Here is a 72,089-nt window from a genome sequence, read left to right on the forward strand (position 1 = left end):
GGTGAGGTTTGACCAATATGTTCCCAATAGAATAATCTCCTTCTTGAAGTACCAGCATATTGTTGGGAAGGGTTGTCTTTCGTATCTAGCCTTTGTGAGGGATGTCGATGCAGAGACTCCCAGTATTGATTATGTTCCCGTTGTGAGGGATTTTTCCCGATGTTTTTCTTATAGACCTGCTGAGCATGCCATCGGACAAGGATATTGATTTTGGCATTGACCTAGTGCTGGGCACTCATCCCATCTCTATTCCGTCATATGGTATGGCACCAGCGGAGTTGAAGGATTTAAATGAGCAGCTTTAGGAACTCTTTGATAAGGGGTTCATTCGGCCTAGTGTGTCGCCTTGGGGTGCGCCAGTTCTATTTTTGAAGAAAAAGGATGGCACGATGAGGATGTGCATTAGTTATAGGCAATTGAACAAAGTAACAATTAAGAACAAGTATCCTTTGCCTCGCATTGATGATTTATTCGACCAGTTTCAGGGAGCGAGAGTGTTCTCCAAGATTGATCTCCGTTCAGGTAATCACCAGTTGAAGATCAGGGACTCGGATATTCTTAAGACAACCTTCAGGACCAGATAGGGTCATTATGAGTTCCTTGTTATGTTTTTCGGGCTGACCAATGCCCCAGCAACATTCATCCACCTGATAAACAGCCTTTTTCGGCCTTATCTTGATTCGTTCGTGATTGTTTTCATTGATGATATTCTAGTATACTCGCGTAGTCAGAAGGAGCACGCGGAGCATTTTAGAGTTATGTTGCAGAGATTGAGGAAGGAGAAGCTTTATGCAAAGTTCTCCAAATGTGAGTTCTAGCTCGGTTCAGTGGCTTTCTTGGGGCACGTCGTATCAAGCGAGTGTATTCAGGTTGATCCGAAGAAGATAGATGCGGTTCAGAGTTGGCCCAGACCATCCTCAGCCATAGAGATTCGCAACTTTCTTGGTTTGGCAGGTTATTATTGCCGGTTTGTTCAGGGATTTTCATTTATCACATCGCCATTGACCAAGTTAACTTAGAAGGGTGCTTCATTTGTATGGTCAGATGAGTGTGAGGAGAGCTTTCACAAGCTCAAAACAGCCTTGACCACAACTCTAGTGTTAGTTTTGCCATCAGCTTTAGGTTCATATATCGTGTATTATAATGCTTTGAGAGTTGGTATTGGGTGTGTATTGATACAGGAGGGTAGAGTTATTTCTTATGCTTCTCGTCAGTTGAATCCCCATGAGAAGAACTATCCCGTTCATAATTTAGAGTTGGCTGTCATTGTTCTCGCATTGAAGATTTGGAGGCATTATTTGTATGGCGTGTCTTGCGAGGTGTTTACTGATCATCATAGCCTCAAACACTTGTTCAAATAGAATGATCTCAATTTGAGGTAGCGGAGATGATTGGAGTTGTTAAAGGATTATGATATTACTATCTTGTACCATCCGGGGAAGTCCAATGTGGTGGCCGATGCTTTGAGCCGAAAGGCAGTGAGTATAGGGAGTTTGGTATATATTCCAATTGGGGATAGACCTCTTGCAGTTGATGTTCATGCCTTGGCCAATCGGTTTGTGAGGTTAGATATTTTAGAGCCCGGTCGGGTATTGGCTTGTGTGATTTCTCGGTCTTCCTTATATGATCGCATCAGATAGCGCCAGTATGATGATCCGCATTTGCTTGTCCTGAAGGACAGAGTTTAGCACGATGATGCCAGAGATGTGACAATTGGTGATGGTGGGGTGTTGAGGATGCAGGGCCAGATTTGTGTGTCCAGTGTGGACGAGCTTCAGGAGATGATCTGGAAGAGGCCCATAGTTTGCAGTATTCCATTCATCCAGGTGCCGCGAAGATGTATCAGGATTTGAGATAGCATTATTGCTGAAGGAGAATGAAGAAAGAAATTGTGGGATTTGTAGCTTGGTGTCTCAATTGTCAGCAGGTGAATTATGAGCATTAAAGACCGGGAGGCTTGCTTCAGCAGATGGATATTTCAGAGTGGAAGTGGGAGAGGATCACTATGGATTTTGTAGTTGTACTTCCATAGACTTTGAAGAAGTTCGATGCTATTTGGGTGATTGTGGATTGGCTGATCAAGTCCGTGCACTTCATTCCTGTGTGTTCTATCTATTCTTCAGAGCGGTTGGTAGGGATCTATATCCGAGAGATTGTTCGTTTGCATAGTGTCCCAGTTTCTATCATTTCAGATAGAGGTACTCAGTTTACTTCGCAGTTTTGGAGAGCCGTGTAGAGAGAGTTGGGTACTCAGGATGAGTTGAGCACAGCTTTTCACCCTCAGATAGACGGGCAGTCCGAGCGCACTATTAAGATATTGGAGGACATGTTGCGTGCTTGTGTCATTGATTTCGAAGGGTTATAGGATTAGTTTCTACCGCTTGCAGAGTTTGCTTATAACAATAGCTGCTAGTCGAGTATTCAGATGGCTCCATATGAGGCTTTGTATGGGATGTGGTGTAGATCTCCGGTAGGTTGGTTTGAGCCGGGTGAGGCTAGGCTATTGGGGACAGACTTGGTACATGATGCTTTAGACAATGTGAAGGTGATTCCGGAGAGGCTCCTACAGCGCAGTCGAGACAAAAGAGTTATGCTGACAGGAAGGTTCGGGATGTGTCCTCTATGGTTGGTGAGAAGGACTTGCTGAAGGTTTCACCCATGAAGGGTGTTATGAGATTTGGGAAGAAGGGCAAATTGAGTCTTCGGTTCATTGGGCCTTTTGAGGTGCTTCTTACGATTGAGGAGGTGGCTTATGAGCTTGCTTTGCCACCGAGCTTGTCGAGTGTGCATCCGGTGTTTCAGGTTTCTATGATCCGGAAGTATATTAGGGATCCATCTTATGTTTTGGACTTCAACACGTTTCAGTTAGGTGATGATTAGACTTATAATGTGGAGCCAATAGCTATTTTGAGTCGTCACGTTCGAAAGTTGAAGTCAAAGGATATAGCTTCAGTGAAAATGCAGTGGAGAGGCTGGCCCGTGGAGGAGGCTACCTGGGAGACCAAGCGGGAGATGCAGAGCAGATATCCTCACCTATTTGAGGCTTCAGGTATGTTTCTTGACTCGTTCGAGGACGAACGTTTGTTTAAGAAGGGGAGGATGTGACGGCCCGGCCAGTCATCTCATGAGTTACCGCTCCGTTTGCCCTATTTCTGCTTCTATTTGCCTTGTTCAGTTGTATTTTGTGTTATTGGGTTGGTTGGCTCGGGTTCGGAGAGGTTTTGTTAAAGTTTGAGAAACCTAGTCTCTTTTGAGGAAGCTTAAGTTGGAAAAGTCAATCGGATGTTGACTTATATGTTATAGGGCTCGGATGTAAGTTCCGATGGTTTGGATAGCTTTAGGAGGTTATTTGGGACTTAGGAGCGTGATCAGAATGAGTTTTGGAGGTCCGGAATAGATTTAGGCTTGAATTGGCGAAGTAGGAATTTTGGCGATTTTCGGTTGATAGGTGAGATTTGATATAGGGGTCGGAATGGAATTCCGAGAGTTGTAGTAGTTCCATTGTGTCATTTGGAATGTGTGTGCAAAATTTCAAGTCATTCAGATGAGGTTTGTGGTACATTTTGATCGAAAGCGTAATCTGGAAGATTTTGGAATGTTATGCTTGAATTCGATGTGATTTTGGTGTTTTGATGTTGTTTTGAGCGTTTCGAAGGTTGGAACGAGTTTGAATAAGGTTATGGGATATGTTTGTGCTTTTTGTTGGGGTCCCGAGGGGCCTCGTAGTGATTTCGGATGGTTGACAGAGAGATTGAGAGTTTGGTAAATGCTGCAGATTTGTTGTTTCTGTTGTTTCCGCACCTGCGGATTGGGAACCGTAGGTGTGACGCCGCAGATGCAGAATGCCAGTCGCAGAAGCAGAAATAGGCTGGGAAACTTGTGACCTCAGGAGTGGTTGAGGAGTCGCACCTGCGATGGCGCAGGTGCAGGCAATGCATCGCAGATGCGATTTTGGCCGCTTAAGTGAAAACCGCAGAAGCTGTTCAAGGACCGCAAATGCAGTACCGCAAAAGCGGGATTTTTGCCGTAGATGCAAAATCCCTGGGCCAAAATGTATATATTTCTTCCTTCGCGATTTTCAGAGGGTTTCACCATTTTTAAACGCGAATTCTGGAGTTTTGGGCGATTTTAAAGAGAGACTTCATTGAGGTAAGGATTTTGGACCAAAAACGCGTTCCTATGGTATTATTTCACGGATTATAGCTATAATTTATGGAAATTAAGGGTTAAAATTGGGGAAACTTGGGCTTGGTATTGGAGACCTAGACTTGAGGATTTGAGAGGCCATTTGTGGTTGGATTTGGGGACTTTTGATATGTATGAACTCGTGGGGAGATAAGGAATCTATTGATGTAAAATTTATCGAATTCCGATACGTGGTCCCCGGGGTCGGGTTTTTGCTAATTTCGGGATTTATATATGAAATTGATTATTTTCGCTTGGGCTTCGTTCCCTTAGCATATTTTGACGTTGTGATTCTGATTTTGGATAGATTCGACGCGAGTGGAGGCCGATTCGAGGGGCAAAGACGTCACGAGCTAATGTTTGGACCGGATTGAGGTGAATAATAACTGTAAATGTTGTCTTAAGGGTATGAAACCCTGAATTGCACATCGTTATGCTATATTGAGGTGATGCACATGCTAGATGATGAGCGTGGGGTCGTGCACCGTTGATGATTGTGACTTAGTCCATCCCGAATGGCTATGTTACCGCGTATTTGATTGAAAACTATTTGCTATCATCATGTTTTGTGTTGAATGCCATAATTGGTCCTTGTGCCTACTATTTGAACCCTTAGGGGATTTTTACTGATATTTCCTCATTGTTTTGACTTTATACCTGTACTCGGTCATGTTATATGCTACTGTTTTCATAATGCAGCCATGTTTACTCTACTTTAACACTTAAATGATATTTTGGGCTGAGCACAAAGTTTTAGTATTGCCCGAGTGGCTGTGAGATTTTGACTGAGTAAGGTCGAGGGACTATGTTGTGAGGGAACACTGATTATGATTATGAGGCTGAGGGCCTGAGATTTGTATGCCACGAGATGGCTTGATATTGCACTTAGGCAATAAGGGGCCCCTCTAGGAGTCTGCACACCCCCAGTGAGTGCAGGTACTCATTGTGATGTGAGATATAGCCCGAGGCGCTGGTGTTGTTTCTGAGATATTGTCCGAGGGGCGGATTTGTTGATATTGTGCCTGAGGGGCGATCCTTTATGTGTTTATCTTTCCTATTTTCCTGTCATTTACTTGCTTAATAGTTTAAAAAGGCATCTTTTTGAAATTTAAACTGAACTCAGTGACTTTACGCATCTTTACTGTTTCAGTATTTTTACTGCTTCTTTATTTCCTGTTATGCGCCTTACATGATTTCGTATTTCTCAGTCTTTATTTATGATTATTACTCACTGAGTTGGAGTACTCACTTTACTCCCTGCACCCCGTGTGCAGATTCAGGCACATCAGGTTCCGCTAGCGAGTGCTGATCTTTCCAACTCAGGCGGATTCAAAGATTCTCTAGGTAGATGTCGGCGTTCGCAGCCCAGAGCTTCTTCCTTTATCTTATCTTTCTCTATTTTAGATATGTATTAGACTATGTAAACCTTTCTTGTATTAACCGGATTCTAGATGCTTATGACTGGTGACACCCCAGTATCGGGCTGTGTTGGGTTTATTTTCCGCAAATTGTACTGTTCATTGCTTATCTTTTAGCTTTTATCATGTTTAAGACTTAACACTTATTATTTAATTGCTTAAAATGGAAATGGGAATATGTCGGATGGACTTGTCTACACGAGAGGCGCCATCACGACCGGGTCCAAGTTTAGGGTCGTGACAAGTTGGTATCAGAGCCTAGGTTACATAGGTCTCACGAGTTATGAGCAGGTTTAGTAGAGTCTCGTGGATCGGTACAGAGACGTCTATATTTATCCTCGAGAGGCTAAAGAACCTTTAGGAAAAACTTTATATTCTTGTCGTGCGAATTTGTTGATCCGGGTACTAAACTTCTATTATTTTATTCTCTCATAGATGGTGAGGACACGCGCTACCAGATAGGATGGACGACCACCTGTACCACCAGTTGTGGCCTGGCCGAGGACGCGGTCGTGGTCGCGTTAGGGGAAGGGGTGTGGCCTGCACAATAGCTAGGGCAGCACCTACAGATCCACCAGTCGCCCCAGTCCAGGATCAGGTCCCAATTGTGGATGCTCCAGTAGCACCAGATTAGGCACCAGCTGTGACCATCATGATTCCAGGTCTTTAGGAGGTCTTGGCTTAGATTCTATCAGTTTGCACTGGCCTAGCTCAGGCGGTCTCAGTTACTACAGCCGTAGCTACTTCTCAGGCCGGAGGAGGCACTTAGACTCCCCCCACTTGCACACCTGAGCAGGTCGTGCAGGGACTTCAGACACCGGGGGCACATCTAGCCCAGCCGGTTGCAGCTGCTCAGGACTATTGTAGTTTTTGCCATGCCAGGGGACGAGCAACATTGGTTGGAAAGGTTTGGTAGACTTTAGCCTCCGACTTTCACCTTTGCAAAGGGCGAGGATGCCTAGGGTTTCTTCGATAAGTGTCAAAAGATGCTTCGTACAGTGGGTATTTTGGAAACTAGCGGGGTTTCTTTCACTACTTATCAGTTTTCTGGAGTTGCCTTCACTTGGTGGGAGGATTTTGAGAGGCGTAGGCCTATTGACGCAACACCCCTTACCTGACAGCAGTTCTCCATTCTCTTTTTGGAGAAGTATGTGTCGCAGTCTCGTAGAGAGGAGCTATGCAGGCAGTTCGAGTGGTTACGTCAGGGAGAGATAACCGTGTCGCAGTATGAGATGAGGTTCTCTAAGTTAGCTCGTCATACTATTTTGGTTGGTTCCGACAGATAGAGAGAGGATTATGAGGTTTGTTAATGGCCTCACTTATCAGCTTCGAATTCTCATGACCAAAGAGAGGGTGACTAGTGCTACTTTCGAGGAGGTTGTAGACATTGCTCGTGAGATTGAGTCTATTCGTCTCTAGGAGCGAGAGGAGAGGGAGGCCAAGAGGCCTCGAGGATCTGGTAGCTATGGTGGTGCTCTTTCGAGAGGTAAGTTTCAACACGGCAGAGGTCGTCCCTTCAGGCCTACTCAGACAGCTCGCCCAGGTTATCGTGGGGCACCATCGGGTCATGGTTCTCACAGTTCTCATCAGGGTCGGTCATTACTTAGTGCCCTTCCAGCTCAGAGTTCGTCTCGAGCTCTATCAGTTTAGGGTTCTACTATGCCAGGTGCATCTGCTAGTCATTCCGGTGCTAGGGGTTCCCTTCAATCCTATCTCCAGAACTCGGGAGTTTCTATGAGTGTGGAGAAATGGGTCATATGTGGAGGCAGTGTCCTCGTCGTCTTGCGGGTCCATCTCAGTAGAGGAGTCAGCCATCAGCTTCAGCACCAATTACTTCACAACCACCCACCCAGTAAGTTAGGGGTGGAGGTGAGTCAGCTTGAGGTCGTCCCAAAGGGGAGGTCGATCAGGTGGAGGTCAGGCCCGTTTCTATGCACTTTCAGCTAGACTCGATGCTATTGCTTCCGACGCTGTTGTTACAGGTATTGTTTCAGTATACCACAGAGATGCCTCTGTATTATTTGATCCCGGTTCCACCTTTTCTTATGTGTCATCATATTTTGCTCGTTATGTGGATACGCCCCATGAGTCTCTTGTTTTACCTATTCATGTATCTACCCCGGTGGGTGATACTATTGTTGTAGACCGTGTGTACCGGTCGTGTGTGGTGACTATTGGGGGTTTGGAGACTCGAGTGGATCTTTTGTTATCGTATATAGTGGATTTTGATGTCATTTTAGGCATGGATTGGCTATCTTTGTATCGTGCTATTCTGGACTATCATGCCAAGACAATCACATTGCAATACCGGGTGTGCCACGGATTGAGTGGTGAGGTTTGACCGATTATGTTCCCAGTAGAGTAATCTCATTCTTGAAGGCCCAGTGTATGGTTGGGAAGGGTTGTCTTTTGTATCTAGCCTTTGTGAGGGATGTCAGTGCATAGACTCCCAGTATTGATTCTGTTCCCATTGTGAGGGATTTTTCCCGATGTGTTTCCTGTAGACTTGTCGGGCATGCCGCCAGACAAGGATATTGATTTTGGTATTTACCTGGTGTCGGGCACTCAGCGCATCTCTATTCCATCATATCGTATGGCACCAGCGGAGTTGAAGGAGTTAAATGAGCAGCTTTAGGAACTCCTTGATAAAGGGTTCATTCGGCCTAGTGTGTCGCTTTGGGGTGCGCCGGTTCTATTTGTGAAGAAAAAGGATGGCACGATGAGGATGTGCATTGATTATAGGCAATTCAACAAAGTAACAATTAAGAACAAGTATCCTTTGCCTCGCATTGATGATCTATTCGACCAGATTCAGGGAGCGAGAGAGTTCTTTGTTCAGGTTATCACCAGTTGAAGATCAGGGGCTCGAATATTCTTAAAACAACCTTTAGGACCACATACGGTCATTATGAGTTCCTTGTTATGTCTTTTGGGCTGACCAATGCCCCAGCAACGTTCATGCACCTGATGAACAGCGTGTTTCGACCTTATCTTGATTCGTTCGTGATTGTTTTTAATGATGATATTCCTGTATACTCGCATAGTCAGGAGGATCACGCGGAGCACTTTAGAGTTATGTTGCAGAGATTGAGGAAGGAGAAACTTTATGCAAAGTTCTCCAAATGTGAGTTCCGGCTTAATTCAGTGGCTTTCTTGGGGCACGTGGTGTCCAGCGAGGGTATTCAGGTTGATTCGAAGTAGATAAAAGTGGTTCAGAGTTGGCCCATACCGTCCTCAGCCACAGAGATTTGCAGCTTTCTTGGTTTGGTGGGTTATTATCGCCGATTTGTTCAGGGATTTTCATCTATCGCATCGCTATTGACCAAGGTGACTCAGAAGGGTGCTTTATTTGTATAGTCGGATGAGTGTGAGGAGAGCTTTTAGAAGCTCAAGACAGCCTTGACCACAGCTCCAGTGTTAGTTTTGCCATCAGCTTCAGGTTCATATACAATGTATTGTGATGCTTTGAGAGTTGGTATTGGGTGTGTATTGATGCAGGAGGGTAGAGTTATTGCTTATGCTTCTCGTCAGTTGAAGCCTTATGAGAAGAACTACCCCGTTCATGATTTGGAGTTGGTTGTCATTGTTCACTCGTTGAAGATTTGGAGGCATTATTTGTATGGTGTGTCTTGCGAGGTGTTTACTGATCATCGTAGCCTCCACCACTTGTTCAAACAGAAGGATCCCAATTTGAGGCAGTGGAGATAGTTGGAGTTGCTAAAGGATTATGATATTACTATCTTGTACCATCCGTGGAAGGACAATGTGGTGGCCGATGCTTTGAGCTGAAAGACGGTGAGTATGGGGAGTTTGGCATATATTCCAGGTTGGGAGAGACCTCTTGCAGTTGATGTTCAGGCCTTGGCCAATCGGTTTTTGAGGTTAGATATTTCAGAGCCCAGTCAGGTATTGGCTTATGTGATTTCTCGGTCTTCCTTATATGATCGCATCAGAGAGCACCAGTATGATGATCCGCATTTGCTTGTATTGAAGGACATAGTTCAGCATGATGATGCCATAGATGTGACAATTGGTGATGATGGGGTATTGAGAATGTAGGGGCAAATTTGTGTGCCCAATGTGGACGGACTTCGGGAGTTGATCTGGAGGAGGCCCATAGTTCACGGTATTTCATTCATCCAGGTGCTGCAAAGATGTATCAGGATTTGAGACAGCATTATTGGTGGAGGAGAATGAAGAAAGACATTGTGGGATTTGTAGATCGGTGTCTCAATTGTCAGCAGGTGAAATATGAGCATCAAAGACCGGGTGGCTTGCTTCAGTAGATGGATATTCCAGAGTGGAAGTGGGAGAGGATCACTATGGATTTTGTAGTTGGACTTCCACGGACTTTGAAGAAGTTCGATGCTATTTGGGTGATTGTGGTTCGGCTGACCAAGTGCGCGCACTTCATTCCTATGTGTTCTATCTATTCTTTAGAGAGGTTGGCAGGGATCTATATCCGAGAGATTGTTCGTTTGCATGGTGTTCCGGTTTCCATCATTTCAGATAAGGTACTCAGTTTACTTTGCAGTTTTAGAGAGCCATGCAGAGAGAGTTGGGTACTCAGGTTGATTTGAGCACAACTTTTCACCTTCAGACGGACGGACAGTCCGAGTGTACTATTCAGATATTGGAGGACATGTTGTGTGCTTGTGTCATTGATTTCGAAGGGTCATGGGATCAGTTTCTATCGCTTGCAGAGTTTTCTTATAACAACAACTACAAGTTGAGTATTTAGATGGCTCCATATAAGGCTTTGTATAGGAGGCGGTGTAGATCTCTGGTTGGTTGGTTTGAGCCGGGAGAGGCTAGGTTATTGGGGATAGACTTGGTACAGGACGCTTTAGACAAGGTGAAGGTGATTTAGGAGAGGCTCTATACAGCACAGTCGAGACAAAAGAGTTATGTTGATAGGAAGGTTCGGGATGTGTCCTATATGGTTGGTAAGAAGGTCTTGCTGAAGGTTTCACCCATGAAGGGTGTTATGAGATTTGGGAAGAAGGGAAAATTGAGTCTTCAGTTCATTGGGCCTTTTGAGGTGCTTCATAAGATTGGGGAGGTGGCTTATGAGCTTGTTTTGCCACCCAGCTTGTGGAGTGTGCATCCGATATTTCATGTTTCTCTGCTCCGGAAGTGTATTGGGGATCCGTCTCATGTTTTGGACTTCAGCATGGTTCAGTTAGATGATGATTTGACTTATAATGTGGAGCCAATAGCTATTTTGAGTCATCGGGTTCGAAAGCTGAGGTCAAAGGATATAGCTTTAGTGAAAGTGCAGTGGAGAGGCCGGCCCGTAGAGGAGGCTACCTGGGAGACTGAGCGAGAGATGCGGAGCAGATATCCCCACCTATTTGAGGCTTCAGGTATATTTCTTGACTCATTCGAGGAAGAACGTTTTTTAAGAAGGGGAGGATGTGACGACCTGGCCAGTCGTCTCATGAGTTACTGCTCCATTTCCCCCATTTTTGCTTCTATTTGCCTTGTTTAGTTGTATTTTGTGTTATCATGTTGTTTGGCTTGGGTTCGGAGAGGTTTTGATAAAGTTTGAGACACTTAGTCTCTTTTGAAGAAGCTTAGGTTGGAAAAGTCAACCGGATATTGACTTATGTGTTAGAGGGCTCGGATGTGAGTTCTGATGGTTTGGATAGCTTCGAGAGGTAATTTGGGACTTAGGAGAGTGATCGAAATGAGTTTTGGGGGTCCGGAGTAGATTTAGGCTAGAATTGGCGAAGTTGGAATTTTGGCGATTTCCAATTGATAGGTGAGATTTTGATATAGGGTTCAGAATGGAATTTCGGGAGTTGCAATAGTTCCGTTGTATCATTTGGGATGTGTGTGCAAAATTTCAAGTTATTCGGATGAGGTTTGGGGTACTTTTAGATCGAAAGCGTAATTTGGAAGATTTTGGAATCTTAGGCTTGAATTCGATGTGATTTTGGTGTTTTGAGCGTTCCGAAGGTTGGAACGAGTTTGAATAAGGTTATGGGATATACTTGTGCTTTTGGTTGGGGTCTCGGGGGGCCTCGGGGTGATTTCGGATGGTCGACGGATAGATTGGGAGTTTGGTGAATGCTGCAGATTTGTTGTTTCTGTTGTTTCCGCACCTGCGGATTAGGAACCGCAGGTGCGATGCCGCATATGCAGAATGCAAGTCGCAAAAGCGGAAATAGGCTGGGAAGGCTGTGACCGCAGGAGCGGATGAGGAGCCGCACATGCGATGGCGCATGTGCGGGCAATACATCACAGATGCGATTTTGGCTGTTTAAGTGAAAACCACAAAAGTTGTTCAAGGAACGCAAATGTGATACCGCAGAAGCGAGATTTTGGACGCAGATGCGAAATCCCTGGGCCAGAATGTATATATTTTTTCCTTCACAATTTTCAGAGGGTTTCACCATTTTTAAACGCGAATTCTGGAGTTTTGGACGATTTTGAAGGGAGAATTCAAGGAGACTTTATTGAGGTAAGGATTTTGGACCAAAAACTCGTTATTATGGTATTATTTCACGGATCAGAGCTATAATTTATGGAAATTAAAGGTTAAAATTGGGAAACTAGGGTTTGGTATTGGAGACCTAGATTTGAGAATTTGAGGGACCATTTGTGGTCGGATTTTGGAATTTTTGATATGTAAGAACTCGTGGGGAGATAAGAAATCCATTGATGTAAAATTTATCGAATTCCGATACGTGGGCCTGGGGGTCGGGTTTTGGCTAATTTCGGGATTTATGTTGTAAATTGATTATTTTCGCTTGGGCTTCGTTCCCTTAGCATACTTTGACATCGTGATTTTGATTTTGGATAGATTAGACGCGAGTGGAGGTCGATTCAAGGGGCAAAGGCGTCGCGGGCTAGAGTTTGGATCGGATTGAGGTGAGTAATGATTGTAAATGTTGTCCTGAGGGTATGAAACCCTGGATTGTACATCATTGTGCTATATTGAGGCGACACACACGTTAGATGACGAGCACGGGGTCGTGCACCATTGGGGATTGTGACTTAGTCCATCCCGAATGGCTATGTTACCGCGTATTTGATTGAAAACTATTTGTTATCATCATGCTTTGGGCTGAATGCCATAATTGGTCTTTGTGTCAACTATCTGAACCCTTAGGGGATTTTTACTAATATTTCCTCACTGTTTTGACTTTATACTTGTACTCAGTCATGTTATATTCTACTATTTTCATAACGCATCCATGTTTACTCTGCTTTAACACTTAAATGATATTTTAAATGATATTTTGGGTTGAGCACAAAGTTTTACTATTGCCCGAGTGGCTGTAAGATTCTGACTGAGTAAGGTCGAGGGCCTATGTTATGAGGGAACACTGATTATGATTATGAGGCTGAGGGCCTGAGATTTGTGCGCCGCGAGATGGCTTGTTATTGCGCTTGGGCCGTAAGGGGCCCCTCCAGGAGTCTGCACACCCTCAGTGAGCGCAGGTACCCATTGTGATGTGAGATATAGCCCGAGGGGCTGGTGTTGTTTCTAAGATATTGCCCGAGCGGATTTGTTGATATTGTGACCGAAGGGCGATCCTTTATGTGTTTATCTTTCCTATTTGCCTGTCATTTACTTGTTTAATTGTTTAAAAAGGCATTTTTTTAAAATTTAAACTGAACCTAGTGACTTTACGCATCTTTGCTGCTTTACTATTTTTACTGCCTTTTACTGCTTCTTTATAGCCTGTTATGTGCCTTACGTGATTTCGTATTTCTCATTCTTTATTTATGATTATTACTCACTGAGTTGGAGTACTCAGTTTACTCCCTGCACCCCGTGTGCATATTCAGGCGCAAAAGGTTCCGCTACCGAGTGCTGATCTTTCCAGCTCAGGCGGATTCGAAGATTCTCTAGGTAGCTGCCGGCGTTCGCAGCCCAAAGCTTCTTCCCTTATCTTATCTTTCTCTGTTTTAGATCTGTATAGACTATGTAGACCTTTCTTGTATTATCCGGATTATAGATGCTCATGACTGGTGACACCCCAGTATCGGGCTGTGTTGGGTTTGTTTTTCACAAATTGTATTGTTCACTGCTTATCTTTGAGCTTTTGTCATGTTTAAGACTTAACACTTATTATTTAATTGCTTAAAATGGAAATGGGAATGTGTCGGATGGCCTTGTCTACACGAGAGTCGCCATCAAGACCGGGTCCGGGTTTAGGATCGTGACAGTAAAGCTACGTACGATAGACCCTTGTGGTCCGGCCCATCCCCCGACCCCGCGCATAGCGGTAGCTTAGTGTGTCGGGCTACCCTTTTTTATTGTTGTAAAAATGTATCCATAGAGTAAGTTAATTTTTACAATTGTAACACTTTTTTTATTTCTTCTTTTGATACAATGACTATTTATTTCAACTGTATATTTTTACTTTTTTTAGGTAAAATTTGTAATATATATATATTTAGAGCACCATAATTTAGAGATGTATAAAAAATTAGAGCCAAAATAATTAATTTCAAACTATGTATTTTTATAACTTTTTAGATGCCTTATCTATTTAATTCAATTGTATAAATCTTTATTTTCAGGTCAAAGTCAAAAAATAATTAATTAAAACTTTATTATATTTAGCCAAATAAAAAAATTTAGTCTAAATAATGTAGTTCTATCCAAGTTTTATTATAAATTGTATTCGAAAAAAATTATCTAAAAAAGTAACATACTTAAAAAGGTAAAAACATATTTTATTTTTCAAAAAATGTCACATATGCAGAAAATTCCACGTGGCAGGCGAGTGCTCCTATACAATTTGCCACATCAGCGTCCAGGAGAGTAATGGCTCTCAAAAGGAGAAGTTGAGGGGGTTAATTAAGACCACGAATAGTTTAAGGTTGTAACTAATAATTCATGACAAGTTTAAGAGGGTGGTAAGGTATTTTGCCAAAAATCTACTTAAAAATACTTTTTTAAAGCTTGGTCAAATACTAATTGTTGCTCAAAATTGCTTTTCAAATTAATTAGTCAAACTACTTCTCACTAAAAGTACTTTTTTAAAAAGCAGTTTTGAGAAAAGCGCTTTTCAAAATAAGCAAAATTTAGAAGCTTGGCCAAATAAGCTATTATTCTGATTCGATAGTTCCATTAGTATCATTTTCCTCTTGATCTTCATTCTTCTATGTTAAGTAGTTAGTCATGTATAGTATCCCACATCGGGAAGTAGATACCTATTATTATGTAATCATTGTATATAAATAGGGTTGTACAACACTTTAATTAAGTAATAATATTTTTCTCACGTGCTTTCTCACATGGTATCAAAGCAACTAGTGAGAAATCTCCACTGTGTAGTTACCAGCGAGTCCGAGACAGTCACCGTGCCTTTTTCCGGTGACTTTCAGGCTTTTTTTTACGAAATCCCTTCTCTGGTGGGTTTTTACGAAAACTAACACCACCAGTAGGTGCAGATTTCTCAGACAACCAAACCCCAGAAAACCACACCGGTAGAACCCGTTCACGCGCTCTCATGTGCCTCCAAAGCTTCTGATGTCGGCGGCGCATCAGACCCACGCGCCGGCGCGTGAACAATATACCGGCCATTTTTTGGAAAAGTTTCTTCACGACAACCTTATCTTCTAGTAATTCTGACCAGGCCCATACTGTTTTCTTTTTATTCCGAGCACTTTGAGATTTCTCCGGCGATTACAGTAATATTTTTTACCGTGAACGGTGAGTTTTCTGCGAGAACAGTAATTCCTAGAAATTTTTTGCTTTTTTCGGCATAATGTTATAATGGCATTTGTATCAAAAGCCTTTAACTCACAATCTGTTGGATCGAATGCATTGAATCCAATCCAGTTGGTTTCTTTACCAGATTATATTTAGTTCCTTCAGTACAAAGCATGTAAATAGACATCTTCAGGGATAGCTTCCGTTGTTCAAATAGATAGTAGCGTGACTTGTGTCTCCCAATCTTCAACCGTTGAGTCTTGGGTCATTCATTCAGGTGCATCTGATCATATTCTGGTAACAAATCTCTTTTCATTACTATTTCATGTTATCAATCTCTCCCAACAGTCACAATGGCCAACGGGTCTCAAACCATGGCAACTAGAATAGGTCAAGCAAGTTCATTTCCTTCCTTACCTTTAGATCCAGTTCTTTATGTTCGCGGTAGTCCTTTTAATCTCATAGTCGTTAGTCGCTTAGCCAAATCACTTAAATATTCTGTTTTATTTCTTGATGACCTTGTTTTTATATAGGAACACTGTACAGGATGGTACCAACAGGACGGATCATTGGTATTGGGCGTGAATCAGATGGACTTTATTACCTTATCCTTGCAAAATCACATGGACTCGCATCTTTTCTTCCTTCAACGACTTGTCCTATTACTAATTCACCAGATTTATTACATAAACGGTTGGGACAACCCAGTTTGTCAAAACTTTAAAAAATTGTACTTGGTTTATCTCACATGCCCACTCTAAAGTGTGAGTCATATCAGCTCAGTAAGCATACCCATTCACATTTCCCTCAACGTCTTGACAATCGAGCAAAGTCACCTTTTACTTTAGTCCATTCAAATGTTTGGGGTCCTAGTCGGGTCAATTCTACCTTGGGATTCTGCTGCTTAGTCAGTTCTATTGATAATTATTCCAGGTGCACTTGGATATTTCTAATAAAATATCGATATGAGTCGTTTTCTATTTTCCAAACCTTCGACGCTAAAATTCAAAATCAATTTGGGGTTTTTATCCGCATATTTCTTAGTGATAATGCCTAAGAGTATTTGTCTTTCCTATTTTAGCAGTTTATGAACTCTTATATGATTATTCATCAAACATTTGGTCCGTACACATCTCAACAAAATGGGAAAGCTGAAAGAAAGAATAGACATCTTAGTGAAACTGCTCGAAGCTTACTCATACAATCTCATGTACTGTTGCGTCTTTGGGGGGATGCAGTTCTTACATCTTGTTATCTTATCAATTGCATGTCGTCTTTGGCTATCCAGAATCAAGTTCCATTCTCTGTCATGTTTTTCCACTTAGCTTTATTCTCTCTTCCACCCTGTGTCTATGGAAGCATTTGTTTTGTTCATAATCTTACTCTGAGAAAAGATAAGTTAGCTCACCATGCTCTTAAGTGCGTATTTCTGGGTTACTCGATAATGCAAAAAGGGTATCGATTTATTCTTATGATCTCCAGCAGTACCTTATCTCCACTGATGTTACCTTCTTCGAAATCCAATCATACTTCACAGGTCCAGGTAATCATTTAAATATTTCTGAGGTGCTACCAGTTTCATCTTTTAGGAATTCAGTCATTATCTCTGATTCATCTTCCTCTACAACTCCAGCTCCAGTTGCAGCTCCGCCACCTATAGCTCCAGTTCCACCACCTAGTCCAGTTCAACCTTCTGCAGCTCCACCACTCTTGAGTTATCATCGTCATCCACGTCCAGCATTAGGCCCAGGTGATTCACGTCCTACATAAGTTTCTGCACCTATCAGACTTGTCTCCTCTTAGTCAACCAATTTCACTCTGCAAAGGTATACGATCCACACTTAATCCTAATCCCCATTATGTCGGTTTAAGTTATCATCATCTGTCATCACCTAATTATGCTTTTATATCATCTTTTTCCATTGTTTCTATCCTTAAGTCTACAGGTGAGGCACTATCTCATCCAGGATGGCGAATGGCTATGATTGAGGAGATGTGTGCTTTACATGCAAGTGGCACTTTAGATCGTGTTCCTCTTCCTTCAGGTAAGTCTACTGTTGGTTGTCGTTGGGTTTATGTAGTCAAAGTCGGCCCGGATTGCCAGGTTGATCGGCTTAAGGCTCGTCTTATTACAAAATGATACACTCAGATTTTTGGGCTTGATTATAGTGATACTTTCTCTCCCGTGACTAAAGTAGCATTTGTTCGTCTCTTTTTGTCCATGAATGTTGTACGTCATTGGCCTCTTTATCAGTTAGACACTAAGAATGTTTTTCTCTACGTTGATCTTGCGGAAGAAGTTTATATGGAGCAACCACCTGGTTTTGTTGCTCAGGGGGAGTCTAGTGGTCTTGTATGCCAATTGCGCAGGTCACTATATGGTTCGAAACACTCCCCTAGAGCTTGGTTTGGTAAGTTTAGCATAGTTATTTAGGAGTTCGGCATGACTCATAGTGAAGCTGATCACTCTGTATTTTATCGGCATTCTGCTTCTAATCTGTGTATTTATCTGGCGGTTTATGTTGATAATATTGTTGTTACTGGCAATGATCAAGATGATATTACTAATCTGAAGCAACATCTCTTTCAGCACTTCCAGACTAAGGATCTGGGCAGATTGAAGTATCTTCTAGGTATTAAGGTCGCTTAGTCTAGCTCATCTATTGTTATTTCACAGCGGAAGTATGCCTTAGACATTCTTGAGAAGACTGAAATGATGGGCTGCAGACCTGTTGACACTCCTATGGATCTGAATGCTAAGATTCTGCCAGGACAGGGGGGCCTCTTAGAGATCCTACGAGATATAGGAGTTTGGTTGGCAAATTTAATTACCTCATAGTGACTAGACCTGACATTTCTTTTTCGGTGAGTGTTGTAAGTCAGTTTATGGATTCTCCCTGTGATAGTCACTGGGATGTAGTTGTTTGCATTCTTCGATATATAAAGTCAGCTCTAGGAAAAGGATTACTATTCGAGGATCGAGGTCACGAGCAGATTTTTGGGTACACAGATGCTAATTGGGCAGGATCACCTTCTGGTAGACGTTTTATGTCTGGATATTGTGTTCTAGTAGGAGATAATTTGGTCTCTTGGAAGAGCAAGAAACAGAATGTAGTTGCTAGATCTAGCGCCGAAGCAGAATATTGGGCCATGACTATGGTAATGTGTGAGCTAGTTTGGGTCAAGCAGTTGCTCAAGGAATTGAAGTTCGGAGAAATCAGCAATATGGAACTAGTATGTGATAATCAAGTTGCTCTTTATATTGCGTCAAATCTGGTGTTCCATAAGAGGACTAAACACATTGAGATCGATTATCACTTTGTAAGAGAAAAGATAGTCTCAGGAGATAATGTTACAATGTTTGTAAAGTCGAATGATCAGCTAGCTGATATTTTCACTCTCTTACTGGTTCTCATATTAGTTACATTTGTAACAAGCTCAGTACATATGATTTATATGCACCGGCTTGAGCGAGAGTGTTAAGTAGTTAGTCATGTATAGTGTCCTACATCGGGAAGTAGATACCTATTATTATGTAATCATAGTATATAAATAGGGTGTTGTACAATACTTTAAATAATCAATAATAATATTTTCTCTCGTGGATTTTCACATTCTAGATTCCAATGACCATCTTTTCTTTGAATCATTCCCTTGAATGCATGACATCATCAGATCATCTATTTTAATACTATGTTAAATTGTGTCATGATCACTAGTTCATCGAAAAACTTCAGATATTAGAAAAGAAATACTTTTATTTACTTACTTATATTTTCAACGCCCTGCACACAGGATATATACATCTCATTCAAGTTTGTTGTCATAACTAAGTCGGTTTGTCATCATAACTAAGTCGGATTGACAGACACAACCAATGACAAATTTTCTAGCTCCGGTACTAGCATAAACTCTTTTAGACTTGTCTCAAAAGAATTTAATGGTTTGAGTATCTTTACATTAAAAATACCTTAACACTAGTTCAAGTTTTGACAAAATGGGATGGCCCAAAATTAGCTACCTTAACTCACATATCCCTTGTTACTAATGGATCATAATCATAAGCCTCCCCAGCCTTAACAAATTTGCCTTTAACTCGTCTTCTCGTATTTGCCCTGACCTTGCGTGAAGCATATCTTATTTGCTTTCTGAACGTGCATGTTGTAAAGGATATATATTAATAATGAAATGTCAATTAAAGGCAAAAAATCACGATTTGCACAACATAATGGAAAATCTCAATTAAGCAAAACATTAGTATTTTGTTATAAAGGGCGGTCCGATGCATTAAGCTTCTGCTATGTGTGGAATTCGACCGGACCGCAAGGGTCTATTGTATGCAGCCTTACCCTGCATTTCTATAAGAGGCTATTTCTACGGCTCAAACCTTTGACCTCCTGGTCATACGACAATAACTTTACCAGTTACGCCAAGACTCCCGTTCATTAGTATTTTGGTATATGGAATAGATTCAAAAACACAAACCAGAATGAATCTACTTACGTTCTAGTTTTCTTTTTCTCATTGTATCTCATCTTGGCTTCATTCCTTGCCCGTAGACAGCTAGTTTCTGAATTCCAATCACAAGGCGGAAAGAGTGGCGAAAACCCACAATCTTGGTACTCAGTTGCGTCACTACTTTCTTTGGTGATGTTGGAGACTGACAATGACCTTGAATGAGCTGGTCCATGTGTAAAAGCTAAGCCAGTATTTCCATTACAACTTGGATTCATAAACATGCCATTAGCAGTTCCACTCACTGAAGATGGTGCCTAACAAGATACACAAAGAAATTACAGTTAAAGATTAAGCACATTTGTTAGTAACATTTTATAAAACAATCTAAAATATGCATTTGTATCATATTCAAGAACAAAGGGCAGTCCGGTGCATGAAGTGTTCCGCGTTTATACAGGGTCCAGGGAAGGGTCAATATCCCAAGGGGTGTGACGTAGGCAGTCTACCCTGATGCAAGCATTAATGGCTGATTCCACGGCTCAATCATGTGACCTATAGGTCTCATCGAGACAACTTTATTACTGCTCCAAGACTCCCCTTCTTGTATCATATTCAAGAACAAGAAACTAAAACATCTACTGTCTAATTCATTTGGTAAATTTTCTCAAAGCTCTTTTAAAGAAGTTATAGCACAGACATAGGTTTGAGAAGTACCTCTACTGCAGTTTCAACATGACTATTAGGCCCAATGACAGATAAATTTTTCTCCATCACTAGGCAACCCAATCCCCTGTCTTCACTATAATATCTTGAATGACTTTGTTGTAAACTGCTGAAAATATTGTAACTAGAATTGGAATTCAATTCGTCCAAATCAACATCTCCCGCAAGATCATTAGCTCCATAAATTTCATGATCTTTAATAGTAGTACAACTTTGCTGCAGCAAATAAATAAAGCACAATTAGTGTATACTGATTATTACTTGTCAACGCATTTCGCAATTAGGGCAGCCTGGTGCACAAAGCATACGGTGTTCACGCAGGATCTGGGGAAAGGTTGTACCCCTAGAGGGTGTGATGTAGGTAGTCTACCCTAATTTCACGATTCGAACCTGTGATTTACAGGTTACATAAAAGTAATTTTAATGTTGCTCCAAACCGCCTCTTCGCAGCGGGTAACACTAATAGTGTGAAAATTCTTGATACTATCAGTTAATGCATTCAGCAATTAGGCATGTCTTTATAGCATAGAGTTTAACTTTTATAAACTGATAATGTAAAAAGAATTTTATACTATCAGGTCACTTAAAAGATAATTATAGGTAACCGTCCATATTAAGTTGAATTAGAAACCTGAAAAATAATGCAAGTACTTGCTACAACAAGTAACACTGATAGTGTGAAAATTGGATTATTCAGAATATATATATATATATATATATATATATATATATATATATATGTAAAAGTCACTAGAACTACTAATGATATAAATACACAATATAAAAAATAAAAAAACATACCAACCTTGGGGAGGCTAGATCCATCTGCGAGTGCTGCTTGATCTATGTTGTAGGTTGTCAAGTATGTGGAATTTGAAGGAATTACAGGAGAAGGAATTGCCCATGGTTCAAACTTCATACAAGAAGCTAATTCATTGAGTTTGCTAGCCACCATTGAGCAATTATTCTCATTGACACTCAATGAGCTAGCAGTATCGAATCTACTAAGATTATGTACATTATTATTATTATTAGACATTTCATCAAAAGTTGTTGACAAAATCTTTGTCATAAACTCAGCTGGAGATGGACATCCACTATAATAATCCAACTTCTGGTGTTGATGCCCTGATACCATATTGCAACCAATCGTATTTGAATCACAGCGTTCACATAAACACATTTCCATAATCATGCAACGTACAATTGCAGGCTCTGAACTGCAATTGTCACAAATGAGAGAACGAACGTGCTTTCGAGATAAACAATTTGCTGAATGTACACTTCCATCACAATGAAAGCAACGCTTAGCTGCATCTGGTTTACAGTACACCACTGCCCTCTCCACCCCACACACATCACATAGAGGCCCCATTAGATCAGACGGCATTCAAAAATTTCGTACCAGACTCAAGAATGTTAACGGTCAATCAATTATGTCTCAATTCCAAACTAAACAAGAAACTCAAACACGATTGATGATTACGGTAAAGTATAAGGTAAAGGAAATTATAGTTATGTGAAAACTACTAACATTATTAACTAACATCAAGAAAGTGGCAACCCATGGATGTGATAAATGAAAAATGAGTCTATTGAGCTAGATGGAGATGTTCTAAGGTTTTAAGAGAAGGGAACGAACAAAAAAATCTACAAGAGAACTATATAGGCACATGTGTTTATTTTCTTGAAAGTTATTTGACACTTTTATTTATCCACGTGCTTTTTTTTAGGTATAGCATTGATTTCCACGTGGAGAAGCGTGAGCTATAAAAGTGATATGGTTGCTGATATGCAAATCAGAATAAGTTACTGGCTTAAACATAGCCTTATGACTCGCTCTGCTTTCTTCTCTATTCTTATGGGATTTTGGCAAATTTGTGCAAAAGGAGGATTATCTGCTAGGTGTCTAGTCACAAGCTGCCACGTCACCAAGGAAATTACAGCGCAGATCCTTGGCTGGCTATTGAGGCACGTGTTGACATGTGAAAATGACACGTGAACATGTGACTTCTTTTGTGGTCAACGAGGCCTCCTCCCTCCAACGTGGCTTTGTTGTGGGCTCCGTGCTTTCCATTGGGCTTTAAATTTAGAATAAGGGATTTTTACATGGAATTTTTACCTCCTATAGCAAAGGTTAACACCTTATTTATTTTAAATAAATATCATTTAAAAAAATTATATTCTATAGATACCTTTTAAGGTTTATAGCAAAATATATAATTTTGGTTACTTCCTAGTCCTAAGCCACTAAATACGCTAATCAGTTACACTATTTTCTTTCTCTCTTTACTTTGATACATCTTATTCTCTTCCCCTCCCATTAAAATTTCTCTGCTACGCCGGCGGTGACAACCGTGTCTTCTTTCAAAGAATTCTTTAAAAATCTGTATTGTTTCGATCCTAATAGTTTACTTGTTTCGTTTGTTTATCACTGTTTTGTGTGTTTGGAGTCTTTAAGTGTCTTCTTTCTTTCGATCCTAATAGTTTAAGTGTCTTCGTTCGTTCGTTTGTTTAAGCTTTCAATTCGTCATTCAAAATCAGACCCAACAAATCAATTTCGTTATTCAAATTCAATCTCTATGGGATTTCGGGTACTGAACCCTCCAATGCCATGGGGGCAAATCCAAAGGAGATGAAGCCTCCGATCGACGACAGCGTGGGAACTTTGAGATTCGGGGTTTTGCTCGATGCCGGATTCGTCGGAAATTAGGGTTTATTTTTTAACAAAGACGATTGATTTTGGGGCTCAATAACTTGATTTTCTGTTAATATATTTCAATGTATTTTCAACGTATCACACTGTATTTCCATGTATTTCATTGTATTCATTGTCTTTTTTTCCATTGTAATTCAATGTATCTCGTTGTATGCCATGTATTTTATTGTATTCACTATCTTTTTTTCTCATTGTATTTCAATATATCCCGCTGTATTCTATGTATTTCATTGTATTCACTATCTCGCTATATGTCATGAATGTATTCATGTTTTTTTAATTAATATAATCTATGTATTCAGATGTATTATATAATTTCTTTAAATATTGCTATGTTTTTGGGGTATTTTTCGATTGAGAATATTTTTTATAACTGAAAATACAAAATTTGTGTGTTATAATTGAGTTTGTTGAGTTATATTAGGAGTCTATTATGTTAATTGATTCACTTTCCGTTTTAAAAATAGTGTAATCCCCTATTATACGCCGTGAATACAGTCGAATACAATAATCTGTCCAGCTGTAATCTCATGTTTCACTCCATGAATACAGTCGAATACACTCGAATAGAACAACTGATTAGCTGGACTTCCCTGATTCACGCCTATTTTTGCTACTGTATTCATGAATACAATAGCTTAAATACATCAAATACATCTTATAACCACATAAAAGTTATCTATAATCTGTAATATAGCAAATGATATCTATAGATGACTAATTACTACTAAAATGTAGTGTTTTATGAAAATTTCTCTTTTTACATTCCTATACACTATTGGAAACTTTATTACCCTTCCTATTCAAGTTTCAATTTAATTACCTCATATATACAAATTTATCAATTATATACACTTTAGGAATTAAATGAGTATCCATTTATATTAAGAATCAATTATTTCTCATCTTTATTCTCTTTCCCCCCATGCTCTCTCTCTCTCTCTCTCTCTCTCTCTTTGTCTTTCTCTATCTCTCAATCCCTAATTCCAGTAATGTAGCAAAGGAAAATATAGCAGCAATTCCACCATTGACAGCCATTAAAAAGCTTTGAAGTTTTGAATTCGACTTTGGGTTTTCAAAAAATATTATTTGTTTCAATTGGGTGTTGTTGCAAACAATTGGGAATTCTCTCTACGTCTCTCTCTATCTCTCGATCCCTAATTCAAGGAATGTAAAACAAATGAAAAGAGAGTAGCAATTCCACAATTGACAGAAATTAAAAAGGTTTAAAGCTTTGGATTCGAATTTGGGTTTTCAAAGACCATTATTTGTTTGGATTGAGTGTTGTTGCAAACAATTGGGAATATCGTTTGGAGTTTATATTTCAATTTTTTGAGGGTGTTTTGGTGAAGATTAGACTTGATTTTGGCTGAATTTTTGATTGGAAGAAGAAGAAGAAGAAGAAGAAGAAGAAGAAGAAGAAGAAGAAGAAGAAGAAGAAGAAGAAGAAGAAGAAGAAGAAGAAAAAGACATGACATACATTATACTGCAGAAATTGTAGTAAAGTTGTGAAAAATTGTATTCTGTTGTTTATATATTTTTTTTTATTTAAATATTGTATGAAAGTTGAACAATATTGTATAAATTTTTTATTTAAGTTGTATGATATTGTAGTTATATATAACTGAGTAGAAATAATTTATGAAAATTGTAGATAAGTTGTATAACATATAATTAGTTGTATGAAATTTATTTTTACTATGTATAAATCAGATACAAAATATACAAAAGACATATTGTATAAAATTTGTATAAAAATTATATTTACGTGGTATGATATTGTAGTTGTATATAACTGGATAGAAATAATGTATGAAAGTTGTAGATAAGTTGTATAATATATAATTAGTTGTATGAAATTTATTTTTACTATGTATAAATCAGATACAAAAAGCAAAGCGTTCTGTTGATTTCTGTTCTACTTGTCTTAACGGGGTGACTCTCGAGCATGACTTTGATTGAATGGTATAACCAGTTAGATTGTGCATTATAACATAATATATTACTGTTTTAATTGCTTGAAAATAACTATGAGGGCATAGGAGATTATTGAAGTAACGTGCAATCTTTACAATTACAATGTACTAAGCCATTTCCTTCAAAAAATGATGAATTGATATCTTTAGATTTTGGAATCGCCCAAATCTAAATAGGCTTGTCTAGCTCACATTATCTCTGCAAAATCCTAAATTCCTTTTACGAATTAATTTCTCCGAGTGGACAGTAATTTCAGCTACAACAACTTTTCTCTTTTCCACCAGTTGTTTTTTCTTGTATCTGTTTTCTTCCCTCTTTCCTGTTACTTGCTCCCTATTTCCTTTTCTGGACACTTTTGAGCATACCATATTGATGATACAGTTATAATTATTTACAGACCGTATTCTCATATATCGAAACTCAGTTTATTTCCAGAAATGGTTAATGTGAAGAAAGGTTTGAAATGCGGTGTCCAAAATTTTACTTCATGCTAGTGAGAAGAAAAACATATTTAAGACGGAAGAAAAATAAGGAAAGAGAAGAGGAGAAAAAAGAAAGAAAAAGGGTGTAACTAAATTCCTTGATTAAAGGCACAAATAATGGATTGGAAGCCTTTTAAAGTGGAATGTATATATTTTGTAGACTAAACATGGGTAGGTCAGGTAATTATGTAAACATGAATATTTTTGGTAATTAAATTTCTAATTTTGTATAGGTATGAAAAAATCCCTTAGAATAAAGATTTTTATCTATTTATACTGCATTATATAAAGTTATTTACCCATCGTAAAAAGGTTATTACTTAATCACACTAGCATATATAATTTATTATTTGTATATAAAATAATATATTAGACTCCAATCTTACCCATTTTAGGATTCATACTTCTCTATTTTTCTTTTCTATATAGATATTTCTCTTTCGGTTCCTCTTTAATTCGGCCTTTGCAGATGAACATGCTCGGAGCTTTCAAGAATAGTGAAGAAAAATGACTCAGCTGGTTAAAAGTCATAGAATATGTACACGAAGCACCAATACAAATGGGTTACCAGAATTATTTTAGATGAATAAACAAACATTGTCAATAAGAGTGGCGTTTGGAACTAAACTGAAACTAATTGATAGGTTATATGTATATCTATGTTATGTTTTGATGATCTAACAAACTTACTGTTAAGAACTAGATAAGGAACTTGATACACATCCTCAAGAACTTAAAGATCAACGAGTCTCCAGTTGGGGACACAGTTCAACTCTTCAGAGCCAAAGGAATAACAAAGGGAACAGATAGCTACCAGTTCCCGAGGAGACTGTACAAGTCAACTCCCCCAGCTGTAAAGTTGATGTCTGCACACACTACAGTACAAAAACAGTGCAATAGTCAACTTTATGGGAAATGTCCTTTACCTAACTTGCTTACAACATCCAAAGTGATGTCACAAATGAATTATTAGCATCAAGCAAGGTAAAAACAAATCACTTGCACATTCAAGAATTGATCAAGCATTCTCTCAAGTCATCCATCAATATTGCAAGTGACTCTCAAGGGAATCAAGAATAAATAACAATATTAACAACGGACCAGCTCCCTGTATCGAGTTATTACATGTCCTTAGTTGTGTTGTACAATTGTTAAAGCACTCTACTTGTAATTCCTACTCAGCTTAGTTAGAAGCATTGTGTAAGAAGTCTTTGTAAATCATAAACTCTTATGTTTGTGTCTTGGCTAGAGTTAGTCGAGTTGTAAAGTCTTTGTAATAGAGTTATTACAAACTGGACTGTAATAGTGTTGTTACAAGTTAGTGAGAGATTAAGAGGTTAATTTCTAGGTTACAATAGTTTGTAATCTAATGTTTGCTAGTGAAGTTGAAATCCTACAAGGGTAAGTCGTGATTTTTGATCCCGTGAGCTGGGAGATTTCCACGTAAAACTCCATCGTGTCATTTACTTATTACATTGTGCATGTGTTCTGCGGGAACTAATAGAGAACCTGGTTCTCTATATAGTTTGGTGGACCTTTAATTTCTATCAATTGGTATCAGAGCGGGTTCTTTCTATCAAGCTAACACCTAGAAAGGATCCTCATGGCTGCTCCGCCAAAATTCGAAGAAGGTCAGTCTACCTACAAACCACCAAGGTTCAACGGCCAATATTATGGATGGTGGAAGATAAGGATGCACGACTTTATCATGGCTGAAGACTCAGAGCTTTGGAATATCATCTGCGATGGACCCTTCGTACCTACAAGATCGTTGGAGACCCCGCAGTGACTATTCCTAAAATTAGAAATGAATATAATGATGCTGACCGCAAGGTCATTGAGAAGAACTTTCGGGCTAAAAAAATTCTTGTCGGTGGGATTGGTCCTGATGAATACAACATGATTTCAACATGCCAATCTGCTAAGGAAATCTGGGAAGCTCTCTAAACAGCTCATGGAGGGACAACCCAAGTTAATTAATCAAATATTGACATGCTGACCATAGAATACGAGCTCTTCAAGATGAAAGATGATGAATCCATCCAGGATATGCATACTTGCTTTACCTCCATCATCAATGAGCTTCATTCTCTGGGAGAAATCATTCCAAGAAATAAACTTGTAAGGAAAATACTCAGTGTTTTGCCTAGTTCCTGGGAAAGGAAAGTCAATGCTATCACAGAGGCAAAGGACCTACAGAAGCTAACCATTGATGAGCTTGTTGGTAATCTGAAAACCTATGAAATGAAGAAGAAAAAGGATAATAAGAGAAGAGATCCCAAAAGGGAGAAGAACCTCGTCCTCAAGATGGACAGCAATGATTCAAGTAGTGAGGATGTTGTTATGGCTTACCTGGCAAAATGATTCCAGAAGATAGTTCGCAGAAATCGAGGCATTCCAAAAAGGGGGAGCTCAGCAAGCCAAAAGGTTATGACCTATGTCATAAGTGCGGTAAGCCAGGACACTTCATCAAGGATTGTACTCTCCTAAAGCAAGATCAATACAAAAATAACACTGACAAAGCAACCAAGAGGAACCTGATTCCTGATAAACGCTTCAAGAGGAAAAATGTCACTGACAATATTGTGAAACAAGCTCTTGCTGCATGGGGAGACTCTTCCAGCGAGTCTGAAGAAGATGATGATCAAGGTGACAGCTCCATGATGACAGTGGAAAGTGAAGCAACTGAGTATGACTCCATTTTTGCCTTGATGGCGCAGTCTGATGATAATGGAGATGACGACGATGATGATGAGATAAACTTTCTAGATGTTCAAAGAAATCTAAAGTCTTATTCTCCGGAAAAAATTATGTCTTTGACAAATATTTTAATTGATGTTTATCACAGTCTTATAAATGATAAAGATACATTAATTGTGGAACTAGGTGAAGCAGAACAGTCTAGAGATGATCTAGTAGTCTTTGTGATTGATTTAAAGGAAACAATTGAGCATTTGGAGAAACAAAAATATGCCTTAACTAAAAAAATTGCAAACATAGAACAAGAAAGAGACGATCTAGTGGTTGTTGTGGTCGATCTAAAAGAGACCATTGAGTTTATTAAAAAGGAGAAAGAAGTCTTAATAGAGAGAGTTGATAGCATTGAGCATGAGAGAGATGGCCTATTAGTAGTGGTGGTAGACCTAAAAGAATTAATTGAGGAACTTAAAATGAAGAATAGGCTTGAGAACACTCAAAAGGAAAATGAAGTTGCAAGTGAGGCGCACCTTAAGCTTGAAAATGAGTTAAAGTATTACACCCCGTAAGTTTAACAACCTTGATATATATATATATATATATATATATATATATATATATATATATATATATATATATATATATATATATATATATATAATACGGTATTTTAAGTGGAACATTTTTGTAAAGAAAAAAATAGTTTGAAAAATCTGATTTTATATAGTTATTAATATTACTACTTTCGAATATATTTTAAACTGTACACACGATATGGGAAAGTTTATGATGTTTTCTTTATTGTAAAGATAGAAATTATTTTCCCACATGAAAAGATGGTTATCTTTTTACCATTTTAAGTATTAAGCATACGAAAATTTGTACTCTTTTTATGAGATTAGGAAAATTATAAGTTGAGAAATATAGGTATTTTTACATGGATGTTTTAATAAAATAATAGTGTATGTATTGATTTTATATGATATCACATGACCATGATAGTAAGATGTATAAAGCGTATTAAAAATGAGTAGTATTTTAAGTAATTTGAGATAATTCTTAATTATGCGGGTAAATTGGTAATTATCTAAGATGATTGGGATAAGAACACCACGTGGCAGGAGGTGTTAAGTTTTAATTAATACTAAGGTGACTAATCATGTTGGGAGTCTTGGTGGCACCTTTAGAGGAATCTTGGCTAAAGCCATAAAAACTTAAATTCATTAAAAAAATTGGAAAAAGGCAATGTTACTTCAACAAAGTCTTGAAAGGGATTCCCAAACTTAAGAAGCATTTATTTCCTTGTACAGTTGCCTCTCACTTGAGTATTCATAGTCCATTTCTCTTCTCCATTGTGCAGTGTTGCATTAGTGTTGAGAAACAAAAATCTTGTGCTTTTTCCAAGTCATATCTTCAACTTGACCGTTTCTTATCAAGCTTTTACTGTGTGAATTTGTCAATTAATTTAATTTTGTTCCATAGTCTCTCTTTCCTAATTTCCTTATTCTTAATCTGCTGCATTTTTTTCACTTTGAGAATTGGTGGCGTGAAATTTGTTAACCACAATATTTTTCTACTACAATACCAAATAAACATGATGGAGCACTTGGTAGGTATTTAGTTTAGGTTACTGTTGTGAGTGAAGTTGGTTGTTCCCTTTGATCTCTTTGTTAATACTTCTCTAATGTAATTTTAAGAACGGATCTTGAACAATTCAAACCAGATTTCATAAGCAACGTAAGATTTTGCAATTATAAGGGAGTGTGGTGCAATCTTTCTCAAGGGAATCGGTTCAGGTATGTTAAGTCTATTCCTTCCTTCTTTTGGTATGACCCAAGTAACGATACGTAAACATAATGATATTCCATAAGTGGTTCTACTTTTAGCAGTTAAGGATGTCTATGTTATTCATTCATGTAAAGTGATATACAAACACATCTAAGTATATTCTTAAGTCTCTATTGAGGTGTACGATAAAGATGTTATTGTTTATAATATAGTGATACATGCATCTTCATGCATTTACCACCGTGCTACGGCCGGTCAGGCAGTTACCACCGGTTGGGTAGTTATGTATCATTATTTACCGCCGGTTGGGCAGACATGCATATTCATTTACCACCAAGCTACGGCCGGTCAGACAGTCATGCATTTACCACCGAGCTACGGCCGGTTGGACAATTACATATTTACCACCGAGCTACGGCCGGTCGGGCAGTCATGCATTTACCACCGAGCTACGGCCGGTCAGGCAGTCATGCATTTACCACCGAGCTACGGCCGGTCGGGCAGTTACCACTGATCAGTTGGGCAGTCATGCATCATATGATATGGATAATAGTCTCAAAGAAAAGCACTATATATATGTAAGTATAATAAGTATGTATATACAGTGCACTTTAGAGATTCAGGTTGATTCTTATATATCTTTAATTAATGTTGACTTATTGTTATGTTTCAGTTCTACCTTACATACTCAGTACATTATTCGTACTGACGTCCTTTTGTTGGGGACGCTGCATTCATGCCTGCAGGTATAGATAATCTTGTCACGACCCAAACTGGAGGGCCATGACTAGCACCCGACCATACTAGCCGAGCACCAACGTACATTTTATCTAACCTTTTTTATTATCTTTTAGGGTTGACGAGATCAATATAAATGGTAGACATGGATCATGGACAACCAACAATAAAATATGATGGCATGAACATACATAACAGAGGATGACCAGACAATCAAGAAACTACATATAAGGTACGAGCTACCTTGCTACCATGAAAGACTATACAATAAAAACCAGCCGACAAGGCATACCAAACTATACATGAGTCGACACCTGTCTATGAGCCTCTAAATGAACATAAGTGCTGCAACATAGCCGAAACAGGGCCCCGACATACCCATAATGTCTATAACAAAATGCATACCAAGACCACGGCAAGTCCGGAGAAGGGAACTCGCCAATCACTGCTGAACTGGACAACCTACTGTGGTGGGGAAGTTGCACCTGCCTGTCTATCAGGGCCTGCAGCACGACATGCAGCGTCCACAAACAAAAGGACATCAGTACGAATAAAGTACTGAGTATGTAAGGCAGGGAACCATAAATACAAACAGTAATGTAAGCAGGGATAGAGAATATACAACCTGGAACATCTGAGTACCTCTGAGGGCTACTGATATGAAATGCATGATACATATGTATGTATACATAAACTTTTAAAACATACGCCTCTGTGGGCATCATCATCATCATATCGTACCTAGCCATAATAGGCTCGGTAAAAAACGTACCCGGCCATCATAAGGCTCGGTAGAATCGTACCCGGCCACGTGGAGCTCGGTAAAACCCAACTGATCAGTGGTTGCACAATAGGTGCCGTACTCGGCCGACTATAGCGCGGCTCGGTAGAGTAAAATAGATACATATATATAATGCATGCTCGACTCATGGAATCACATTCTAAACCTTTCGGAGTGACGTAAGGTCGGTATCCTCTGTATCCGTTATTAGGACTAACTCTTCACTATGAACCTTATAAGAATCAAGAAGTACCAACAATATTGATAACATAAGAATAAGAGAAGCAACATTAACATCAGTCGTTCCATAAGAGGGAAAGCAATGTAAGTACTGCTAGCTTCTAAGAGTAGAGTATCTTTGGAAGCTCGTTCATTACATTATGTACAATCGGAGTCGTGCAAAATAAGGAAAGGGATAGCCTCACATACCTTGTATATACTTCCCAACCTCATGCTATGAAAATGTCACGATTCCTTAGTCTACAATAAGAGAAATGACACTATCGTTATCGTTTAAGCGTAATAACTATTATGTATCGACCACCACCTATTTTACGTTGAAACGGACAACACCTCCCCTATATATATGACTTCACACCATTCAAAACAATCACCAAACATCCCAAAAAACATCAATAATAAACATATTGAGCCTCCCAAAATAGTCCACGCACAACCTAATTACATCATACATACGACGGTCACCGTAGTCGTGTCAAACGACCCAAAAATGTTACGAATAACTATAAGCCCACAACCCTACATATATATGGTGTTTCTCCACACCCTTCCACATCCAAAACTCCACAAATCAGTAGTAAAATATGCAGCCCAACAGCAACACAAAACAATCCGCTACAAGTGAATAACTCGAACTCACGGCTTCCGATCACCGTCCCGTGAGTTCTTACATGTATAGAACGAATTACCATGAATTCACAGCAGAGAAAAATGTATGAAAGATGGAAGTAACTTACCTTACTTGTTAGATAACTCAGCCCTTCCCTTGGTTCTTCAAACTCTAGGTTTTACCTTCAAATAGAACTTGAAAGAGAGGGAAAATCGATTAGGGTTTGTGTGGGATTTTTGGGGAGGAGTTGCAGGGGTTAACTTTGGTTTTGAGAGTCTGAAATATGGATGAAATAACTGAGTTCATAACCCCTTAAAAGTCCTCTCTTGGCCTACTTAGGTTTTTTAATTTTGTCCTATCCTTTTGGCAACTAGGTGATGCACCTACTTGTCATCTACCAATCTGCGCAGGCTTGTGAAAATATGAATATCTCTATACTCCGAGATCGTATTGACAAACAGTTTAATGTTTTGGAAACTAGACTCATAGTTATTTAATTTTGTGGGTAGATCACCCCATAATTTCTTGTTAATTAGGAGAAAAGATTAGAAACATTTGACCTAATGTTTAAGTAAAATTATGAACCTAAGTTGCGACAACGTTTGTCGACTTTTGTTTCATAACTCGTTTGACTTCAAGACTTATGATACAGATATTATATGATTCAAATACCTTAATACATGACCTCTTGAGTGTATTAAGAACCTCTAGGTTTACCTGAAAATACGAGTTACAACATCCTTGATTCGGTTAACTTCTAATACTTGTTAATCACCCTTATACACCCTTGTATCACTTAAGACCAATAGGATTAACTTCTTATCATCTCAAAGGTAATTCCTTCTTGGATTTATGTTAATTAATATATGGAATGAACTAACGCGTATGGATATGGGTTGTAAAAAATCTGTTTGACGAGCCCTCATAGTAGATGAGATTGACATTCAGCGAAGGATCGGTAAGACTCTACTTCATTCGGAGTTCAGCTGAGTCTAAAAGTCAATGTGTCAGAGTTTTACTATAGACTTATGGGTAGGGCGGTACCCTGTCCCATTTGATGTCAAATAATCTTAGTGGCTTTGTAGATAGAGGTTCATTTTGTACAGTATATTAGAGGCCTTGACGGCCCATATGTATTCATGTTTTAAAAAAAATGGTCAGTGATATAGTATTTTCCCACTTACAGTTGTACATTACGAGTTGTGGCCATTGGTTCATGATAATTACAAAGAAAAAAAGAGTTGCAGAATGGTTCGCTCGGGCCAGCGCAGCACCGGGTGCCATCCACGCCTCCCAAGGTTTGGGGCGTGACATAAAATCAGTGAAATCTAGTCTGTGTGCTGAGCTTGAGAAAAACAAACAACTTCAGAAAGAACTAGGAAGAGTCAAGAGTGATCTTGAAAAATCACTCAAGTGGACCTGGTCCTCTGATGCTATCATTTCCATGTACACAAACAATAAAGGAAACAGGTAGGGGATCAGATTTTAAAGGGACAAGAATCCCTACAACCCTCATAGCAAGTACGTCAGTGTACCTGACAATTGGCTCTGCACTCACTGTGGTAACACTAGGTACTTTAAGGAAACCTGTAAGGCCAGATTTCAATCTCAATAGAAAAATAAAGTTTTTGCTGAAAAAGTAACTACTACCAGGGAACCTGGTCCTTCACATAAAAAACGTATAATGACTGCTTGGACAAAAAGAGCCCTCATTCACCCCTTTTCTCATTACAAGGGACCTAAACTTGTTTGGGTTCCTACGTTTAACCCTTGATTTCCTTATGCAGGGAACAATAAAAGAGAGCAGCCAAAATTATACATGGATAGAGGCTGCTTGAAGCACATGACTGGAAGTACAAATGATTTTCTTTCACTGAAGGCCCTACAAGGAGGGAGTGTATCCTTTGGAAATGGCAAGAAGGGATATATTATGGGAGTTGAAAGGATCGGGAAGTCTCTTTATCGCTCTATTAAAAATGTGTACTATGTTAATGGGTTGAAGTACCGCTTGCTGAGTGTTTCCCAAATGTGTGACTAGGGAAACAAAGTGGAATTTGTATCCAAAATATGCACAGTCACAAATCTTGTGACTGGTGAAGTGGTGTTAGTGGCCAAAAGATACAAAAACATCTATGTTGCTAACTTTGAGTCCTTGCAAAATGGGGATCTTAGTTGTCTGAGTGCTATTGATGATAATGTTGAGCTATGGCACAAAAGGTTGGGTCATGCAAGTTTCACGTTGCTGAACAAATTGGTCAAGAAGGACCTGGTTCATGGTCTGCACAAGTCAAGCTTCAAGGATCATAGGATGTGTGATGCATGTGTAAAAGGAAAGCAAGTTAGATCCTCTTTCAAGCCCAAAAAGGAAGTTAGCACCTCAAGGCCACTTGATATCCTCCATATGTAACTATGAAGGTGCCAAGTAGAGGAGGAAAGAGGTACATATTTGTTATAGTGGACAACTATTCCAGATTCGCTTAGACTCTATTTCTCAGAACCAAGAATGAAACCTTTCAAGTGTTTGTGGCATTTGTGAAGAAGATCCAGGTGAAGATGAGCCATAATGTAGTATGTATCAGGTTTGACCATGGGACAAAATTTGACAATGCAAAATTCGACGAATTATGTGTTGAAAATGGCATCACTCACAATTTCTCAGCTCCAAGAACACCTTAATAAAATAGTATTGTGGAAAGGAAGAACAAAACTCTTGAAGACATGAAAAGAACAATGTTGATCGACAGTGGTATTGCAAAAGGGTTCTAGGCAGAAACCGTCAACACTGCATGCTACTTGGTGAATAGGTGCATGATCAGTTCCCTTCTAAACAAGACGCCATATGAATTGTTGAACGGAAGGAAGCCCAAGCCAACAAATTTAAGAACATTTGGCTGCAAATATTTTGTCTTCAACAATGGCAAGGAAGCACTTGGAAAATTCGATGCTAAAAGCGATAAGAGAATCTTTCTAGGCTATTCATCGCAAAGCAAAACCTACAAAGTATACAACAAAAGAACTCAATTCGTTGAGGAAAGAATACATGTGACGACCCTAAACCCGGACCCGGTCATGATGGTTCCTCTCGTGAAGACAAGGCCAGTCGACACACTCCCAAATTATTTTAAACAGTTAAAATAATACAAATTAAGTCGTTAACATAATAATTGTTGATACCCAATTTTTTCCTGTATATTTTTAATATGCAAAATACTCTTACGATAGCATGTATGTGCATATATAAGTATGTCCCAAGGTTTTATTATTTTTCTCTTAATTTTTAAATATTTTTAAATTAATTTATTGCCCTATTTTATCAAGAATAACTCAGTAATTATCCCCAAAATTATCATTTTAGGTGATTCATTTATTGTATTCTCATATTTATATTAAAATATATCTAGCATAATTTTTGTATATTTTTTATAAATTTATTTGGTATTTTTAAAGCTAAATTGCATATAATTGCAATATTGACCTCTTTTAAGATTTAATTGTATTTATAGTTATAAAATTGACTCCAATATTTTTAATTTAATAATTATGTATTATTAATTATTTAGTACTTTAATTTATTTTCAGAAATTATTTTACTATTTTTATAAAATAAATGAGGGAAAATAGCTATTTAAATGATAGCCCATTTGCATTTCAATTTTAGCCGGATTTGAACCTCTAATTAGACCCAATTCCAGAACCCAATTACCCAACCCAAATCCTAATCTACCCGACCCACGACCCTTTAAAATAACCCGCCTGGATTCCCCTTCAATCCAGGTCGTTGATCAAGATGATCAACGACCACCGTTAACTCTTTCCTTTTTAATTCCCAATTACCCCCTAACCCTAATCATTTCCCGTCTATAGCCGCCTTTGGATTCCCCCTTCTCCCAGTTCTTTCTCAAGCTCCTCTCAAACCCTAGTTGTTTCCCTCCGTTTCTACCCTAAAATCGCCTGAATCCATGGCTTCCAAAGCTATTAAAGGCCTGTACCGGCCTCCCATGACTCCTACACGCCTGATTACTATGGTTTCAAGGTCAGACCTTGAAGAAGTTTGGCCCAGACTTCGTTTCATTCGAGTTCTATGGTTGTCTCCGACCTTGTTCCGGCCAGCCATGGCTATTCAAGCCTGATCTTGACTTCTCCTACTTAGATCAATGACTTTCCAAGCCTTTCTCACTATCTGGGTTCTTCCGAAACCCTAACCTTCGAGGTTCCTCTAATTCTTTTAGATCCGTTGTAGATCTGTGTTTTCTCCGAGCTTTTAAACGTTTTCTCAAAGTTTCTTTCAAAACTTTACCTTCAAAACATTTACCTTTTCCGATTTAGGGTTCTATTAAGTCATTTCAAAGCTTTTTTGATTTTCAACGTGTTCTACTGTGTTTCTTATATTGTTCTTCTACTGTGTTTCCCAGCTGCTTCATCACTACTGCTTCGGCCTCAGTTGCTTCGTAGGTTCGTGTTCGTCGTCGGTTGGTCGTTGTTCTTCGTTTCAATCCGGTTGGTAGATTTTGAGTTTTATTTTGTCCGTATTTTTTTTGATATTTCTCGAATCTAAAATCGGCAAATGTTTGTTTTGTTCATCGTTTGAATTAATTTTTTTAGTTTGTTCATGTGCTTTGTTAAATTAATTTTCAGATTTCAAATGGAAGTTTAATTAGTTGTTTTTCATGTTTATTTCATGTTTGTTTTATTGTTTAGGTAAGAATTTATTAGTTTGATGTTTGTTAGATTCAAATTGAAATTTAATTGATTATTTCTTCAATTTGTTTCATATGTTATGTATTTTCCAGAAATTATTAGTGTTGTTTAAATCATGTGAATCCGTTGTTTGTTATTAATATAGATTTAATTCGTATTCATTTTTTGAAGTTGGTTTTAATTCAGTGATTTACTGTGAAGTTATGTTTTGGTTTTAATTTTTGGATCATGCATCTTTGTTATAAGTTTTGTTGGATTTAATTTAAGAAAGATTAGTTGATTATTTGAAGATTAGTGATTTGAATATGTTTATTTGTTTTGTTTAAGTTTAATTCGAAGTTTGAACAAAGTTTGTTTGTTATTGTTATTGAATATTTTCATTCATGTTCATACTTTGTTTGTTTGATTTTGAATCCGAAATTTGTATAGCTTGATTTCTTGTTTACCATTTATGATTATTTCTTGAATTTGTCTCATAATCTTATTTAAAGTTTAATATAGGAATTGTTTGTTGTAATGTTGTTAGAGTTGATTTTAAGTTCAATATTATTGAATTTAGAAATCTAAATGTACTTGTTTGATTGTTGTTGTTGAATCTGAAAATAGGTTTGTTTGTTGCTAAAATATTGTTCAATCAAATTTTAGTTGTTCTTTGTTGTTAATTTGTATTCATGTGATTTGTTGTTGAAATGTTGAAGAAATCATGTTCATGTGATTTGTTGTTGAAATATTGAAGAAATCATGTTCATGTGTTTTGTTGTTTGTTAAGTTTGATTAATTGATTGTTATAGCTGATGAGGTAGTTTGGTAATTTGTAGTACGTTCGGGGGTAAAATAGTAATTTGTAATAAGGTCGGAGGGGTAGTTTAGGAATTGTACATTTTGTAATTTTTTATATGAAGCATGGGGGAAAAAATGAAATGGGGTGGGTTGTGATATAGTTATTTAATATAAAGGGGGGACAAGACAAATTTTAGTGTGGGAGAATCTTGTATTTGTTTATGTTAGGCATGGGGGACAAAATATAATGGGGTGGTGTGATATATTTATTTAATGTTATGGGGATGAGTGGGAAGATAATGGGTTTGGTAGAGAAAATGGGTTGATTTTAATTGATTAAAAGATTTATGGGATGGGATATAAGTAGAGGTCTTGAAATCAGATTTGGAGAGGACGGACAGATAGAGAAAAAAGAGAGGAACGAATCTGGAACAAAAAGAAAATAAGAGAGAAAAAAGGGCTGAACATTTAAAAGAAAGAAAAAATTCCGAAAAATATTTAAGCTTTCAAATAACAAAAACAAAACAAAAAAAAATATTCTGCTTTCTTTCATTGTTTGAAATCAGCATTAATTGTTGTGGTTTCATAAAAGTTGGAAGCATTTGTTTTGGGATTACTACTCCATCGGTCTGTTACTGGATGGTTACTGTTGCTGGACTGTTGTTGATGTGCTGTATTGTTATTACTGCTGCTGATTCTCATCTTCATTTTCTTTTGCTTACAATATCAGGTACACAACTGACTCGCTGGTTATTGTAATCCGAAATATGAAGCATGAATACGAAAAATGAAGAGTTGAAATTCTAAATTTGTTCTAATTATATTCTGAATTTTATTTGTATGTACAAATTATTTAGCTTGCAAAAAATTAGAATCATGTAGTTAGCAAATGGTGTAGTAACTCCATCGAGTCATCAAACGAATAGGCCATCTAGTAGGAACTGGGTAGTAATATTGTTTAGTTAAATAATATTGGTTAATTTTAGCATGTAAATGGTTTAGGATTAAAATTAGATTGCTAAGTTTTTTTTTATTTGACAAACTGAGAACATGCCTAGTATAATGTAACTAGGTAATAACATGTAAATAAATTAAGATATTTTCTCTTTTATTTTGTAGAGACAAATTTCAAATAAAAATATAGGCATTTTAGGACTGACCTTCTTTTTTTTTTAAATAAAATGAGATGTGCTTCGCCCAATAAAATGCACCAATTGCAGGGCCCTCGATAAATGTTTAATTGAGTATTTAGAATTCGGGATAGACTGTTTAGTGAATTCCACGATCTTACCTATAAATAATAATACGTTAATCGCTTTAGGCACGATTTTAACAATAATACATTCTTAAGCACGGGTGCGCATTCATGCGACCCAAATCTAAATCCCAAAACATTGAATAAAATATGTTCCGGATTGCGGGTGCATTTCATGTGACGTAATCCAAAGACATATTTTAAACAATGTTCACATTCTTGTAATAATAAAAATAAATAATGATAAAAGCGGTAAAAAGATGAAACTTGCACATAAGTTCATATTTATATAAAAATCAGATAATCAAGCCGAATATAACAGTTGAGCGACCGAGCTAGAACCACGGAACTCGGGAATGCCTAACACCTTCTCCCGGGTTAACAGAATTCCTTATCCGGATTTCTGGTGCGCAGACTGTTAAACAGAGTCATTCTTTTCCTCGATTCGGGATTAAAATTGGTGACTTGGGACACCCTAAATCTCCCAAGTGGCGACTCTGAAATAAATAAACAAATCCCGTTTCGATTGTCCTTTAATTGGAAAAACTCCCTTGTACCCCCTCGGGTATGTAAAAAGAAGGTGTGACAGCTCTGGCGACTCTGCTGGGGATAAAAGTGTTATCTTCTCGGGATAAAGTTGTTGAGGATAACGCTGCTGGGGAATTTTATCCTTTCAAATCGATGCTTCATTCTTCTGGAAGCTGCTGGGGATTATAATGGCTTTTTGCTTTTCTGAGCACAAGTGTCATCCCTTTATTCTGTCTGCTGGGGAATACTTCCTCCGTTTAAACTTATTATGTTGGGGCAACACTGGTTCAAACACCACTTCCCTTGAGACTGGTGCTATCTTTATTCTTCCTCGAATGGGTACCTGACTTCGAGAAAATTTTCCAAATGAAAGGAAAATTTTCTGCCCCAGTTTGACAGTCTCACTTATGGCATGCATTTATGCCATCAATGCCATTTCCTTTACCTGTTTCAAATCAAACAAAATTTGTTAGTTTAAAACATGGTGGTTGGTTGTGATACTCCTACTGAGATGAATTTTCCTTTTCTCCTTCCTTGCTGTGTGTTCCACAACTTGTTGGGGATGGTATTATTTGCTGGGGATAATCCCTTTCTGCTGGGGATATCCCTCTTCTTTCGTGGCATGGCTCGGAAACTTGCACTTCACCGATCTTTTAGTATCGTATGAATTTCCCAAATCAGGCTCACTGCTCTCCTTGCTTTGTCCACGGGCCTTGGTCTTGAGGTTTAACAACCTTTGATTTCGGCTGGGATATCACTTTTGACACTCGTCAATCCTTTTGTCAACTCCCTTTTGCTGGGGATATTTTTTTTGACACTGGCCTCGCGCTTGTTCCTTGCTGACTATACCACTTGTATGTACTAGTCAGATCTCATCTTGCATGATTGGAAAGCTGATGGTCTATCTTGAAGTCATTTCCCACTGGTTTTGACCAAACAGACTCTGCTGGGGAATTTTCTATGAAAGGAGAAAGATAAAACGGAACAGAATAAAAGACAAAGGAAAAAGATGACTCTTTAACAAAAGAAACTATAAATAAAAATCTATCAAACGCAGACACCGACTCTAATGGTCATGACATGCATATGTGGCCTATCCTCCATCGTCAATCGTCTTTCAAGATCTTCCCTTGACTATCCTCCATCTGATTCCCAGTCTTATTCGACTTGTAGTGCCCGAAGGGTTTTCACTATCAAGCCTCTCTCATTTTGTGTTTTCTCTCAACTTTCGTCGCCTTATGGTGTCCGTGAAGATTTTCACCGATAAGACTCTCTCATTTGTATCACTTTCCAGCTGGGAATTTGGAGTGTTGCCGGTATGACTCTCTCTGCTGGAGATTAGAGTCCTTTCTATTGTGGAACAGAATGTTATATTTGCCGGTAAGACTCTCATTTGTCTGACTTGGCATCTTTTGAAGACTGGTCAGAAGGTTTTTCTTTGGACCATAATGTGGGTTTTGGATAGGCTTAGAAAGAAAGGGTATAAAAGGCTCAAAAATAAAATAAATTTGGGGTTTAAAATTACAACCTTCGGAACCATATTTGTTTATAACAAGCGCAACCCTTGCCCTAGTTTCTTGCTTGGGGATTATTTTTTTTTATTTTTTTTAATTTTTGTTACACACCATGCACACTATGAACATTGTGGCCATTATGCACCTTATGACCGAGCCATGAAGCGCCTACGTATCCTCTTTGAGGAATCAGGTCAAACGTAGTTCCCAATTCCTCTTTTTTCATTTTTCCTTTGTTTTTTGTTATCATTTTCTCTTTTTCTTTTTTTTTCGTTTTTTTTTTATTTTTTTTGTTTTACCTTCGAGGCTCGTATTTCCTAGTCGTTGCTATTGATTCCGAACGAGGGGTATGAAAGAAAATAAATAAGGCTCAAAAGGGGTAACGAAGGATAAAGTGTTTAGGTAGCAGAACAAAATGCCTTCGTCGTTCCAGTCTTTAAAACATGCCAAGTGCAAACAACACAATTGAACATAGATTTATAGTCTCTTCCGATGGTGCTAGACTTGACAATTGTGTTAAACACTTGCTTTTTCATTTGTCATTTCTAAAGCACTGCTGGGCGACACTCTCACTCTCATGAACGACCCTCATACCAATTTGGCGAATCTTGTATTTAACGGTTTTCTTTATGTTTTACTTGCCCTAGTTCTGTATGACTCGAGCTCCGGATAATCCCAAACCGTCCTTATTTATTTTAAATGTTCTGATCACCTTTCCGGGGTTTTATGATTAACTTTAAAGACTAGGCCCAAACTGTGTGCTCATGTCATGTTACTAGAATCGGCGCTGAACAAAATGATAAAAGGATCAAACAAAAAGATGAATGGAAATAAAAAGGACCGGATTTTGCATTAGATTACCGGTGAAATGGTTTGAATGACAAGACAAACAAAACAAACCAGAATAAAATTTTAAACAAACTGGACAAAACTTAAACAGACCGCTATGACGAAATGAAAAGATAAGAAGGTTTGACACAAGACAATATCCAGATTACAACCCTAAGAATAATCCAGACAACAGAAATGACAACAAAATACGCCACCACAAGCTTCTCTCTTGCTAACCAAGGAACGGAGCGTCCTCCTACTTTATCAAAATTGACATCTTAGCCACTGAGCTTCGCATCTGTATTGTCCAGACCATTGCCAGCTTCAATATCATCAACTTTAGTCAACAAGTCCCAATAGGATTCGAGTGCTTCTGTTATCAGGCCTGATCCACACAAAGTGTGCTTTTGGGTCTTGTATTTCCGGCTTACCACAAACCAACCACCTTAACTTTCTTTGTGATTCAAAACAAAATAGGTTAGAATAGACTCAGTCAGTCCTCATTATTAACAACATCTTTTCTTTTTTTTTTCTTTTTTTTTCATTTTTCTTTTTTTTCTTGATTTTTTTTTCGATGTGGTCGAATCTTATGGAGATTGCCTATGTATCATGACCCCGCATGAATCAGACCTCGCGTAGTTCGTGACCAATAAAAGATAAACAATAATAAACATTTTTTCAATTTTCATATTAGAACAAACTGGGTTTCAAAGGTTTGAAGATGACCTACAAACTCGAAAATCAAACAACCCACATATTCTAATCAAAAGCTTTACAAACTCAAAAATAAAAGGCCAGCTCCCTTTCTCTATTTGACAAATGCAACCAAACGGTTATTTTTTCAAATGTGGCCCCTTCCAAAGTTCACATGAATTTTGAGGCCTGGGAGGATTATTTTATGACACTTTACAAACTTGTCCGTTCTTTTACGAAAATAGCCTTTCGACAACTGAAAGATACTCTAAGGCTATTTTGGCAAGAACGGTTTAAGACGCGGCCGAAGCTGGCTCGGTTTTTTTTTTTTTTTGACTAAACATACAAACGGTATTCACCTGACCGCTGACTTTTGTTTTTTTTTCAAATTATAATAAATGCCTGGTGTTGCAAACACGGCCCTTCAGCGTCTCGGGGACGAAGATTTTTTAAGGCTGTGTGGGTCAACTGGACCAAAAATCCTAAACATGACCCAAAAGGCGGCTGTTTATGCAAAGTCAGCCTTCCGGCGTCCCTTTCGGGATGCAAAGTGATGCAAAGTGTGAATTCAGCAAAGTTATGCAGCCATGTTTGGGTACAGTGTGTGGAGATTGATATGGTGGTCGTATGATGGAAACAGGCTTGGCAGGAAATTTAGGATGTTGGAATTGGACCTAATGGCTTATTTGCTTGAATAAGAGAGTATATCTACAGAGTTATCGAGCTAATGTGCTCAACTGAGTGGTGGTAGCACGAGAAGGTGCATGAGGTGTTAAACAAGTGATTTCAGACTACTTCAGTGTAGTTCTCAGCACGTTCGAGGACGAACGTATGTTTAAGTGGGGGAGATTGTAACGACCCGATCGGTCGTTTTGAGCTCTAGTGCGTCATTCAGCAGTTTGAGGCTATGAGCAGCTTCATCTCAGGTATATTGACTTGTGTGTATGGTCAGAATTAAAATTCAGGAAGTTTGGAGTCAAATCTAAATGAAAATTCTCATTTTGAAAGCTTAAAATTGAAGAAATGAACTAAGATTGGAATTTTGAGTAAACAACCTCAGAATTGGGATCTGAAAGTTCCAGCATGTTCGTATGATGATCTTGGACTTGGGCGTATGTCCGGATTTGGTTTTGGATAACCCGTGAGCATTTCGGCGTATATTGTGGAAGTTAGTATTTTAAAAGAATTTCATAAATTTGGGTTGGAAGGCATTTCAGTGTTATTGATGTCCGTTTGGAATTCCGAGACTGGGAGTAGCTCCGTATGGTGATTCTGGATTTGGGAGCACGATCGGAAGTGAATTCGGAGGTCCGTAGGTCATTTTGGAGCCGTTTGGCTAAATATAGAAATTTGAAGGTTTTTGAGAAAATTCGACCGGAAGTGGAAATTTTGATATCGGGGTCAAAATGCGAATTTTATGGTTCGGATAGCTTTGTTAGGTGATTTGGGACTTAGGAGTGTATACGGAATATTTTTGTGATGACCGGTGTAGAATTAAGCTTGAATCGGCAAAGTTAGTATTTTGGCGAATTCCGGTTGATAGGTGAGATTTTGATTCGAGGGTGGGAATGGAATTCCGAGAGTTGTTGTAGCTTCGTTATGTCATTTTGGACTTTTCTGCAAAATTTGAGGTCATTCGGACTAGTTTTGACGTGTTTCGGCATCGGATGTGGAAGTTAGAAGCTTCAAAGTTCATAGGTTTGAATCTGATGCGAATTTGGTGTTGTGATGTTGTTTTGAGCGTTACGAAGGTTGAAACAAGTTTGAACGATGTTATGGGATATGTTGGCATGATTGGTTGAGGTCCCACTGGCCTCGGGTGAGTTTTGGGTGGTTAAACGGACTATTTCATCTTTGAAAAAAATTGCAGAAATTTTTAGGCTTCTGCTGTGCCCAGAAAATTTCAGGCGCGAGGTGTCCAGTTTGGAAGCTCATATATTGTAATCTATAAGAAATCGAAAAAATTACAAAACAAGAAAGTTGTATCCCTTACATTCTAGTTTTCATAAAGTTAAACCATTCATGATTTGGATATTATCTCAGAAAGTTATGGTGGATCAAAAATGGCTAGTAGAGCGATTTCGACAGAATTTACGGATGCGCTTTAGAAGCTCATATCTCGGGATATATAAAGAGTTATATGGTGTACAACCTATCAAATTAAAGATCTTCGAGTCTAGTTTCTAAATCTTCAAACCATTTGCCATTTGGATATTTATACAATATGTTATGGGTGTTTAAGCAGAAGGTGTCCGACAAGGGAAAATTTTAATAGCATGTACAACTTGTATAGCACAAGTGCAAGGTACAACTCGACGAAGCACGGACAGATTCTTTAAAACACGGATTTGGCTTATTTCTTTCATTTCTTTCATTTGGCTTGGATTATTTTGGAGAGAATTTCAAGGGGGATTTCATCAAGCATCAAAGGTGAGTTGTTTCTACTTATTTCCAAGTTAAATACATGGATTAGAGCTGAAAACTCAAGTAATTTATGGACAAAAATGGTGGTTTAGAGCTTGAAATTTAAGAGAAATAAGATTTGAAGATTTGAGGGGTCATTTGAACTTCGATTTTGGTAAATTTTATATGTACGGACTCGTGGCGAGACGAGGAATCCGGTGTGACTTTCGTAATTTTTCGAGAAGTGAGTCGGGGGCTCGGGTTTTTCCAACTTCGTGATTTTTAGCGTTTTTCGAGTATTTTCGATTGGGTATTGTTCCCTTAGCATATTGTGATGTATTCGCTCTGATTTTGGTTAGATTCGACGCGCGTGGAGGCCGATTTGAGGGGCAAAGGCGTCACAAGCTATAGATTTCACCGGTTCGATGTGAGTAATGATTTTAAATGATGCACTGAGGGTTTGAAACCCCGGATTGCACAACATACTGCTATGTTGAGATGAGACACGCGTTGTATGACAAGCGCGGGGTCATTTACTATTAGGGATTGTGACTTGGTCCATCCCAGTTGATATTTTTACCGCGTAATTGATAAAGATTTATTGTTTTTCACTATGATTGGGCTTATTTCTATATTTGGGCTTCGTGCCAATTATTTGAAATCTTTTGTGAATTTACATCACTATTTTCCTCACGAATTGAAATATTATTTGAACTCAGTCCAATTGAATTATATTATTTTGTGAACTCAGCTACATTTATACTCAATTCGAGATTTAATGATATTTATAATGCTGTTGAGCTGAGCACTATTGTTTTACTGATGCCCAAGAGGATTATGATTATTTTCTGGACTGATTGAGGCCGAGGGCCATACGTGAGGATATGTTGAGTGATGTGAGGAGGCTTTCAGGCCTCGAGTGTTATATGAGGAGGCTTTCAGGCCTCGTGTGTGATGTGTGAAGGCTTTCAGGCCTATTGATATTGTGCTTGGGCTGTAGGAGCCCCTCCAAAGTCTATACACACCCCCAGTGAGCGCAGGGTACCCAGGTGAGTTGGGAGTGGGCCCGAGAGGCCGTTGCTTGTGTGTGGTGAGTTGGGAGTGAGCCTGAGGGGCTGATGTTGTGTGCTGGTGAGTTGGGAGTGAGCCCGAGGGGCTGATGTTGTGTGCTGGTGAGTTGGGAGTGAGCCCGAGGGCTGATACTATACTGAGATTTACATATTGAGCCCGAGGGGCAAGCTTTTGATTTATCCTTACTGTGGAAATTATTTGTCTTTACTGTTTTAAAAGAAGAATTATCTGATACTCACTGTTTTACTGTATAACTGATTTTACTACTTGGGATAGCGCTATATTGTGCCGTTATGAGATTTCATGTTTTCAGTCGTTATTTATTTTTATTACTCACTGGGTCGGAGTACTCACATTACTCCTTGCACCATGTGTGCAGATACAGGCAGAGCTGAGTTCGCTCCTGATCGCTGATTCTTTCCAGGCCAGGCGGTGACTAGGAGTAACGAGGTAGTTGTTGACGTCCGCAGCCCCATTTTCTCCCTTATCTTTGTTATTTATGATAATTCCAGACTTTTTAAGATATTAGTAAACTCTGTAGTAGCTCATGACTTGTGACACCCCGATTTCGGGCTGGGATGGGATGGTTTACCTTGTTCTATCACGTTTATTTCGCATTTAAGATTATATTACCTATGATTTAGACTTATTCCTGCTAAGTAATTATAAAGGGATGTACTGTTTTGTTGATTGGCTGGCCTTGTCCTCACGAGAGGCGCCATCACGACCGGGTTGGGATTTTGGATCGTGACAGCAACCCCCTATATGCCGGTTTACGGTACAAAGGCAGTCATTCTTACCGAAGTGGAAATCCCTCCCTAAGGATCATACAGGAAGCTGAGCTCGACGATGCAGAGTGGGTGAGGAGTCATTACGAGTAGCTGACTCCTATCGATGGAAAGAGAATGAATGCAGTTTGCCATGGTCAACTTTGTCAGAACAGAATATCCAAAGCCTTTAACAAAAGGATCAAGCCGAGACAATTCACACCGAGGCAGCTAGTATTAAAGAAAATTTTTCCGCATCAAGATGAATCCAAGGGGAAATTCTCTCCCAACTGGCAGGTCCATACATGGTTCACCGGGTTCTGACAGGAGGAGCTCTCATACTCGCAGAAATGGACGGAGAAGTCTGGCTGAAGCCGATCAATTCAGATGCAGTCAAGCGTTACTATGTGTAATCTTTTTGCTTTTCTCATATGATGTAATTTGAACTACGCCTGACCTGATTCCTATTTAAGAGGGGATACATAGGCAGCCCTATGGGTTCGGTCACAATTCAATAAAACTTTTATTTCCCCCCGCAATTGGAAACTAGGGCAGAATTTTGAGGAGGACCCTCAAAATTCCAAAGTTAATTTCAACCAATCATCGCTAGCAGCAGTCGAAAGCATCAATCCATTAAACTGGGGCAGAATTTTTAGGAGGACCATCAAAATTCCGTAACAAGAAGGTTTGCAATGTCTTGAACCACGTCGCAGTCGTTGGTTCATCTAAAGAAAACTATTCTTAATTATGTATTTATGTATGCCTTTACTAAATCATGCATGTTTATTGCCAAAATTGCCTTGTTTAGCAACGCTACCCCAATGATACGTACAGTATCACCAGATCAAAGTCGAGTAGGACAAGCAGAGCCAGCAGGGATACGAACTACCCCCCCCCCCTTTACAAAACTCACGATTTTTCTTCGGATGCAGGCACTTAAGTTGCAAAATCGCCGAATATACTATACACTCACGAGACTCACATTGCTCAGAAATACAACTCTCAGAACTGTTGCACTTACTCACAGCCGCTATCCGCACACATGTCCCCAGAAGTCACAATATCGCAATCCGCTATCAGCTAAGAAAATTCTATTATCATTTGCCCTTTTACTTCTTGCATAAGTCTACCATTCTGCCTTCCGAGGTTAAGCTCTACTTCCACCAGCATTTCTTGCATTGCATAAGGCTACCATTCTACCATTCGAGACTAAGCTTTGTCTCCATCTGTATTTTTGCATTGCATAAGGCTACCATTCTGCCTTCCGAGACTAAGCTCTATCTCCATCTACATTCTAGCATTGTATAAGGCTATCATTCTGCCTTCCGAGACTAAGCTCTGTCTCCATCTGCATTCTCGCATTGCATAAGACTACCATTCTGCCTTCCGAGGTTAAGCTCTACCTCCATCTGCATTTCTGCATTGCATAAGGCTACCATTCTGCCTTCCGAGGTTAAGCTCTACCTCCATTTGCATTGGCTGAAAGATTGCCACCTTATTTCACTTGCATCGGCTGAAAGATCGCCACCTTATTTACATTCGCATCGGCTGAAAGATCGTCACCTTATTTACATTTGCATCAGCTGAAAGATCGCCCCCTTTATTTACATTTGCATCGGCTGAAAGATCGCCACCTTATTTACATCTGCATGGCTGAAAGATCGCCACCTTATTTATATTTGCATGGCTGATAAACCGCCACCTTATTTACACTTTCACGGCTGAAAGATCACCACCTAATTTACATGTGCACGGCTGAAAGATCGCCACCTTATTTACATTTGCATTGGCTGAAAGATCGCCACCTACCACATTGTATAGGCTGACAGATCGCCAGACACTGCATCTCATAGGCTGAAAGATCGCCAAATTATCCGAAGGCGTCATTGTTCGGAGGCACCATTCTCATAGCCCGAGAACACCATTTCATGGCTTGAGGACCCGTTTTATCTTTTGCATATCATGATTCAAAGGCATCATAGTTCGGAGGCATCATTCTCATAGCCCGAGAGAATCATTTCATGGCCTGCAAATTCTTTATTATACGCTTCATGGCCCAGGACGTCATGGTCTAAGGACGTCATCCTAACCATCTAAAGACAACTTTCATGTCCAACGGGAATTTGCATCATGTTTAAATTTACGCACAATATATGCTTGTATCGCTTACTTGCAGGTAAACCAGCGAGCAACGCCCGTCTCGTTCGGAGCGATCCCGCTCCAGTTCTCGCAGCCTTGTCAGGTTTCAAACCATTCACCCCCAACCTGAATATTGCATTCGTTCTTGAAAAGTCTCCATCGGCATATTCCACCGATAGATCCCGAACTACATACGGCATGATTCCTGTGAAACCAGGGATATGTAGGTAGATCAAAAACCAAATTACGGCCTAAGTCTCCTTGAACCATTTTGTTCGGTCAAAATTGGCCATCATATCTTTATCCGACAACTCTTTCATCTTTTCCGGGTAAAGAGGGGCAGTTGTTGATACCTAATTTTTCTCTTTATATATTTAATATGCAAAATACTCTCAAAATAGCATGTATATGCATCTATAAGTATGTCCCAAGGTTTTATTATTTTTCTCTTAATTTTTAAAGATTTGTAAATCAATTTATTGCCTTATTTTATCAAGAAACACATAGTAATTATCCCAAAAATAATCATTTTGGGTGATTCATTTATTGTATTCTCATATTTATATTAAAATAAATCTAGCGTAATGTTTGCATATTTTTTATAAATTTATTTGGTATTTTTAAAGCTAAATTGCATATAATTGCAATATTGACCTCTTTTAAGATTTAATTGTATTTATAGCTATAAAATTGACTCCAATATTTTTAATTTAATAATTATGTATTATTAATCATTTATTACCTTTAATTTATTTCCAAAAATTATTTTACTATTTTTATAAAATAAATGAGGGGAAAATGGCTATTTAAATGATAGCCCATTTGCATTTCAATTTTTGCCGGATTTGAACCTCTAATTAGACCCAATTCCAGAACCCAATTACCCAGCCCAAATCCTAATCTACCCGACCCACGGCCCTTTAAAATAACCCGCATGGATTCCCCTTTAATCCAGGGCGTTGATCAAAATGATCAACGACAACCGTTAACTTTTTCCTTTTTAATTCCCAATTACCCCCTAACCCTAATCATTTCCCATCTGTAGTTGCCCTTGGATTCCCTCTTCTCCCAGTTCTTTCTCAAGCTCCTCTCAAACCCTAGCCGCCTCCCTCCGTTTCCACCATAAAATCGCCTGAATCCATGGCTTCCAAAGCCATTAAAGGCATGTATCGGCCTCTCATGACTCCTACACGCCTGATTACTATTGTTTCAAGGTCAGACCTTGAAGAAGCTTGGCCCATACTTTGTTTCATTCGAGTTATATGGCTGTCTCCGACCTTGCTCCGGTCAGCCATGGCTATTCAAGCCTGATCTTGACTTCTCCTGCTTAGATCAATGACTTTCCAAGCCTTTCTCACCATCTGGGTTCTTCCGAAACCCTAAACTTCGGGGTTCCTCTGATTCTTTTAGATCCGTTGTAGATCTGTGTTTTCTCAAAGTTTCTTTCAAACCCTATACCTTTTCCGATTTAGGGTTCTGTTATGTCATTTCAAAGCTTTTCTGATTTTTAACGTGTTCTACTATGTTTCTTATGTTGACCTTCTACTGTGTTTCTTATGTTGATTCTTCTACCGTATTTCTTATGTTGTTCTTCTACTGTATTTCTTATGTTGATTCTTTTACTGTGTTTCTTATGTTGTTCTTCTACTGTGTTTCTTTATGTTAAAAGTCTTGGTTCTTTCTTAAGGTTTCTGATTTTATTTGCTTTGTTGATATTTTTTTTTGCCTGATTCTCTTGTCTTTCATGTCTATACTTGATTGATGGTGAAAACCCTAAAATTTGGGGGTTCGTTCGAGTTTCGAGACTATTTGCTATATGATTTGCTTGTTCCTCATCTCTGAACTTTTTTGGTTTCAAAACCCTAATCTCTTTGGACCTATTCGAGTTTTTGAAGTTGTTTCATCTACTGCTCGACTGAGTATCAAAATCTTTGTTTCAACTTCTGTTGCTTCATGTGATTTTGATCTCCTGCTATCATTGAAACTCGACTGTACTTTCAGAAAGGTCTTTCTACTGGACCCTTTTGCATGTTTCTGATACTCTCCCTTTTCTCTATTAACCTATGTGACTGTCATGTGATTATTCTCTTTGTCATGAGTTCAGCCTCACATGCCTAATGTTATGCACTCTTTTATATGCTAAATTTCCCTCTCAAAATAACCCTTAATTGTGGACTGATTCCAAACCTCTTTGTGTAATTCTGATTGCACTCTTGTAATTGATTCTTTCCTTGTTGTACTGATTTCCCTATTTCTTGGACCTATTTGAATACTTTCCTTTGAACTTTCGACCCATACCTTTTCTACTCAATTTGATTAATCCCCTTACCTCGATTACATTGGTATCAGATTCTTACCGACCTTTCCTTAATTAGAGTCTGATGAACCCTGCCTCTATTACCTACTGTGTACTTGTACTATGCTGGAAATACTTCCTTATTGGTCATATTCAGCCCTATGTGATTTCTTTCCTTATTTAGCACTTGCATGTTGCCATTTGATTTTAACTCCTTAATTAAAGGAAGTCTTATACTGATTGATTTTAATTGGCACACGATTCTATAATTATTTTCTTGCCTTGTTTTCTACCTATTTTCAAACTATAAATACCTGGCTTTCTCATTACACAGACACTCTTAGTTTTCTGAACTCACACTTACCTTCAAAAAGCATTCTCTCTTGTTACTTGTATTGTGGACTGTTTTCAAGTCCTGCTACTTGCTTTTATTGTACTTTGCCTCTTTGAAACTGGTATGTTCTGATTAAGATTTTCAGCAATCACAACAATGTGTCCACTTAATACTTTTACCTTCTTGTTTGTCTACTGCTTATGTATGGTTCAATACTTACTTTAGCATGCTATAATTTCCTTCAGCCTGTCCTGTTATGAACCCCAAACCCCTGCCCCAATGAGTTTGATACTATGGTTTGCTTGAGGCATGACAGTACTGAATATTACTATCCATGACTCAAGCTTGATCCCCCTAGGATCCTAACCCCTATGATTCTTTGTTGTTGTATGTTCTGGTAGGCTTATAGGCATGCCAACATCTCCATTGTTGTGCATGCCCAAAGCTTACCCTTGCCAAGTATGGGCTCTCTACAATCAGTTCCCAATCCCCGACCCCCTTTTGTGCAAAGTTATCAATTCTATAGCTATTTCCAGTGCCCTTTTCCCTTTTCTTTACTTCCCTAATTATTAAAGTTCTGTTTCTGCACTTGCACTCTCTCTTAGACTTTAAGTTCTGCCCCCCTCTTGTGAGCCTTGCCTTGGGACCCCCTTGAGCTCCCTCTGAACTTGGACACTTGAGGGCTGGCCCTTCCACACTGTACTTATCCCCATTCTGATAATACAATTTCGGTGTGAGCACTGCCCAGAGTCCCACCGAGGCTCTTAGGGAACTCTGACACACTCAAGTTGAGAAAGGCTTTGGATCAATGGTCTTTGAGTTGTCTTATCTCATAACTCAGTGAGGAAGTCAGAATCAGGCTACCTCTAGTTGTACTCTTATTTGTATTTTTTGATGTAATTTACTATTCCGGTTTGTAATAAAGTGTAATAAACACTTGGGGCTGGCTAGTGAAAAGGGGTGGGTAACTATGCATGCAAAGGGTAGAAATCATGCCTATAGGGTTATTCTGAATTCTTCATATTCAATTACATATAGAAACCATGTCTGCATGTTGTTCTAATTCTGCATATTCAATTACATATAGAAACCATGCCTATAGATTGTTCTAATTCTGCATATTCGATCACATATAGATATCATGCCTATAGGATCGTTTTGAATTCTGCATATTCAACTGCATTAGATACCATGTCTATAGGTTTTAAACAACTTCTGTATTTAGATACCATGTCTTTAGGTTTAAACAGCTTTTGCATTTAGATACCATGTCTATAGGTTTTAAACCGCTTCTGAATTTAGATACCATGTCTATAGGTTTCAAACAGTTCTGTACTTAGGTACCCCATCTATAAAGGTTTAAAATCAGTAACGCCTAGAAAGCATGCCTATAGGAGTTTCTAATAAAAAATCTGATTCGCCTCACTTAGTGTTAGATCTAAAATCAGTAATATTGGATATCATCATTTGCAGAACTTGTAATCAATTCGTTCAAATTCTGTCTCTCTTTAATAATATGAGTCCCTCACTTAACTAGTGTAACAAGTATGCATATAGGACTTTAAATAATTCATTCCAAATTTTATTAGCTCATCACCTTCAGAGTTCAATAGATATCATGCATATAGGACCCCGTCGAAACACTTAGGCAAGCCCTAGGGTAATAAATATAAATTGAATCTGCTTCTGTGAATAATTACAACCAGCAGGCAGGCCTAATTCGGACTTCTTATCTGAGTTATGTGATAAGCTGAAACTCTCCCAACAATTTCCTCTCACTCGTCTTTAATACCTTTTAAATCAGACCTAAACAGTATGTGCAAGTCATGCTAATTACGTGCTTCTTTGTTTAAGGAGGTATATTTGAGCCTCTACTTGTTATATGCTTTCCCAATTTACAATACGTGTTTTGTATGTCGCCTTAGAGTTTTTTTTCCTTTGAAACTACAAATAAGCCTAATATCCCTCCCTTGTAGGATTAGTAGTCCTAAATGCCTCCGGGACTGATAGGATTGGGATGGGTAATAGCATGCAATAAGTAAACGAGACCAATCCGCGCTGTAAATACCTTAACAGAGTGGGAAGGGTAGATATGGATATGATGACCACGCGATAATGTCACGTGTAATCCCTCATTGAGGAGTGGTTACCAGGCATTGTGTGGGGTGATCCATATTGTTAATAAACCTAGGACCCATTTCCCTTATTTCTTTATTCCTTTTATCATTTCAACTCCTTCGTTAAAAATCGACTTTCTTTGCTCTTTCAAATTTTGTTTATTTTCAAACCATTATATGAAACCCTCTCTTATTTGAGCCCTATTTGTCTATATGCTAATTGCACCCAAAATTCACAATAATTGTCTGGCCGGGAACCACACTAGTGGATTCTGAGGGGTCCTAACACCTTCCCCTTGGAATAATTTTAAGCCCTTACCCTAATCTCTGGTTATTCAAAATCAAACTCTTTTGGTGTCCTAATGCACCCTAATCATTAGGTGGCGACTCTTCAAACACAAACCCAATTCCCAAAAGGAATGAGTTGTCCTTCTAAATGTCATAAACTCGATTTCGCTCTAGAAAAGGGGGGGCGCGACAGCATGGCGACTCCGCTGGGGATTTTTAGGCTTTTACCATTTCAGACTATTATTGTTAATTTATGTTTCTTTATGCGCAATTATCTGTTTATTTCTTTCAAGCATTCAATTTTCTTTTTGATTGCAAAACTGACTTGTCTTTTTGTTTCTTTCCTTTACTACCGCTTTAAATTATGAAAAAACTGTTGTATTTACTGTTTTCCTAACATGCAAATACGTGACAACCTGCTTTAATTGCTGCATAATCATGCTCAACATCATATTCCACTCTTGCCAAATAAAATGTCATAGCAACGCTTATAATGAGTGGTTGCGCTCTTCCGATATTGTCACCCCCTAAATCCGGAAAAGGCGTATTTGCAGTAAAATCAGTCGATCAACGGTGTAGTCGATGGTTCCGTGCCTTTCCCCTTTGAGTTGTCCGCTCAAGGGTACCAGTCTAAAACCCCATAGAAACCTTACTCTCTTTAACTATGCATGCATCATGGTCAAACCTAGTCGAGTCAGTTATGTTGTCCGCATAATCACTTTTTAAGATAGCCTGGTCCACTGGGTTTCCCTAAAATCCAAAACGGACGTTACCACGTTCTGTGCATTTATTTGGAGAACTAAATGCTTTTATGCTAATTGTTGATATTAAATAGTTGACTCTGGTGAGGGTAGGGTCTTAACCCTTTTGTTTTGCAGAAAATGAAGAACGAGGTCCCCAACTTTGGTATGGTTAGCATACCCTCACTCTTGCTAGACCGGTGGAGGAGTCTTCCATCAAATGACCAAATCAATGAGTGGAAAGAGAAGGCCGCCAAAGCTGGGGAAAAGTTGGAATATCTGGAATACAGTCTACTGGAATTGGAAGGAAAAGTGAGGAAAAGAGTCACCGACTGCTAGAGCGCTGAGGGAAATGAAGGAGAACACATGGCCAAGGCATTTTTACTGGTGAACCTACGCGAACTAGAGGATTTGATCAATGAGAGCATTCAACCTGAGGAAGATCCTTCTGAGACCAAATAGATAGGAGTTTATCTTTTCGCTTTATGAATGTAATAAGGCCAACGACCACTAGTGATATTTTATTTCCTGTTATTTAGTGTCGATTTAGGATTTATCTACTTTTTATCAATAAAATGAGGCATTTATCATTCTAAGTTCTCCAAATCAACTTGTCGCTAGGCCTACCTCGGGCACAAAGAGGTTCCCAAATAGGACGCGATTTACATTCTTGCTCTATGTGTTTAAATATTGCAATGCTTTTTATAAACCTCACTAACTTGTTACATTTTTTTTATTATTCCCCCCTCCCCAAAGGTTAGTTCGTGCACTCTGGCAACATCATCTTATTCCACGAGATCCAGGGGCCCTCCACCCACTCCTCCTCTTAGTCCTGTCAAAAACAAGAACAAAGGAAAAATGGAAGATGTGAACAACTCCAGAAAAGCAAACTCAACTGAACGAGTAGAGGTCACTAATGGTCATGGTACTCAGGTTTCCAAAGAAAATGCATCCCAACTCACACAAAAGCTGCTAAAATTCCAGGAAGAACTTGATCAGGTTCGGAATCTGGCGAATCTGTCATTTTCCATCACCACTCCCGATGTCAATTTACCAAATGCTCAGAACCCCACACCTCCACAAAATATCCCAAAGCCACAAAACTATCCCGCTCATCACCACCACTGCAACACCTGCCATACTTCTAGCAATACTCCGTTGCTCGTCCCAGAACCCTTGAACTCCACAAATAACCACTTTCACACCCATCACAACACCCCTATCTATGTGGAGACCATGCCACACTCTACCCAACTCATCTCAAACACACCCGAGTCTAATGATAAAGACTCTCTCATCAGGAACCTGGTTGAAAAACTTAAGAAACTGACTAGACAGATTCAAGGCGTCGAAGGAAGCAAGGGAATTGAAGGTTTAAACTATAAAGATATCTACATATAACCAGATATTGAGCTGCCGAAGGGGTACAAACCTCTGAAGTTCAAGATGTTTGATGGTACAGGTGATCCGAGGGTCCATTTGAGAACATACTGTGACAAGATAGTCGGAGTTGGGAAAGACGAAAAGATCCGTATAAAGCTTTTCATGAAAAGTCTAAAAGGAGATGCTCTATCTTGGTACATTAGCCAAGACCCGAAAAAAATGATCAAACTGGGTGAGTGTGGCGTCTGATTTCATGGACAAGTTTAGGTTCAACACAGAAAATGTGCCAGATGTGTTCTACATTCAGAACCTAAAGAAGAAGCCCACAGAAACATTCCGCGAGTATGCTACTCGCTGGAGATCTGAAGCTGCTAATGTCACACCTACCTTAGAGGAAGAACAAATGAATAAATTCTTCGTCCGGGCTCAGGACCCGCAGTATTATAAGCGGCTAATGTTGATTGAAAGCCATAAATTTTCTGACAATATCAAGCTAGGTGAAAGGATCGAAGAGGGCATCAAAAGCGGTATGGGCACGAACTTTGAGGCCTTGCAAGCTACAAACAAGGCCTTACAGTCTGGTGGTGCGTCCAAGAAAAGGGACGTAGGGGCCGTAATAGTTGCACAGAGAACCAAATCTCCCATCAAATACCAAACCTATCTGATGCCTCCACTCACATATCAGCCTACACCAAATTACCAAGCACCCTCACCCTCTTACCAGACTCAACCACCCACTTATCAATCACCTCCAACTCCTACATATCAGCCTACTTCACCTAGATACTCCCAACCCGCACCTGTTTACCAAGCCTACAGTGCTCAACCATCCCACTATCAATCACCCCTACACGCTAAAACTTCCCTAGACCTCGACCAAATTTTGACCGCAGACCTCCTAAACAGTATACAGCCATTGCCGAACCCATTGACCAGTTATACGAGAAACTCAAAGCCGCTGGTTATGTCACCTATATCCCTATCATAACCCCTGAGAACCCGTCTCAATGGGTTAATCTAAATAAATCATGTGCATACCATTCTGGCATGAAGGGACACACCATCGACGAATGTCGTTCTCTAAAAGACAAGATCCAGGCTCTGATTGACAACAAAATTATTATGGCAAAGGAACCTGCTCCAAATATCCGCAATAACCCTCTGTCAGACCACAAGGGTGAAGGCATTCACATGATCGAAATAGAAGATAATTGGGATTCCGAGGGGTCGATTGGGTTGATCACAAGAGGTGATGATCCAAAGAAACCAATAGTTACTCTTAATCCAATCATAGTCCAGATTCAGCCGTCAGGGGATGCTGAGGTAAACATGTTTGTGACACTTGAGTTTGAAGCAACTACAAAGACACCAACACCAATTGAGGTCGAATTCGTGACTCCAGCAAATGCACCTCTACCATTTGAAGTTGCAGTTTTACCTCCCAAAGCACATGCTCCGTTCGGAGTGAAGATGTCCACACCGATCCCAGTGGCGATGTCCACCATGACACCATTCCATACCAAGGCTATACCATGGGACTATACAGCCGAGGCAAGAAGAAAAGGAAAGGGTAGGACCGAGGAAACTATTGCCGCACAGGGTATGACAAGAACTGGTAGAATTTATACCCCTGAACATCTAGCTGAGTCAAGCAAGCAGGCCTCCAATCAGTCGCCCATTATTGAAATGGGTCCAAATGATCTTTGGAGAAAGATGCAGGCCAAGGAATACTCGGTCATCGACCAATTGAACAAAACACTGGCACAAATCTCCATACTTGTTTTGCTACAAAACTCAGAGGCACATAAGAATGCTCTGTTAAAGGTGTTGAGTGAAGCCTATGTACCTAGCAACATTACTGGTGGAGAAATGGCTAACATGATCGTACAGGTTTTGGAGAGTCACAAAATTACTTTTCATGAGGATGAGCTACCGCCTAAAAGGTTGGGGCACAACAAAGCACTGCACATCACTGTGCAATGCGAGGAGTACTTTATCACCAGGATCCTGATTGATGGGGGTTCCAACCTCAACATTTGTCCGCTGGTAACACTCAAGAAGTTTGGTAAGGGACTGCACGAGATAAAGGATGGAGTCAACAATGTGAAAGCTTTCGAAGGTTCCCAGAGGTCCACTATTAAGGAAATTAGTCTGTGTTTGCAAATGGGGCCAACTTGGTTCAATGTCGATTTCCAAGTGATAGACGTGCCGGAATCTTACAATTTACTATTGGGATGGCCATGGATCCATGCTGCTAGGGTTGTAGCATCAACACTACATTAGGCAGTAAAGTTTGAATGGAACCATTAGGAAGTGATCATTCACGGTGACAGTAGCAACTCCATATACAGTCGCCAGACCATTTCGTCAATCGAACGGATAAGGAAGCTAGGTGGAGAGACATACCATCATATTGAATGAGTAAATGATGTTGACAAAGACAAATGGTAGGACAACAAGATCAAGAGTATACTGAATTGGTATGGGTACGAACCTGGCAAGGGGCTTGGCAAGAACCTCCAAGGAATCACTAAGCCCATAAAACTCAAGAAATATGGCACCACTTCCAGTCTGGGGTATGAGTACACTTGTGAAGAATTCAACAACTGGTCGCCACCATGGCGTGGTCCTTATTATCCACTGGAGCCGCCAATACCATACTTGGAGCAGACTTTCCAACCGGCCGATGTTATCTATGGGCCAGAAGAAGAGAAAGCACTGGCAGCTGTGAAAAACTTGTTCTTAGAGGACAATGACATGGATTGTTGTGTTGTTCTCGAGGAGGAGGGGGAGGAAGGCCCTTCCATACAGGTCGTAAGCAGAGGAGCACACCTCAATAACTGGACCATCAGGACAACCAGGGCACGACGAGCCTGGGGGTAGCAAGGCTAAAACAAGCACTGTTTTGATTTACTAAAAGATTTTTATTTTTTCGCATGTTTTCAATTCCTGCAATAAGATCTCCAATGTTCAAAACAATTATTATGCAATTTATCAAAGCATTTTGACTTTTCTTATAAATCGACACTTATTACTATTATTTTCTCTCATTACTTTACTTGTACAACATTAATATTACTTATCTTGATGAGCTAATGACTGTGACATGCAACAAGACAATGCAACAAACGGACATAGATTCAGAGGAAGATGACATACCAGAAGAGGTTGTTAAGGAAGTTGAGAATTTTGAGAACAAACCTAAGTCCAAACTAGACGAGACCGAGAATGTTAACCTGGGAGATGCAGAGAGTGTCAAAGAAATGAGAATCAGTGTCCACTTATCGCCACCAGAAAAGAAGGAATACACAGAATTTCTAAGGAAATATGAAGACATATTCGCTTGGTCTTATGATGACATGACTGGTCTGAGTACATCTATTGTGGCTCACAAACTGCCAACCGATCCAATATGTCTGCTGGTAAAGCAAAAGAGTTATTGTTTGCTTTACTGGGATATCGCACCATAGTCTGTACATCAACCGGGGCAACCCCTTATATACTGGTTTATGGTACAGAGGCATTCATTCCCGCCAAAGTGGAAATTCCCTCCCTAAGGATCATACAGGAAGATGAGCTCGATGATGCAAAGTTGGTGAAGAGTCGTTACAAGCAGCTAGCTCCTATCGATAGAAAGATAATCAATGCAGTTTGCCATGGTCAACTATATCAGAATAGAATATCCAGAGCCTTTAACAAAAGGGTCAAGTCGAGACAGTTCACACCAGGGCAGCTAGTGTAAAAGAAAATTTTTCCGCATCAAGATGAAGCCAAGGGGAAATTCTCTCCCAACTGGCAGGGTCCATACATTGTTCACCGGGTTCTGATAGAAGGAGTCGTCATACTCGCAAAAATGGACGAAGAAGTCTGGCCGAAGCCAATCAATTCAGATACAGTCAAGCATTACTATGTGTAATCTTTATGCTTTCCTCATATGATGTAATTTGAACAACGCCTGATCTTATTCCCGTTTAAGAGTGGATACGTAGGCAGCCCTATGGGTTCGGTCACAATTTAATAAAACTTTTATTCCTCCCAGCAATTGGAAACTGGGGCAGAATTTTGAGGAGGGCCCTCAAAATTCCCAAGTTAATTTCAGCCAACCATTGCTAGCAACAGTCGAAAGCATCAATCCATTAAACTGAGGCAGAATTTTAAGGAGGACCCTCAAAATTACGTAACAAGAAGGGTTGCAATGTCTTGAACCACGTTGCACTCATTGGTTCATCTAAAGAAAACTATTCTTAATTATGTATTTATGTATGCCTTTACTAAATCATGCATGTTTATTGCCAAAATTGCCTTGTTTAGAAATGCTACCCCAATGATAACTACAGTATCACCAGATCAAAGTCGAGCAGGTCAAGAAGAGCCAGCGGGGATACGAACTAACCTCCCCCTTTAAAAACTCACGATTTTTCTTCGGATGTAGGCACTTGAGTTTCAAAATCGTCGAATATACTATGCACTCACGAGACTCACATTACTCAGAAATACAACTCTCAGAACCATTGCACTTACTCACAGCCACTATCCGCACGCAGTGTCCCCAACAGACACAGTATCCCCAGCAGTCGCAATATCGCAATCCGCTACCAGCTTAAAAGATTCTATTATCATTTGCCCTTTTACTTCTTGCATAAAGCTACCATTCAGCCTTCCGAGTTTAAACTCTACCTCCACCCGCATTTGTAGCATTGCATAAGGCTATCATTCTGCCTTCCGAGACTAAGCTATGTCTCCATCTGCATTCTTGCATTGCATAAGGCTACCATTCTACCTTCCGAGACTAAGCTCTGTCTCCATCTGCATTCTTTCATTGCATAAGGCTATCATTCAGCCTTCCGAGACTAAGCTTTGTCTCTATTTTCATTCTCGCATTGCATAAGGTTATCATTCTGCCTTCCAAGGTTAAGCTCTACCTCCATCTGTATTTCTGCATTGCATAAGGCTACCATTCTGCCTTCCAAGGTTAAGCTCTACCTCCATTTGCATTGGCTGAAAGATCGCCACCTTATTTACATTCGCATCGGCTGAAAGATTGTCACATTATTTACATTCACATCGGCTGAAAGATCGCCACCTTATTTACATTTGCATCAGCTAAAAGATCGCCCATTTTATTTACATTCGCATCGGCTAAAAGATCGCCACCTTATTTACATTTGCATGGCTGAAAGATTGCCACCTTATTTACATTTGCATGGCTGAAAGACCACCACCTTATTTGCACTTGCACGGCTGAAAGATCGCCACCTTATTTACATGTGCAAGGCTGAAAGATCACCACCTTATTTATATTTGCATTGGCTGAAAGATCGCCACCTACCGCATTGCATAGGCTAAAAGATCGCCAGACACTGCATCTCATGGGCTGAAAGATCACCAAATTATTCGAAGGCGTCATTGTTCGGAGGCACCATTCTCATAGCCCGAGAACACCATTTCATGGCTTGAGGACCCGTTTTATCTTTTGCATATCATTATTCAAAGGCATCATAGTTCGGAGGCATCATTCTCATAGCCCGAGAGCATCATTTCATGGCCTGCAAATTCTCTATTATACGCTTCATGGACCAGGACATCATGGTCTAAGGACGTCATCCTAACCATCTAAAGACAACTTTCATGTCCAACGGGAATTTGCATCATGTTTAAATTTACGCACAGTATATACTTGTATCGCTTACTTGCAGGTAAACCAGCGAGCAATGGTCGTCTCGTCAGGAGCGATCCTGCTCCAGTTCCCGCAGCCCTGTCAGGTTTCAAACCATTCACCCCAACCTGAATATTGCGTCCATTCTTGAAAAGTCTCCATCGGCATATTCCACCGACGGATCCCGAACTACATACGGCCTGATTCCTGTGAAACCAGGGATATGTAGGCAGATCACAAATACCAGATTACGGTCTAAGTCTCCTCAAACCATTTCATTCGGTTAAAATTGGCCATCATATCTTTACTCGACAACTCTTTCATCCTTCCCGGGTAAAAAGGGGCAGTTGTTGACACCCAATTTTTCCTTGTATATTTTTAATATGCAAAATAATCTCAAAATAGCATGTATGTGCATATATAAGTATGTCCCAGGGTTTTATTATTTTTCTCTTAATTTTTAAAGATTTATAAATCAATTTATTGCCCTATTTTATCAAGAAAAACTCAGTAATTATCTCCAAAATTATCATTTTAGGTGATTCATTTATTGTATTCTCATATTTATATTAAAATATAGCTAGCATAATTTTTGCATATTTTTTATAAATTTATTTGGTATTTTTAAAGCTAAATTGCATATAATTGCAATATTGACCTCTTTTAAGATTTAATTGTATTTATAGTTATACAATTGACTCCAATATTTTTAATTTAATAATTATGTATTATTAATCATTTAGTACCTTTAATTTATTTTCAAAAATTATTTTACTATTTTTATAAAATAAATGAGGGGAAAATGGCTATTTAAATGATAGCCCATTTGCATTTAATTTTAGTAGGATTTGAACCTCTAATTAGACCCAATTGTAGAACCCAATTACCCAGCCCAAATCCTAATCTACCCGAGCCACGGCCCTTTAAAATAACCCACTCGGATTCCCCTTCAATCCAGGTCGTTGATCAAAATGATCAACTGCCACCGTTAACTCTTTCCTTTTTAATTCCCAATTACCCCTAACCCTAGTCATTTCCCGTCTATATCCACCCTTGGATTCCCCCTTCTCCCAGTTCTCTATCAAGCTCCTCTCAAACCCTAGCTGCCTCCCTCTATTTCCACCCTAAAATCGCCTTAATCCATGGCTTCCAAAGCCATTAAAGGCCTGTACCGGCCTCCCATGACTCCTACACGCCTGATTACTATGGTTTCAAGGTCAAACCTTGAAGAATCTTGGCATAGACTTTGTTTCATTCGAGTTCTATGGTTGTCTCCGACCTTGCTACGGCCAGCCATGGCTATTCAAGCCTGATCTTGACTTCTCCTGCTTAGATCAATGACTTTCCAAGCCTTTCTCACCATCTGGGTTCTTCTGAAACCCTAACCTTCGAGGTTCCTCTGATTCTTTTAGATGCGTTGTAGATCTGTGTTTTCTCTGAGCTTTTAAACATTTTCTCAAAGTTTCTTTCAAAACTTTACCTTAAAAATCTTTACCTATCCGATTTAGGGTTCTGTTAAGTCATTTCAAAGATTTTCTAATTTTTAACATGTTCTACTGTGTTTCTTATGTTGACCTTCTACTGTGTTTCTTATGTTGATTCTTCTGACGTGTTTCTTATGTTGTTCTTCTACTGTGTTTCTGATGTTGATTCTTCTACTGTGTTTCTTTATGTTAAAAGTCTTGGTTCTTTCTTAAGGTTTCTGATTTTATTTTCTTTGTTGATATTTTTTTTTGGCCTGATTCTCTTGTCTTTCATGTCTATACTCGATTGATGGTTAAAACCCTAATATTTGGGGGTTCGTTCGAGTTTTGAGACTATTTGCTATGTAATTTGCTTGTTCCTCATCTCTAAACTTGTTTGGTTTCAAAACCCTAATCGCTTTGGACCTATTCGAGTTTTTGAAGTTGTTTCACCTACTGCTCGACTGAGTTTCGAAATCTTTGTTTCAACTTCTGTTGCTTCATGTGATTTTGATCTCCTTCTATCATTGAAACTCGACTGTATTTTCAGAAAGGTCTTTCTACTGGACCCTTTTGCATGTTTCTGATACTCTCCCTTTTCTCTATTAACCTATGTGACTGTTATGTGATTATTCTCTTTGTCATTAGTTCAGCCTCGCATGCCTAATTTTATGCACTCTTTTATATGCTAAATTTCCCTCTCAAAATAACCGTAAATTGTGGACTGATTTCAAACCTCTTTGTGCAATTCTGATTGCACTCTTGTAATTGATTCTTTCCTTGTTGTACTGATTTCCCTGTTTCTTGTACCTATTTGAATACTTTCCTTTGAACTTTCGACCCCTGCCTTTTCTACTCAATTTGATTAATCCCCTTACCTTGATTACATTGGTATTGGATTCTTACATACCTTTCCTTGATTAGAGTCTGATGAACCTTGCCTCTATTACCTACTGTGTACTTGTACTATGCTGGAAATACTTCCTTATTGGTCATATTCAGCCCTATGTGATTTCTTTCCTTATTTAGCACTTGCATGTTACCGTTTGATTTTAACTCCTTAATTAAAGAAAGTATTATACTGATTGATTTTAATTGGCACGGGGTTCCATAATTATTTTCTTGCCTTGTTTTCTGCCTATTTTCAAACTATAAATACTTGGCTTTCTCATTAACACAGACACATACAGACACTCTTAGTTTTCTGAACTCACACTCACCTTCAAAAAGCATTCGCTCTTGTTACTTGTATTGTGGCCTGCTTTCAAGTCGTGCTACTTACTTTTATTGTACTTTGCCTCTTTGAAACTGGTATGTTCTGATTAAGATTTCCAGCAATCACAATAATGTGTTTTCTTAATACTTTTACCTTTTTTCTATCTACTGCTTATATATGGTTCAATACTTACTTTAGCATGTTGTAATTTCCTTCTGCCTGTCCTGTTATGAACCCCAAACCCCGGCCCCAATGTGTTTGATACTATGGTTTGCTTGAGGCATGACAGTACTGAATATTACTATCCATGACTCAAGCTTGATCCCCCTAGGATCCTAACCCCTATGATTCTTTGTTGTTGTATGTTCTGATAGGCTTATAGGCATGCCAACATCTCCATTGTTGTGCATGCCCAAAGCTTACCCTTGCCAAGTATGGGCTCTCTACAATCAGTTCCCAATCCCCGACCCCCTTTTGTGCAAAGTTATCAATTCTATAGCTATTTCCAGTGCCCTTTTCCCTTTTCTTTACTTCCCTAGTTATTAAAGTTTTGTTTCTGCACTTGCACTCTCTCTTAGACTTTAAGTTCTGCCCCCCTCTTGTGAGCCTTGCCTTGGGACCCCCTTGAGCTCCCTCTGAACTTGGACACTTGAGGGCTGGCCCTTCCACACTGTACTTATCCCCATTCTGATAATACAATTTCGGTGTGAGCACTGCCCAGAGTCCCACTGAGGCTCTTAGGGAACTCTGACACACTCAAGTTGAGAAAGGCTTTGGATCAATGGTCTTTGAGTTGTCTTATCTCATAACTCAGTGAGGAAGTCAGAATCAGGCTACCTCTAGTTGTACTCTTATTTGTATTTTTTGATGTAATTTACTATTCCGGTTTGTAATAAAGTGTAATAAACACTTGGGGCTGGCTAGTGAAAAGGGGTGGGTAACTATGCATGCAAAGGGTAGAAATCATGCCTATAGGGTTATTCTGAATTCTTCATATTCAATTACATATAGAAACCATGCCTGCAGGTTGTTCTAATTCTGCATATTCAATTACATATAGAAACCATGCCTATAGATTGTTCTAATTCTGCATATTCGATCACATATAGATATCATGCCTATAGGATCGTTTTGAATTCTGCATATTCAACTGCATTAGATACCATGTCTATAGGTTTTAAACAACTTCTGCATTTAGATACCATGTCTTTAGGTTTAAACAGCTTTTGCATTTAGATACCATGTCTATAGGTTTTAAACCGCTTCTGAATTTAGATACCATGTCTATAGGTTTCAAACAGTTCTGTACTTAGGTACCCCATCTATAAAGGTTTAAAATCAGTAACGCCTAGAAAGCATGCCTATAGGAGTTTCTAATAAAAAATCTGATTCGCCTCACTTAGTGTTAGATCTAAAATCAGTAATATTGGATATCATCATTTGCAGAACTTGTAATCAATTCGTTCAAATTCTGTCTCTCTTTAATAATATGAGTCCCTCACTTAACTAGTGTAACAAGTATGCATATAGGACTTTAAATAATTCATTCCAAATTTTATTAGCTCATCACCTTCAGAGTTCAATAGATATCATGCATATAGGACCCCGTCGAAACACTTAGGCAAGCCCTAGGGTAATAAATATAAATTGAATCTGCTTCTGTGAATAATTACAACCAGCAGGCAGGCCTAATTCGGACTTCTTATCTGAGTTATGTGATAAGCTGAAACTCTCCCAACAATTTCCTCTCACTCGTCTTTAATACCTTTTAAATCAGACCTAAACAGTATGTGCAAGTCATGCTAATTACGTGCTTCTTTGTTTAAGGAGGTATATTTGAGCCTCTACTTGTTATATGCTTTCCCAATTTACAATACGTGTTTTGTATGTCGCCTTAGAGTTTTTTTTCCTTTGAAACTACAAATAAGCCTAATATCCCTCCCTTGTAGGATTAGTAGTCCTAAATGCCTCCGGGACTGATAGGATTGGGATGGGTAATAGCATGCAATAAGTAAACGAGACCAATCCGCGCTGTAAATACCTTAACAGAGTGGGAAGGGTAGATATGGATATGATGACCACGCGATAATGTCACGTGTAATCTCTCATTGAGGAGTGGTTACCAGGCATTGTGTGGGGTGATCCATATTGTTAATAAACCTAGGACCCATTTCCCTTATTTCTTTATTCCTTTTATCATTTCAACTCCTTCGTTAAAAATCGACTTTCTTTGCTCTTTCAAATTTTGTTTATTTGCAAACCATTATATGAAACCCTCTCTTATTTGAGCCCTATTTGTCTATATGCTAATTGCACCCAAAATTCACAATAATTGTCTGGCCGGGAACCACACTAGTGGATTCTGAGGGGTGCCTAACACCTTCCCCTTGGAATAATTTCAAGCCCTTACCCTAATCTCTGGTTATTCAAAATCAAACTCTTCTGGTGTCCTAATGCACCCTAATCATTAGGTGGCGGCTCTTCAAACGCAAACCCAATCCCCAAAAGGAATGAGTTGTCCCTCCAAATGTCATAAACCCGATTTCGTTCTAGAAAAAGGGGGCGTGACAATAATAATCCCAAAATAAGGTGGATACTACAGTTGCGGAATAGACATAGCCCGACATCGGGATGTCACCAGTCATGAGCATCTACTATCCGAATAAAGACAAGAAAAGTCTACATAGTCTATTACATAACTAAAATAGAGTAAATAAGATAGGGGAAGAAGCACTGGGCTGCAAACGTCGAGCAGCTACCTAGTGAATCTCTGAAATCTACTGGAAGCTCTCAACCCTCGTAAGCAGGACCTGAAGCGCCTGAATCTGCACAAGGGATTTAGGGAGTAAAGTGAGTACTTCAACTCAATGAGTAATAATAATAATGAAGACTGAGCGATAAGAAATCACGTAAAAGCACATCAACATACTATAAAAAGCAGTATAAAATTAGTAAAAGCAATGAAATAGTGAAAATATGTAAAAATACTTAGTTCAGAAGAAGCTTCTTAAAACACCTTTTTAACAGTTAAACAACTAAATGAGAAGCAGCTAGAACAAATAAAGACATAAAAATCTGCCCCTCAGGCACAATGTCAACACAATCCTCCCCTCGGGCAATATCATGGAACAACATCAGCCCCTCGGGCTATATCTCATATCACAATGGGTACCCGCGCTCACTGGGGGTGTACAGACTCCGGGAGGGGCCCCTTACGTCCCAAGCGCAATATCAAGCCATCTCGTGGCATAATCACTAGGCTTTCAGCCTCATGTCAAGCCACCTCATGGCGTACAACTCAGGCCCTCGACCTCATAATCATAAATCAAAAGTATCCTCACAACACAAGCCCTCGGCCTTACTCAGTTAGAATCTCATAAGCCACTCGGGCAACAGTAAAACATGATGCTCAGCCCAAATTATCATTTAAAATATCATTTAATGTGTTAAAATAGAGTAAACATGGCTGAGTTATGAAAATAGTAGAATATAACATGACTGAGTACAAGTATAAAGTCAAAACAGTGAGGAAATATCAGTAAAAAAATTCCCTAAGGGTCCAAATAGTTGGCACGAGGCCCAAATATGGCAATCAACCCAAAACATGATGATAGAAAACAGTTTTCAGTCAAATACGCGGTAAAACAGTCATTCGGGATGGACTAAGTCACAATACCCAACGATGCACGACCCCACGCTCGTCATCTAGCATGTGCGTCACCTCAATATAGCACAACGATGTGAAATCTGGGGTTTCATACCCTCAGGGCAACATTTAAAATTATTACTCACCTCTATCCGGTCCAAATCTCTAACCTGTAATGCCTTTGCCACTCGAATCGGCTTCTAGATGCTCCAAATCTAACCAAAACAGTGTAAAACCATCAAAATATGCTAAGGGAACAAAGCTCACTCGAAAGAAATCAAATTACAACACAGTCCTGAAATTGGCCAAACCCGACCCCCAGGCCTAGGTCTCGGATTCCAATAAAAATTACATCAATAGACTCCTTATCACTCCCCGAGTTCATTCATATCAAAAACATCAAAATCCAACCACAAATAAACCCTCAAATCACAAATTTTAGGTCTCCAATTACAAGCCCTAGTTCTTCAATATTAGGCTTAAATTCCATGATTAATTAGGTAGAATCCACATTATAATCAAGTATTAAGTTCATAAATCTTACCTCCAAGTGTTCCCCCTTTGATTCCCTCTTCAATCCTCTTCAAAAAGCTCCAAAATCGCTCAAAAATAGTGGAAGTTAGCCCCAAAATTGCGGACAAATGGCTATTTAAACATTCTGCCCAGGCATTCAATCCTTTTTTGCGAATACGGTCAAAGCCTCACGATTGCGAAGCACAAACTGACATTGACCGCCTTTCCCTCTTCGCGAACGCGACCACCACCTCGCGAACGCAATGGCTCCATAGCTCAACTTTGGCGAACGCGGCTCCCCTTCTCGCGAACGCGATGCTCAATGGCCCAGCCCTTTGCGAACGTCGGACCTCCCTCGCGAACGCGAAGGCAAAACTCCACCCTCACCTGCTAACCCTTCGCGAACGCGAAGGCCAAATATCTGCAACACTCAACAGTAGTTTTCTGCAATTTTTCACAACATAAAATGGTCTGATTGACCACCCGAAACTCACCCGAGGCCCCCGAGACCTCAACCAAACATGCCAACATATCCCATAACATCATTCAAACTTATTCCAATCTTCGGAACGCTCAAAACAACATCAAAACACCAAATTTGCATCGGATTCAAGCCTAAGAATTCCAAAATCTTCTAAATTATGTTTTTGATCAAAAAGTCTACCAAACCACGTCTGAATGACCTAAAATTTTGCACAGACACCCTAAATGACACAACGGAACTACTGCAACTCCCGGAATTCCATTTCGACCCCTATATCAAAATCTCACCTATCAACCGGAAAACACCAAAATTCCAATTTTGCCAATTCAAGCCTAAATCTACCCCGAACCTCCAAAACACATTCCGCATCTCCCACTCGGTCTCCCAGGTAGCCTCCTCCATGGGACGACCTCTCCACTACACTTTCACTGAAGCTATATCCTTTGATCTCAACTTTCAAACCTGACGCTCCAAAATAGCTGCTAGCTCCACATCATAAGTCAAGTCACTATCTAACTGAACCGTGCTGAAATCCAAAACATGAGACGGATCCCCAATATACTTCCGGAGCATAGAAACATGAAATACTGGATGCACACTCGACAAGCTGGGTGGCAAAGCAAGCTCATAAGCCACCTCCCCAATCCTCTGAAGCACCTCAAAAGGTCCAATGAACCGAGGACTCAATTTACCCTTCTTCTCAAACCTCATAACACCCTTCATGGGCAAAACCTTCAATAGAACCTTCTCACCAACCATGTAGGACACATTCCGAACCTTCCTGTCAGCATAACTCTTTTGTCTCGACTGCACCGTACGAAGCCTCTCCTAAATTACCTTCACCTTTTCTAAAGCATTCTGCACCAAGTCTGTCCCCAATAGCCTAGACTCACCCGGCTTAAACCAACCAACTGGATATCTACATCGCCTCCCATACAAAGCCTCATATGGAGCCATCTGAATACTTGACCGGTAGCTGTTGTTATAAGCAAACTCTGCAAGCGGTAGAAATTTATCCCATGACCCTCCGAAATAAATAACACAAACATGCAACATGTCCTCCAATATCTGAATAGTGCGCTCGGACTGCCCGTCCGTTTGAGGGTGAAAAGTTGTGCTCAACTCAATCTGAGTACGCAACTCTAGCTCCACAGACCTCCAAAACTGCGAAGTAAACTAAGTGCCCCTATCTGGAAGGATGGAAACTGGGAAACCGTGCAAATGAACAATCTCCCAAATATAGATCTCTGCCAACCGCTCTGAAGAATAAGTAGTACTGGGATTCATTGTCAGTCATTGAGGGATCGAGATGGATCCGTCTTAGGGGTGGGCATCGGTCAATTCGGTTCGGTTGTGAATATTATCGATTTTGCATATCGGTTATCGATTTACAAATATGATAAACCGATAAGATATTGTTTATCGATTATTGGTTAATCGGTTATTGATCATTATCGATTCGGTTATCGGTTTACCCGATAAGATAACTTAATCTAGAGTTAAGGAAAAAAAAGATAATTCACAGGGATAAAGCAAAAAAGAGAAGAATTCACATATATTATACTACCCATTTCTGCGTTCTGGCCACAACTAATATTTGAATCATGCTTCATTTTGACAAATTCAAAACCTGTGAAATCTCAAAAATTAATACTATATATCCACAAGCATTTCATCTCCAATTCGCTGGAAATAGAAGTTAACAGGAAAATAAATAATAATTTTTTGGTTTCCTACCAAACCATAATCAAGAGATCAATGTCTTTCCTCAGAGTCTAATTGTTGCAAGAGTAACAAGAGTATTAGTAATTCAATAGTTGTCCAAACACAACTGAAATAGTACTAATTCTTATTGGGCTATCGGTTTACCCGTTAAGAAATTTGGCAAACCGAGGCCCGAACCGATAACCCAATAGTGAAAAAATATTAAATTGTTACCGAACTGTTAACCCAATATCGATACTCTAATAAACTTTTTTCGGTTCAGGCTATCGGTTATACCCGATATATGCCCAGCCCTAATCCGTCTAAAGTCAAGGCTATTCAGGAATTACCACCACCAAGGAGCAAAAAGGACGTGATGAGCTTCCTAGGGCGTCTCAACTATATCAGCCGCTTCATAGCACAATCCATAGTCATATGTGAATTCATCTTCAAATTGTTGAGGAAAGATGCCGAAACAAGATGGACTGAGGATTGTCAGAAAGCCTTCGACAAAATCAAGGAGTACATGTCCACACCACCAGTTTTGGTCCCGCCAGAGTCGAGGCGGCCTTTGCTACTCTATTTATCTATATTGGATGGAGCCTTCGGATGTGTTCTGGGACAAAATGACGAGACATGGAGAAAGGAGCAAGCCATATACTACTTGAGTAAGAAATTCACAGCTTACGAAGCATGGTACTCTCTACTATAGCGCACTTGATGTGCTTTGACCTAGATGGCCGAAGTTGAGGCATTACTTCTGTGCCTATAATACATACCTCATATCCAGGATGGATACTTTGAAGTACATATTTCAGAAACCCATGCCAACTGGGAAGTTAGCCAAATGGCAGATACTATTAAGTGAGTTTGATATCGTCTACGTAACTCAAAAGGCGATCAAAGGACAAGCATTGGTAGACCATCTTGCTGAAAATCCGGTAGGAGGAGAATACGAACCCCTAAAAATGTATTTTCCTGATGAAGAAGTGTCGTTCATAGGAGAGGACATTACCGAAGCATACGACGGTTGGAGGATGTTCTTTGATGGAGCAGCAAATTTAAAAGAAGTGGGCAT

General features: G+C 39.2%; 1 protein-coding gene across 1 annotated transcript; it reads right to left on the reverse strand.

The window, feature by feature from the left end:
• Positions 1-19,306: 19,306 nt before the first annotated feature.
• On the reverse strand, positions 19,307-22,074 carry LOC107832736 (putative zinc finger protein CONSTANS-LIKE 11). Its single transcript, XM_075218854.1, has 3 exons — positions 21,266-22,074; positions 20,452-20,676; positions 19,307-20,051 (listed from the first exon to the last, which is right to left on the reverse strand). Exons 1-3 carry the CDS (start codon positions 21,848-21,850, stop codon positions 19,779-19,781), a joined length of 1,083 nt encoding a protein of 360 aa, XP_075074955.1. The 5' UTR covers positions 21,851-22,074; the 3' UTR covers positions 19,307-19,778.
• Positions 22,075-72,089: the final 50,015 nt, after the last annotated feature.

Source organism: Nicotiana tabacum, chromosome 8, assembly GCF_000715075.1.
Source record: "Nicotiana tabacum cultivar K326 chromosome 8, ASM71507v2, whole genome shotgun sequence".
Classification (NCBI taxonomy): Eukaryota; Viridiplantae; Streptophyta; class Magnoliopsida; order Solanales; family Solanaceae; genus Nicotiana; species Nicotiana tabacum.

Coding starts and splice junctions, on each gene's coding strand:
- LOC107832736 (XM_075218854.1), bottom strand. CDS start 21,850: ATGCCGTCTGATCTAATGGGGCCTCTATGTGATGTGTGTGGGGTGGAG. Junction 20,677..21,265: donor ATGGATCTAGCCTCCCCAAG/GTTGGTATGTTT, acceptor TATTTGCTGCAG/CAAAGTTGTACTACTATTAA. Junction 20,052..20,451: donor ATGTTGAAACTGCAGTAGAG/GTACTTCTCAAA, acceptor GTATCTTGTTAG/GCACCATCTTCAGTGAGTGG.